Source organism: Macaca thibetana, chromosome 4 (assembly GCF_024542745.1).
Source record: "Macaca thibetana thibetana isolate TM-01 chromosome 4, ASM2454274v1, whole genome shotgun sequence".
NCBI classification, from domain to species: Eukaryota; Metazoa; Chordata; class Mammalia; order Primates; family Cercopithecidae; genus Macaca; species Macaca thibetana.
Window position 1 is genome coordinate 166,240,985 of NC_065581.1, and position 70,465 is coordinate 166,311,449.

The 70,465-nt window shown below is 54.8% G+C and overlaps 1 protein-coding gene across 3 annotated transcripts; it reads right to left on the reverse strand.

The window, feature by feature from the left end:
• Positions 1-3,661: 3,661 nt before the first annotated feature.
• On the reverse strand, positions 3,662-37,922 carry FRMD1 (FERM domain containing 1). 3 transcript variants are annotated; one of them, XM_050787086.1, is made up of 13 exons: positions 37,842-37,914; positions 37,576-37,718; positions 34,501-34,591; positions 18,118-18,197; positions 17,554-17,630; positions 14,691-14,877; positions 13,433-13,588; positions 12,819-12,884; positions 12,596-12,664; positions 11,736-11,910; positions 10,829-11,125; positions 9,593-9,657; positions 3,662-8,011 (listed from the first exon to the last, which is right to left on the reverse strand). In XM_050787086.1, the coding sequence occupies exons 2-13, from the start codon at positions 37,705-37,707 to the stop codon at positions 7,766-7,768; spliced, it is 1,641 nt and encodes a 546-aa protein (XP_050643043.1). In that variant the 5' UTR covers positions 37,708-37,718; positions 37,842-37,914; the 3' UTR covers positions 3,662-7,765. The 3 variants fall into 3 exon arrangements, with proteins under 3 accessions (XP_050643043.1, XP_050643042.1, XP_050643044.1); XM_050787085.1 differs by having other exon boundaries at positions 37,576-37,922; XM_050787087.1 differs by lacking the exons at positions 34,501-34,591; positions 37,842-37,914 and having other exon boundaries at positions 37,576-37,642.
• Between the last annotated feature and the right edge of the window lie 32,543 nt (positions 37,923-70,465).

The window sequence follows — 70,465 nt, forward strand, 5'->3', positions numbered from 1 at the left end:
GCAGCCTCTGTGCAGAGGCCTGAAGGGTCCATAGTGGCAAAGGGGGAATGACAAAGTGTCTGGCCATGCGGGACCATGTGTTCTGTGCTATAATCACCCTGTGAGGGGCGCACGCCGCCATCCTAGAGCATCCCAGACACCAGCCCCCGGCCTGCTGGTACTCGCTGGAGGTCCCTGCATGCCGAGTTTCCCACCCTGGCCATCTTTTAGTGTGAGGCAGGAGGGGGCCAGATATGGTGGGGACACCAGCTGCCGCAGATCTCTCTTGCCTGCCCTTTCCTCCGCAGGCTCCCTGTGCCCCCCTGTAGCCAGGAACAGGCCCTGGGGAGTGGTGGGGGTGGCCGCACAGTGCGGCTTGTGGCCCTGGATGCTCCCTTAGGACTGTCTGGGACCAGGCTCATCTTGGAATCCGAATTAACTACAGACCTCACTTCGGGAACAGCCTGGCCCAGCCCTGATACTCGGGGAAAGAGCAGCGGTCGGAGGAGGCAGGAGGAGCACACAGAGGACAAGCTGGGGGCCCACGTGTGGCCGGGGCAGCCGTGGCCTCCTCAGCACAGTGTGAGCCCAGCAGCCTTGCTGAGGCTAAGGCCCTGGGCCTGGGAACTTGTAATCCAGTCGCTGACTTTGCTTGGTTAGCAGAAATGGAAGACACCTCATTTGTGGAGACCGAGGTGGTGGAATGCTGACCCTGGGGGTGTTGCTGTGGGAGGCCAGCGAGCTGTTATCCCAGTGGACAGGACCTGGGTGACCGACACCCTGGGGGTCTCCTAACTCCCTGGACCTTCTCCCTTCTTAGTGGAGCTTGGCCAAAACCCACGGACATTTTACATCTGTTTCCCTAAAGTGCTAGGGACGCTCTGTAGTTTCAGCTACGCTCCTCGGCCAAGCCCTGGGATGCGGGGGGGCCAGAACAATGCAGGGTGGGTTGGTAAGTGGGTGTGGCCGGACTCTGGCTCAGCCTGGGTGGACAAGGAGGTATATACAGTTGGCACAGCCAGAGCAAGCTGGTGTCTCAACCCTTCACTCATGGGGCCCATCCCTTTGATGGACTACCTGCTCTTCGTGACATGACGTCGGGACCGGATTCTGAGCTTTGTTGATCTTTGTGTGTTCTGGAAGGGAGTCAGGAGGCGTTTGTGGAACGTGGTTACTGAAAAACGCAGGGCTTCTGTCGCAGGTGAGGTGGTGGAGGTGGCAGCCCAGCCCGGAAGACACCCGGAAGACAGTCACATTTTCAGGCCGCATGTGAAGGGCAGTTTGATCTACACCAATGACTGGAGCAGTGGTCCTGGAGACACACGGGCATCCTCAGAAGGAGGCCAGCAGCAAAGGGGCAGAAATGGAACCACCTGAGCCAAGGGGAGGGTCTGGGCTAGCGACCCGGGGAGAAGTCCCAAAGGGTGGGTGACATCTGCCTGAAAGAAACATCAGAGAAGAGCAGGAGCTGGAGCAGGACCACAGCGGACAGAAGGAAGCACGGCTGCAGCTCCCCCAAGCAGACCAGAACTCATTGTCACAACTCAGTAATTCCTCAAAACTCACAAAGCCCGCTTTCATGTTTTGCCAACATTTTTCACATTGTGTTGAAATCCTTTTAGGTCCTAGAGATGTCTTAATTTGTTTACTGTTTGGTTTGAGTTTTGCAATATCTTTCATGCACATGAGCTTTGAAGCCGGTGAAGCTGACATGCTTTGAAAGTGTGTGTGTGCCAGAGCAAGCCAGCCCCGCCCACTGAGGCGCACAGAGCACTAACCCCCGGCCTCTCCCTCCCTCTTTCACCCGTTCTGTGCCCATTTATTGGCTGCCTCCTGTACTGGGGTCTTGCTTTGGCACCGAGGAGACTGCAGTCAATGTCGGAGGCTCCTGCTTTGAAGATCCCAAGACCGGGATGGAGACCGATGAGCTGGATCTGTCCCAGCGTGCAATGCAGGGAGGGCTGAGTGTGTCCCCCAACGTCTGTGTCGGAATCCTCACCAGCAAGGCCATGGTGTTAGGAGGTGGGGCTTGTGGGAGCCGGTGAGGTTGTGAGGGTGGAGGCTCACGGGTGGGATTAGTGCATTTGGAAGGGGGCCCCTGGGAGCTCCCAAGCCCCTTCTGCTCTGAGAGGATGCAGCGGCCAGGGAGGGGGCCTGGACCAGGAACGGAACTGACCGGCCCCTTAATCCTGGACTTCCAGCCTCCAGAACCGTGAGGAGTAGGCGGAGTGAGGCCACACAGCCTGTGAGGACCTGTTGTAGCGACCAGAGGGAAGACAGCGTAGTGGACACACCAGGGCTGGTGTGTGTCCTGCAGCCTCTCTGGGAGCCCAGGGCACCTGTCCCCAGGAATCACACGTGAGAAGCCAAACACAGGAGATGCTGCGGGGAGGCGGCCCCAGACCCCCGCTGGATGCCTCGCTTTACACACCTGCCACCGTGGGGGACAGTGCCGGCCTCCCAGACCTGCGCCCCAGCCCACAGGCGGAGCACTCCACCCCTGCACTGTCAGGGCCACCGGAGCCTGACAGCCTCCCTCCACCTTCTGCTTGGCAGCCCCTTCCTCAGAGAATAAAGAGCATTTTGGTTTTTTCTGAGACAGGGTCTTGCTGTGTCACCCAGGCTGCAGTGCAGTGGCATGATCTCAGCTCACTGCAGCCTTGACCTCCCAGGCTCAAGCGATTCTCCCGCCTCAGCCTCCTGAGTAGCTGGCACCACAGGCGCCACCATGCCCCGCTAATTTTATTTCTATATATTTTGTAGAGATGGGGTTTCGCCAGGTCACCCAGGCTGGTCTCAAACTCCTGGCCTCGAGTGATCCGCTCGCCTCAGCCTCCCAAAATGTTGGGATTACAGGCGTGAGCCACTGTGCCTGGCCATAAAGAACTTTCCGGAGGCTCCTGAGGTGCGCCCACCTCCCAGTCCACCTCCTGCAGAGACCCCATTGGAGGCTGGCCCATGCTCGGTGGCCTGTTCCCATTGTTCTGTGTTCCCATGTCCGCTCAGGAGGGAGCCTGGCCCGCACCCCACAGGGCACAGTCCTGCATCTTGCTCTGAGGATGAGCTTCTTCCTCTTCTCCCACTGTGCCAGGCCCTGCCGCTGCCCCAACACCGTGGATGTCTAGGGCTGTGGGCGGACAATGGCCCTGATGTCCAAGGACAGACGACAGAGGGTGCAGCAAACAGGTCCCCACTTGGTGGCGGTGACGTGTCCGGTTCCTGCTGCGTGCACTGGTTGGTGACAGCAGCAGTGGCTGGATGGAGAGAACCACACCCCTGCCAGTGGGAGGCCTGGCTGGTCACCTGAGCACAGACGCTAGGGCAGAGCCAGGAGGGGACTCAGGATGAACACCGCCACACTGGGGTGGCCAGAGAACCAGGCACAGGCGGGAGGGAGCCCCAGCCTGTTCCCGGTGGCCTGGGGGCCTCATCCGTAGCCAGGGGATGTGAGCAGGGAGTGGCAGCCGCTGTGTGACCCGAGGCTCTGAGATCAGAGTCCCCACCCTGGGCCCCGTTTTGAGGCCTGAAACTTCCATGGTTAGATGGTGATGGGGAGCCTTCCTTCAGGGAAAAAGATAAGGTTACAAATTCTAAAGTATGAAGATAAATCTAAACACAGAAGCATTAAAAAAAATCACATCACAAAGTTTAAAAAGCTGGAAAATGCAATAACACAATATTCGGTGACGGTTTTATTGGTAGCTGCCTGTAATTAATAAACAATCGACCCAGGCCATTTTCCCCACCGCATGGTCGTCTCTTCGCACACCTCTGTAGAATACCAGCTTTCCCCCGGCAGGGCTGCCCGGGATTGTGTTCTAACCTTGGCACCTGGAAGGCAGCCTCCCCATCACAGCTCGCTGCTGTGAGAACGGTCGTGGGTCCGGCTGCAGGACCGGCATTTCCTACCACATCCAGCCTCCCACTGCCAGCTCCGTTTCTCTTGCAGTCCCCACACCTCCCAGGCTGGGAGTACATGTCCCCCTCGCCAGGTGACCTCTGGCCCTGGCCATCCTGTCCTGAGACTCCCTGCTGCTCCTACAGATGGAGACGACATGACTGGGAACCCTGAAATGTCTCCCAGCAGACCGAGCCAAGTGCGTGTCCAGTTCAGCCTCCCTACGTGGATCCCTCACACCCCCAGGTCCCTCAGTGCCCCTCAAGGTGAAACGAGCATGACGGATGAACCCTGAGTGGAAGGGGCTTCTGGTCCCAAACACAGACGGCTGAGTTTTCTGCAAGTTTTACAAAATGATAAAAGTTTGTGAACGCACTGGCAGGTCCCCAGAGCTCAGCCTTCCTTGTGGTCCTGGCACATTTCCCCTGCCTGGGAACCCAGAGTCCGTGGGCCACAGCGGCCTTCCCTGTGGTTCCGTGGCACATTTCCCCTGCCTGGGAACCCAGAGTCCGTGGGCCACGGCGGCCTCTCCTGTGGTTCCGTGGCACATTTCCCCTGCCTGGGAACCCAGAGTCCATGGGCCACGACAGGCTGATGCTCGGCTTGGGAGCTTCTCTCCTGTGACAGCCCAGATGCAGAGGCGGTTGCTGGCTGCCCCGGGCCTCCCAGATGGGCACCTGAGGACCCCGGCCTCCTCCTGCTTGGGGTTCAGCCCAAGAGCAGAGCTTCTCAGGCCCTCAATCACCGTGGATGGAGCAGGCTTTCCTGGAGGAAGGACGAGCGCTGTCTGGAATTCTCCATCTTCCGTGAGGGAGGCTGAGCGGATGGCTGGGGGCCCAGAGGGGGCCATGCTTCAACATAGGCAAGAGGGAACCGGCCCTACCCTGCCCAGGGCCACCCTGTCACTGCTCAGACCAACTGCCCCCAGGAGCAGGATCTGCTGCCTCCCACACCCCACCCAGCAGAGAAAGCTGCGCCCTCAGACCCAGACCCCCGCGGCAGCAATGCAGGTTCCGGGTCCCAGCGAGACCCACAGAAGCAGACTCAGTGGAGGGCCCAGAAACCCAGCCCCAACAAGCCCTCTGGGTGGTTCTTACGAGTCTGGACCTGCTGGCTTGACTGCAGACCTGGCCCCGGCCACAGGACCGGCCACCCCAGCCTTGGTCGTGCGAAGCTGTGATGCTGGAGGTCCTTGGCCTGCTCCTCGGGGGTCTGCAGGGACCGGGACAGGTGGGTTTCTTTTCCTGTCCACCGACAGGGTAGGACAGGGACTGGGGACTTTACCCTGTGCCCCTCCCACACCTGCCTGCCTCATGCCACCTGGAGGCTGCAAGCCCCCCTGTACACAGCGGCCTCTGTCCATTTGCAGGCCACCCCCAGCCCTGCCCCCTCCCTTCCTTCTTAGGCACCATCCCTGTCCCTACCAGTCGGTGTCCATTTTCCTGCAAAATAGCTGTATTGCCTAAAAGACCTCTGATCTCAATCTGTACACAAGGAAAGCCTGGCTTCCCCCACTTCCCGCAGCCCGGCTCTGCTGCTTTCTCTCTGGGAAGGAGGGCCCCTCCCAGGCTGGCCTTCTGCTTCCAGCTCCGCTCCTGCCCCTCCAGGTGTGGGTGGATGTCGGAGGAGGCTGTGGGAAGGGGTGGTGAGCAAGGCTGAGGCTCAAGCCTCAGGGGAGCCTGCCCCAGCCCTGGCTGGGTGTGTCTGAGCCAGTGGCCCACATAGGCTTCATGTGGCCTGCCCGGCCATCCTCTCTTGGGCAAGGCTCAGAGCAGCGGGCCTCTAATTGTCCTCTCCACGTACTCTGAACACCAGAGATTAGAGTCTTCGGAGCAGGCCTTCCCGGTAGTTAACAGGCATCTGGCATAATTCTCCATGTCTGTCCACAAGGTCCAGAGGAAGGACAGAAATAGGAATCCCAGTGGGGCCAGAGCGGCTTCTTGGGTCAGCCAAGGGCCATGGCTGCCTCGCCTCTGCCAGGACACAAGGCGCTGGGCCGGCTGCAGTGTGACCCTTCCACAAGTTAGGGGTGCGCTGGCCCGGCCTTTGCTGCCTCTGGAGTCTATGGCATGTGGCGAAGGTGACTGGCAGGGGAAGCCTGGACATGGGGAGTGTGCACATGAGTGTGCCTGTGCCGATGTGTGCGTGTGTGGATGTGTGCGTGTGTGTGCATGTGTGTGTGTGCGCGTGTGTGTGCATGTGTGTGTGCGTGTGTGTGCGTGTGTGTGTGCATGTGTGCATGTAGGTCTTAGCTCAGACCCTGCCTCATGGCGGACACCACCTCCTGCGTCTCCCCAACACTGGTATGTGCCTTCCCGCATGGTCTACGGGACTGGGCTGTTGCTTTCGTTTCTTCAAGGGAAGAAGACGGTCATTGCCCCGGACCAGGGCAAATCAATTATCTTGTACTAATGGGAATGGCTTTGGGAAGTGCCCACATGCCCACATCTGAGCCAGCACTAGGCACCCCTCCCCTGTTGCATTGTGGACGGTCTTGCCCTCGGCAGCACTGGGGCTCGTGGCCATCTACAGAACGCAACCTTCTGTGACCGATACCCCTGAGTGAGTTACAGCCGGTGTCTCACCAGCCCCCCAGGCAGGCGGGTCCTGGTTCAAGCAGGAGGCATCTCTCGGGTTCTTTATTACACGTGCCTGGGGCACACACAGGATTCCCTTTCACAGAAAGGAGAGGGCCCCCTGGATGGACCCGTCAAAGAGGCGGCCTCAATGCACGTGGCCCTGCACCAGGCCACGGGGCTCAAGCTCACGCTTGTCTCCAGTGAGCTGGAGGGTGGTGCGGCGGCGTCTTCACCACACAGACAGTGAAGGGGGCAGTGGTGCTCAGGACACAGGGCTGAACCACTGTGGCCTCTCAGTGCTCTGTGTTGGGCCTGAGACTAGCAGGGATACACCGGCCATTCCTCTAAATGCAGAGGACAGCAGGTTTGCACGTGTGCAGGAGTCTCATGCAGGGGGAGGAGCCCTGGGGAGACCCTACCCTGGTGGCCTTCCAGAGCCCACGGTACCGAGGTTGCATTACCCCTGGAGTTCACCGGGGTCAAAGCAGGTGCCATGCATAGCCAGTCCCCCACTCCCCATCTATCACCAAAGCCTCTCCCCTCTACCAACTGGGCTGCACCAGCCCCACCCCAGCCAGGGCAATGGCTTAAGGAAGCCACCAGTGAGCAGAGCGGGTCCCGAGGCCTCACGGCTGAGATGGGAACAGAGTCAGCGTCAGCTCCGGGGCAGTGGGGTCTTTGGAAGCCCTGACCGGGAAGGGAAAGCACAGCCATTGACTGCGGATGGTGGAGGAGGGTCTCTGGCTGGATCTCAGGTGACAGAGCTGGGCTTGTACCTCAAGAAGGGCCTCTGCCTGGCAGGCCCAGCGCTGGCGAACAGGAGTTACAGAGGGGTTCAGGTCTAGGAGGAGCCTGGGTCCTGTACAGTGATGACCACTGTGAACTCTGGCTTGGGAGCTGTCTCTCGGGGAGCTGGCAGTGTGGGATACTGCAGAGCCCTCTCTCCAGGGTCTGGGCCCAGCTGTGTCACCTTCTCTCCCAGACTAGGATGGGTGACAGGCTGCCTCAGGGGCCAACACCATGGGTCTCTGGACACTCGACAGCCAGACCTTGAACCTGCTCCCTGGAGACCCCGATGGAAGGAGCTCCTGGGTGCACCGAGGGCAGGGATGAGGTGTGGGACCTGTTTGTCACCTCCAAGGTTGATGTCAGAGCCACTCCACACCTCTTACAGGTGAACCTGTGGAGCGTGCTGGCTGTGGAGGTGTGGGCAGCATCCGGCGGGCAGGAAGGGCCGAGGGCCACGTGGCAGTGGGGTGGGCAGGGGCTGAGCCTGGCGGTGCAGACAGCGCTGCTGGGTGAATGGCGCCTACACCACAAACTCCTGTGGGGGTGGGGCCTCTCCGAACAGGTCCAGGGTGAGGCAGTTGCTGGACCTCTTGCTGTGGAGAGTGGCCCTGTTCTCGCAGGGGGCTGTCAGCCCGCAGTCTGGGGCGCAGCGGAAGGTACGGCTGGGTGAGGTGGGCGCTGGGTGCAGGGCCAGCTGGTGCCGACGTGTGTCGTCCAGGCTGCGGCTGTGCGGCTCCTCGCTGACCCCGGCTTTCATTTCCCAGATCTGCAGGGAGAGGACACGGGGTGAGGCCTGCCACCCCCTCCCGCTCGCACCACCGCAGACAGCAGCCACACTGCTGGTGGCCACAGAGGCACACTCCTTGCCATTGCTCACCCTGTGCCGCTGTGCACGGCCAGCCTGCCCCTGGACGGGCTCCCCCAGCCTACGCCTCTGTGACACAGGCTTGGCGTTTTCTTTTGAAGCATTTTGGGAGGCCCCCACCTTGCCTAGCTTCTTTCCCAGGGCTGCTTTCTGCCTTTTAACTCAGAGGACCTGGACTCTTAGCATTTGGTGTAATTTAGGATCAGGTCTGAGTGTGGGCCTTGAACACCAGCTCTGGAAGCACCTCCAACATCAAGAATGGCCTCTTATTTTTATACGGGAGGAAACTGGGTTCAGAGGTGACTGTCCAAGGTCTCGTCCAGGTGGGCATCCAGTGGGCAGCGTCATGGCCCTTAAGTGACACCTCCAGCCCAAGCTTCTCGGCTGCCATAGTCCCTCAGGTCTGCCCTGGACCGCTGTGCCCCCAGGAGGCAGATAAGGCCCCTGGAGGCTGGCAGCAGGGAGCAGGGGGCAGGGGGCAGGGGCAAGCGGCAGGCCACGCTGAAGGCTGCCCAGCGCCAGGGTCTGACTTGCCCTTCTACGCGTGTTTTCTTGTTTTTAATCAATACGTTTTTCAAGAGTGACAGTCCCTGGCCCAGAGCTCAGGCGGCTTTGGGCGGCCGTCTCCTCCGGAGTGGGCTGACCTGGGCTTGGGATCACCCCCACCGGGATGGATCCGTGCCTGCCAGGACTTGCAGCCTCCCCTCCCTCCTCCCGTGCCCAGCCCTGTTCTCTCTCCATCCAGCCTCCCGTGCCCAGCCCTGTTCTCTCTCCATCTAGCCTCCCGTGCCCAGCCCTGTTCTCTCCCCATCCAGCATCACGATAACTAACCAACCACAGCTGATTTTCTCTGTCTTTCCAGGGGGATTCTGGACAGGGCTGACCAGAGGGGGCCTCACCCCGCTGCGGTGGAGTCGGGGGCGGGGGTTGGGAGGGCAACTTGGAGCCTGGCTGGGAACCCTGAGCCCACCTGTTCCCCACCTGGGCATCCAGGAACCACTGGCACTGCCTCTCCTCTAGCTCTCTGGGGGGACCCTAAGGCTCAGGGGCTCCACAGGAAGTGGGGGAAGGCCTGGAGCAGCCCTGCACACATGGGACCAGGTCCCAGGTGGAGGAGGTGGACGAAGGGGATGAGGCAGCCAGTCTGCTACATGGCAGGTCGCAGGGCCCAGGTGTCCAGGTCCTGCCTACAGTGGCCCGGTGACACTCAGGGCCCGGCCAGCCCCGCCCCAGGCAGGACCCCTCACTCCCCACAGCAAGCCGGCTCACTTGGCCTTGAGGCTGAGGCCCCCACCCACGCCCACCCGCCCCAGTGCCCGAGAGCCTTGTTGCTCCCTGACTTGCCCGCTGCGTCTCTGGGGATGTCAGTCGAGGGACCCTCTGATAGGCCTTGGAAGGTCCCCCAGGCCCCTGACAGGGGACCTAGGAGAAGGAGATGGAGGAGCAGGGCCCGGGACTTCTGGCCCATGGCAGGGACTCTACCTGGTGCACAGCCTTGGTGCTCTGGCCTCTGGTCCTGACCTCGGCGCAGGGTTCCTGGCGAATGGCTGTGGGAGGAGGCAGCCATGAGCACACGGGTCTGGGTTCTGCCTGACATGGCTCCTCCCCAGGGCAGTTCCCTGCAGTTCTGGGGCCCTGATCTCGGGCAGGCTTCTCCCGAGGCTCACACCGCCCCCTTGCTCTCAGTGCAGTGACTGCTTTGGCTCCGTTCCCTGACCTCTGATAAAACGGGCCCTTACTGTGCAGACGCGGGATTAGCACGACGATTCCCGCTGGGTTACAGACCACATGGCTTGCGTAAAACCTCAGAGATGGAGGCCAACCATCCCTTACTGGTGGACCAGACACTCCAAGGGCAACGGTGGACACAGTGGCTTAGTGACAGGAATGCCTGGCCCTGGGAGGCTCTGGTGATGTTTTGTGACCCTGGATGGCCCTGGGTGACTGAGCCCTGGGGCTGGTCCCACCTGATCTCATCACATCCACCATCAGGGCCGTGGGGACACTCAGAGACCAGCAGAGCTGAGGTCCCCTTTCTGGGGCGATGAGGAAGCTCTTTAGGGCCTCATAACACAGGGACTGGGCAGGATGCATCCTTCAGACGGGATGCTGCGTCCTGGGCCAGGTGGACACACGGTCCTAGAACACTCTGAATGGCTCTGTCTTTTCACTGCTACTCAGCTGGGCGTAAAAAGACGTGAGTCTAACCCAGGCTTTCTGACGGGAGGGGCGCTGGTGGGACGGGGCTTCCTAGGAGTAGGGGCTCCTAAGAGTTGGGGGGTCCCTAGGAGTTCATGGGACTTCTTAGGAATGGGGGGCTTCCTAGAAGTCGGGGGGCTTTGTAGGAGCCAGGGGGCTTCCTAGGTGTGGGAGGGGCTCCTGAGATCGGCTTCCAAGAAAGCTAAAGGACCCGGACTCATCTGCAACCCCAAGAGGACCCCACCTCTCCTGTCTGATGCCAGCCTGCGGCTGCCTCTTGGCGGGGACGGGGACTCAGGCACGGCAGGCTGCAGGCAGCTCCTCCCTGCCATCTCTGTCCTTCCGGCATGTTCTGGCACATTTCCCGGGACTCAGGTCACAGTCAGCCCCAGCCCCTCACGTCTGGCCACTGGAGGGCAGGCCAGGGCTTTGCTGCCTCAGCGTCCAGGGTCAGCCAAGCTGGGGCTGGCTGGGCTGCACTCACTGTCCCTGGGGCCTGGGCATCTCCCTCAGGCCCACCTTGGCTGTCACCCCATATGCTGGGGTGGCTGCGGCTGGTCCTGAGGCTGGAGGACGGCTCCTTCTCATGGAGACCCTGGACCTCCAAGGGTGTGTCCACAGACATCTCTCTGGATTCCCTGAGCCAGGAGTCGGCCTCGATGCCTGACGTGTGGGAGCTGCCATGGCTGTCGGTGGAGTGGCGTGAGAGGCGGTGAGGGCAGTGCTGGCTGCTGACCCCGCTGCCCGGGGAGCCCCTGCTGTCCGGGTCCAGCTCCAGCCCATCGCTGATGTAGGACTCCCGGTAGCGCTGCTTCTCTGCAGGGAGCACAGTGAGGACGAGCTGGAGAGGGACCATCCCCGCTGATGCAGGAGGAAGAGCCCGGGAGACAGAAACGCACACCCACAGCTCAGATGAGGACATGAACAGAGAGGGAGACCAGGCCTGTGGGTAAACACTGAGGCCAGGCCTCGTGCTCAGGTGAGGACATGAACAGGGAGGGAGACCAGGCCTGTGGGTAAACACTGAGGCCAGGCCTCGTGCTCAGATGAGGACATGAACAGGGAGGGAGACCAGGTCTGTGGGTAAACACTGAAGCCTTGTCGGAACCTGCGTTTCTTGCTCTTTGTGGGCACATGATGGGAAGAGAGGTGGGAAACAGACTAGGAAACTGAGAAGTGGAAACCTCAGGCAGCTCCTCAAGCCCTCAGCCTCCCCCAGCCCCATCTATAGAATTCCACTCTGGGTAGAGCTGGGGGGCCACCACCTCACCCTTCAACCTGAGCATCTGGGGGATGCGGGAGCCAGGAGGCCACAACAGTGAGAGACAGAGGTGCAGCCGGGCTACAGAGCCCAGCGCGCCCAGCCCAGCCCAGCCCAGAAGGCGCAGTCTGGCTGCGGAACCCAGCGCGCCTAGCCCAGCCCCACCTTCTGCCGCCTCCCGCTGTCGCAGCTGCCGCAGTGTGGGCCGCACGCGAAGGTGGAGCTGGTGGCTGGCGCGCAGCAGGTGCAGCAGGTGCCTCGAGCGCCAGGTGCAGCCCGTGTAGTAAACCAGCTTCTGTGCCGCGGGCAGCCCGTCCAGCTGGATCTCCAGCTTCTTCCCCTGAACAAACAGGAGAGAAGGTGCCACCCCACAGGTGGAAAACCACGCTAGCAACGGGAAAGGATGATTTTAAGTGTCAGTCATGGCCCCCAGGGGGACGGGGTTTAGGTTTTCACTTTGCAGTGCAGACGGCTGTTCACGGGCACTGTGCTCAGGGCATGCTCTGCTTTGCCCTTGCTTGAGAGGACACAGCCCTCTTGGCTAGAAAGTGCCCGCAGCTGCGTGAGGGGAGCGGAGGTCTGGGGTGGGATGGGAAGACCTCGGTCTGGTTGTCCAGAGCAAGCCTGCTGCCCAGCAGCCCCCACAGTCGCTGCCCTTTTACGCCCGGCACCCGGGCTGTGGGGTGGCCCTGGGTGACAGCTCTGGGGCCGAGACGAGAGGCACAGAGGCCACACAAGTGCGTTTCTATGACCTGCTCTTATTTTCTCCCTTGGTTTTCTCAATTGAAAGCCAGAAGTTTTCAAGCGATAACAACAACTAGACCTCACCGGGCAGCTAAACACCCAATGCCTGCAGGGCCAGGGTCAGGCACAGAGCCCGTGAGGCCAGGACGGCCCTGAGGCTCCCGAGAGGCCGGCAGGAAGGGACCTGCACCTCGTCGGGAAAAAATGCCCAGAAAATGCCCCAAGGATGAAGCCGCACCTGCCCAGGCTCTCCCGGGCACGGGGACTCCCCAGACACCCACCAGAAATGCCAGCTTCCCAATGTGGGGCCAGGGGAGGTCGTAGAGCAGCTGCGGAGCGCGGTCCACCTCCTGCGGGACAGCAGAGGCAGGGTGCGTCCAGGTGGGGCCAGCCAGCGCCCATGGCCACTGCAGGGATGCTCCACGGCCCAGACCCCAGCGGGGAAGGGAGGAGGGGGTGGGGGCAGGAGGAGGGGCTCTGTGAAGCTGTAGCCCCTCCAGTCACCTGGTAGATGTGCACTCCCCTGAGGGTCAGTCCCAGGATCACGGTGGGGTGACTTTCCTTCTTATCCTAGAGGGCACAGGTCAGAGGTCAGGTTGCAGGCCTGGGGGCACCGGGCCTCACTGATGGCAGAGTGTGGTCAGTCTGGCTAGGGGCCAAGGCCTCCATGGACCAGGCTGAGCTCTGGGGCCCATTTACAGACAGTCTCATTCACTCCAGCATCAGACCAAAGGCACAGTTATCACAGCACAAGCCTGCCTTACATCATGCTAAATAAACATCAGCCATGACCTAAGAGAGCCCTGGCCATGCCGGCCCCGGGGTCCTGATAACACTGTCAGCTTGGGGGGCTCTGGTTACGCCTGCCCTGGGGTTCTGGTCCCACTGTTAGCCATGGGGCCTCCGTCCATCCCTGGCCTGGGGTCCTGGTCCCACTGTTAGCCATAGCCATGGAGGCTCTGTCCATCCCTGGCCTGGGGTCCTGGTCCCACTGTTAGCCATGGGGCCTCCGTCCATCCCTGGCCTGGGGTCCTGGTCCCACTGTTAGCCATGGAGGCTCTGTCCATCCCTGGCCTGGAGTCAGAGACCGGCCTGTCGCTGGCCGCCCTGGGCTCAACCTTGTGCAGCCTGAAGAAGTGCACGGGTACGTCCTCCAGCCGGCAGGCCTCCTGGATGAAGCACAGCACGGCCTCCTTGGGGCTCAGGCCCTGGCGCTCACGGTGCAGAGCAGGCATGTGCCGGAGGATGTAGTCAATCCCCCTCTTGGTGGTGATCTGAGGGCAGAGCCAAGAGGTCAGCTCAGACCCCTGCTGGTCCCCCCTTCGTCCTCACCGGCCCCCTGCTCCGAGAAGCCTCCCCAGACTCCCACAGCTGGTGCCGACCTCAGTGGGCAGGGCCGGGGCCTGACTGCTGAGCCCAGACCCAGAGATGGTCTCGGTGCCCGCTCTGGCCCTGGGCTCTGTCTGATTTCCTGTCCCCCTCGGACCCTCCCCAAGGGAAATGGCAGCAGCCAGCCCTCCGCAGGCGTCTGCAGGTGGGGACTCCACTCTCAACGAGCCCTGGCTCTTGGGAACCTGCCCACTGAGGACCAGCTGGGGCCACCACCGGGACGGGGGTAAGACCCACAGGGACATGGAATCACTGAGGGTGGAAATGTGCCCAGAGGCCAAGGGCAGGTGTGGCGTCCACAGCGCTGGGAGGAAGCCTGGCTGGGCCCCACCCTGGCCTCAGCGACTGCCACTCAGAGCAAAGGCGAGAAGGCCCCAAGGTGCACAGGATAGAGAGGTACACAGTGATGAGCGGTCAAGGAGAGAAACCTAAAAGTTCACCCGGAACAGGGCCTGCATCCCCGGGGTGACAGCCATCAACCCACGAGGCCAGCAGGCCAGACAGCGCCTGGGACCGGGCACACAGCGGCACGGCCCACGCCTCTCCGTGGCCCTCCTCCCAGGGGTACAGCACTCCTTCCCTTACAGGTGAGGAAGCTGAGGCTCAAAGGCTCCTACGGGTCCCAGGATACTGAGAGAGAAGCGGGAAGGTTCACAGCCATGAGGCCCGCGTGGTCACATTCCACAGCCAGGCTACCGAGGGGCTCAGAGAGGTGAAGCCAGTGAGCAAGGCCACACAGCTGGCCGGGTGCATCAGGAGCACAGGCACCCAGACCTACCTGCTCTGGGCCACTCCTCCCACACCGCCCACCTTTGGGGGTGGTAAGGACCCTTGGGTCTTCAGGAGAAAAGGACAGATGACTGCCCTGTGTCCATCCCTCCAGCATCCCCTGCCAGGCCCCCAGGCCCCTGCTCCTACAGACGGCACCGGTGGAGGTGGACAGGCACCAGGCCAACGGTGCTGGGAGGTGGCAGGCCCCGACCTTACCCACTGCGGGAAGTAGGAGTGTGGCTCGAAGTACCTCCCGGTGTGGGCCGGCTCCCGGTGGTTGCCCAGGTCAGCCTGCAGCGCGCAGGCAGCCAACAGGAAGTAGGCCTCCTCCCGGTGGGCGCACTGCGACCTCAGCACACGCTCCTTCAGGTGGCAGTAGTACAGGTGCCGTGCCCTGTGGTCGCTGGAAGGCGGCGGGGAGTGAGTTCCAGGAAGGACAGCGTGGGGACTCCCGGCCCTTCTGGCCCTGCCTTGTCCCTCCCCACGCCAGCTCCCAGGGCTGTCCTGAGCCCCTGGTACCTTGTTCCTGTCTTGTTCTACCCACAGCTGTGTCCCTGCAGGGCCAGCGAGGCACAGGCCCGCACTCTTCCTGGAGCAGGACGCAGGTGACTTGCTGCCACCAAGCAGCCGCTGGATGAGGCTCCACCTGCCCGAGGTCCCGCTCCTTCCCCAGTGAGCTCGGCCTCCATCAAGCCAGGCCCCAGTGCAGGAGAGCTGCACAGAGTCTGGGCGACTCAAATCCCTGGATGTGGACAGACCTGGCTCCCAGAGCTCACCGCCCAGCACGGGGCCTGGCCATGGCTGGTATTCATTAATCACAGGGGCTGGGCGGGAGGTTCGCCCAAGATGCAGGTACAAGATCTTCTCATGTAATTCCCCCAAACTGGCCCCATAACACCAGGTAGCTCCATCCATCAACCCAATACCTTCCAGACCTCCTCTGCAAGGCTCTCCAGAACCTTCCACATATTCACACACCCCCCGCCTTCCACATATTCACACACCCCCCACCTTCCACATATTCACACCCCCCGAACTCTCCAGAACCTGCCACACAACCGCACACCAATGTCTCCAGGACTCTCCACACAACCACACACCAGCGTCTCCAGGACTCTCCACACAACCACACACCAGTCTCCAGGACTCTCCACACAACGACACACCAGTGTCTCCAGGACTCTCCACACAACCACACACCAAAGTCTCCAGGACTCTCCACACAACCACACACCAATGTCTCCAGGACTCTCCACACACAACCACACACCAGTGTCTCCAGGACTCTCCACACAACCACACACCAGTGTCTCCAGGACTCTCCACACAACGACACACCAGTGTCTCCAGGACTCTCCACACAACCACACACCAGTGTCTCCAGGACTCTCCACACAACCACACACCAATGTCTCCGGGACTCTCCACACAACACACACCGCATCTCCAGGACTCTCCACACAACCACACACCAATGTCTCCAGGACTCTCCACACAACCACACACCAGCATCTCCAGGACTCTCCACACAACCACACACCAATGTCTCCGGGACTCTCCACACAACCACACACCAATGTCTCCAGGACTCTCCACACACACAACCGCATCTCCAGGACTCTCCACACAACCCAGCAATGTCTCCGGGACTCTCCACACAACCACACACCAGTGTCTCCAGGACTCTCCACACAACCACACACCAATGTCTCCGGGACTCTCCACACAACCACACACCAGCGTCTCCAGGACTCTCCACACAACCACACACCAGCGTCTCCAGGACTCTCCACACAACCACAGCAATGTCTCCAGGACTCCCACACAACACACACACCAATGTCTCCAGGACTCTCCACACAACCACACACCAGCATCTCCGGGACTCTCCACACAACCACACACCAGTGTCTCCAGGACTCTCCACACAACCACACACCAGCGTCTCCGGGACTCTCCACACAACGACACACCAGTGTCTCCAGGACTCTCCACACAACCACACACCAGTGTCTCCAGGACTCTCCACACAACCACACACCAGTGTCTCCAGGACTCTCCACACCACCACACGCCTCTCACTCTCCAGAACCCTCCCGCACGCCCCTCACTCCCTAGAACCTTCCACACAACCGGACACATCCCTTTTGGAACTGGGGGGGGATGATGCCTACTTAGGGAATTCCTGGGAAACCCCCTTAGGTTTCGCCCCAGGGAAAACCCTGTTCTCGAATCCCTGAAGCTCTGCTCTGGAAGTAAGTTTCAGGATCCTCCTGAGGGACATCTTTTGTTTTCCTAGAAACTCTAAGGCAGCTCTGGAAGAAGTGGCCCCTGTTGGTTTAGAGTGCAGCCCACCAGAGGTACAACTTCTCCTCTCCTGCCGGGGAGAGCTTCCCACTAGACACCTGCAGAGTGGGCAGCGAACAGCGAGAACCGCCGTGCAGAAAGCACAGGAGCCCTTTGCCCAGCGGCCTCTGGAAGCCTCGCCCAGCCCTGGACGGTGTACCCCCCCTAGCGAGTACGAGTCCTGGCGTTTGAGGAAGCACTACTTTAGGCCGGACGCGGTGGCTCACACCCGTAATCCCAGCACTTTGGGAGGCCGAGGCGGGTGGATCACCTGAGGTCGGGAGTTTGAAACCAGCTTGACCAACGTGGAGAAACCCCGTCTCTACAGAAAATACAAAATGAGCCCAGTGTGGTGGCGCCCACCTGTAATCCCAGCTACTCTGGAGACTAACGCAGGAGAATCACTTGAACCCGGGAGGTGGAGGTTGCAGTGAGCCGAGATTGGGCAAGTAGAGTGAAACTCCATCTCAAAAAAAAAAAAAAAAAAAAAAAGAAAAAGAAAAAGAAATAGAAGTACCAATTTATGACACAGTCTGTATACCTTTCAATTAAATAGAATTCCTGTGTTCCCCCAAAGCAAACAGCCAATATAGTGGTGTTTGTTTGTTTGTTTGTTTGTTTGTTTGTTTTTGGAGAAACTCAAATGTAATGTGTGACCTTCATGGGACTTCTATGTCATGTGGCAGATTTTCAGTATTCCAGGAAACATCCTTTAAAGTCAGCATGCCGTTACCTTATGACCCTTCCGTTTTCCACGTAGTGCTGCACCCGGAGGAACGCCACGAAAGGGGCTCTGGGTTTCTCATTTTCCTGGTGGGGAAAATACAAGAAAGAGCCAGTGAGCCACAGGGAGGTGCCCCTGGCTGTCCTGTCTTCCCCTTTCGGGGGGAGGGGCCTGGATTGCTTCACACTCAGTTCAAAGCCGAAGCTCAGGTGTCTGCCGCCAGAGCTGACAACTCGACTCATGGTAATTTCTATGGGAAAACTCTGAGTGCGACGTGGTCTACAGCGTTCAAGAACATCTGCCAAGGCGCGCTTCGGGGTGGGCTCACCTGCCTGCAGCCTCTGGGCTCACTGCAGTCCCCTGCGGACGGGGCAGCTGCGTGGACAGAAGGCAGCACATCCCCACGGTCCAGCACAGTCCACCGTGGTGCCCTGCCCTCTCCCACCCCATGCATCCCTGTGGTCCAGCACAGTCCACCGTGGTGCCCTGCCCTCTCCCACCCCATGCATCCCTGTGGTCCAGCACAGTCCACCGTGGTGCCCTGCCCTCTCCCACCCCACACTCTATGCTTACTTCATATGTTTCTTTCTTCCAGTCTTTTGAGAAGTACTTGCTGAGCTTTTGCTCCAAATCCATAAATATATACTCATTGTCTGAAAGCAAAACAAAAGGCTTCATCAGAGTGGTCACCATGCTTCTCAGGTGTCACCATTTGTTCAAAACTGAGTGTGGCTTTGAGAGAAGAGACGCACAGCTGAAAACTGCGTGTCTCCAACTGATGCTGTGTACGGGGCTTTCCTTGGCTGACAATGCAAAGAGCATCCTAACACACGTGCGGGTGTCAAATGCTTGCTTACTAAAACGATGTTCCAGTGTGCAGGAATATTACAAGCTGATATTCAAAACTGGCACATGCTCCAGGCACGCCCTTTGGGAAAGCAATTTAGCAACATGTATCCCTCCCCTCTTCCTCTGCAACCCAGGCACTCGTCTCTCAGCTATGGAATGAGTCATTTGAAAAATAGAGATGTCAGGGTTAGATGCGGTGACTCAAGCTTGTAATCTCAGCAATTTTGGAGACCAAGGCAGGAGGATTGCTTGAGGCCAGGAATTCAAGACAAGCCTGGACAACATAATGAGACCTCAGTCACCACAGGAAAAAAAAAATTAGCCAGGTATGGTGGTGCATGCATGTAGTCCTAGCTACTCAGGAAGCTGAGGCAGGAAGATTGCTTCATCCTGGGAGTTCAAGGCTGCAGAGAGCTATGAATGTACCACTGCACTTCAGTGTGGGTGATAAGAGTGAGACCCTGCCTCAATCAATCAATCAATCAATAAAAATAGAGATGTCTATAATCTAGTACTAAGTTGATCAACTTCAAGTCAATGATCCGAGTTTTACCTGTTAACCTAGTTTCCCTGGAAACTGCAAGAGATGCTTCTTCCTAAATTAGGTGTTTCTATATTTTAAAAATATTTGCCACCATGTGTTTTCTTTATGGCCTGGAAATATTAAACAATTTTCCTAGAGAGGAAAATAAAACCTAGAGAGATACCCTTCGTGCTGTGACTTAAAACAACGCATGATCCCTCCGTGTCTGCTGGGGATTCGTTCCAGGACGCCCCTCGGATATCAAAACCCGGGGATGGTGTTGAGCTCGCGTGTACCCTACACACATCCTCATGTACACTTTAAATCATCTCGAGATTCCTTATGATACCTGATGTAATGTAAATGCTGTGGAAATCTTTGCTATACTGTGCTGTTAAGCTTGTATTATTTTATTGTACTATTTATTATTATTTTGAGTATTTTCAACATGAGGTTAGTTAAATCCGAGGATGCGGAACCCACAGCCCTAGGACTGAGTCCCTGAAATACACTCGAGAGGGAAGTCACCGCCCAGAGGAGCCCGGGAGCAGTTGCCGGCCGCAGCAGTGGGTGCCTCAGGAACAGTGGCGGTGCAGGCTATTCCTGAAACTTTTACTTTATTCTCTGGCCACCGACCACACCAGTTCTGACCGTCACCTCACAGATACCTCCCTGGTGACAAGTCAACCAGCAGAATCCAAAAACATCATGCTGAGTTCCCGTACAGGGGTCCCCAGGTGAAGGCAGGGCCAGAGCCATGGCTGGCAATGCATGGGAAGGCTACGATGGGGCCCGGGGTGACGGGCAGGGCCCACCTGAACGTGGCCTCTCAGGGTCACAGCAGTCAGCCCCGCTTCTGCCCAGCCTGTCGGCCCTCACGGTCGGGGCCTGACAGTCCTGAGAGGCGCGGGGGCCAGGGAGCTCACTGTGTTCCAGGCTCAGCGGAGCCTGGCGTTGCCCTTGCTGAGGGTGGAATCATGCCCCCCAGATGCATACACTGAAGTCCTGGCCCCTGGCACCTCAGTTCCTGTATTTCGAGATAGGGCTTTTACAGAAGTCATTGAGTGAACATGAGGTCATTAGGGTAGGCCTTCATCCAAGAAGACCAACATCCTTATAAAAACATGGAAACTGCAGAGAGAGAGACACACACAGAGGGAAGACCATGTGACCACACAGACAGGCAGCCATTGGCAGGCCCAGGAGAGAGGCCTCAGGAGAAGCCATGCATGCTGGCACCTTGGCCTTGGATTCCACCCTCTGGAACTGAGACACAGATGTGTGTGGTTTAAGCCACCCCATCCGTGGCAGCCTGGTGGCTCAGAGTGAGGTAGGAGGCATGAGTTGACTCGGCAGGGGAATGGGACTCAGATACTGGACCAAATTGAGGACTAGCTAAAACAGAGATGGGGGAGGCAGCTTCCCATAAGACACGCCCACCAGCCGCGGGTCAGTTTACCATTGCCATGGCAACCCTGGGAGGTACTGCCCCTTTCCAGGCCAACAACCCGAGGATGTGAAAGTTACCGCCTTTTTCCAGAAATGTCTGCATAATCTTCTCTTTAATTTGTATATAAGTAGAAGTGGGTATGATTCTGAGTGCAGCCCTGCCTCTGAGCTGCTGCTCTGGGCGTGCTACCTCTGGGGGGGCCCGGCTCTGCACCGAGCTGTGCCTCTGTTGCTGCCATGCATGGCTGCTTCCATAAGAGCTGCTGTCTAATGCCACCCGTTCGCCCTCGAATTCTTTCCTGGGTGAAGCCAAGAACCCTCTGAGGCTAAGTCCCAACTTTGGGCTTGCCTTGCCTACCCTTCATCAAGAGGACCCGACGGAAGCGGTGGCAAGGCCAGTCTCGGCAGGGCTCACGGGGCCGGCAGTGTCAGCGTGCCTTCCCGAGAGTCCGTGGGCTCCACACTCTCCATTCATGATTTGGAGCTGAGGCCTTGAGGTGCCGTGATTCCCCCAATGTCCTCAGAACCCTGCCAGACCCGGCTGCTGGCTCCGGCCCTCTGGGCTGACTGGACTTGGCAGCCCTGTGTCCCTGACCAGGCATCTCCTGGCTCAGGCCTTGCTTTCCTGCTGGCGGGGCCAGACTGTGGACTGTGATTGAGCACTGGAAACAGGAGCCTGGAGGAACCTCAGAGGCAGGGCAAGTGCCAAAAGCCACCTGACAAGGCTGCCTGCTGTCCGACTGCCCCGTGTGACATGTTGAAAGGGACTCCGCTGTGATGCCAGTGGAAGGCGCCGTGGGTTAGCCGTCATGGGGGAGGAGGAGGAACAGGCCGAGCGTAGGACTTTCAGGGTAATGAAGTTCTTCTCTGTGACACTAAGGTGACAGACATCTGGCATTTGACACTTGTGCAAACCCAGAGAACGTGCCACACCAGGAGGGAGCCCCGAGGTCCACTCCAGACTGCGTGACACTGGTCACCGTGGGCTCCTCAGCGGGGACAGACACACCACCCTGGGGAGATGTTGGCAGCACAGGAGGCTGTGCGTGCGGGGAGTTCACATGGGAAATCTCTCCCTTCCACTCAATTTTGCTGTGAACCATAACTGCTGTAAAAAATAAAGTCTTAAAATCCTAAGTAAGGTCTCCTTCACCTCTGAGATTCAAGGCTCCCCAGGGAGAAAAAAACCTGTAACTCAGTCACAAAAATCTGAATTTGCAGCAAACATGACCTGCCTGCCCTGCACCAAACTGCCACGAGCCCCCACCGGAAGCACCAGGCTGCCGCGAGCCCCCACCGGAAGCACCAGGCTGCCACGAGCCCCCACCGGAAGCACAGAGGTTTGGGAGAGGTAAGGCGTTCTTTCTAGAACACACTGGGGAGACTGTCCTCACACCAGCACTCCCAGAACCCAGGGCAGTAAGCAGTGGGCAGTGGAGTCAGGCAGGCACAATTTCCTCTCGGTCAAGAGTCAAATCACCCAGCATCCTTCCTTGTGCAGTGTCGGGGCAGAACAGGGGAGCCTCATGCTGGGGGGGCCCAGGGACCTGGTCCAATGACATGGACGCAGGGTCCCCAGCAGACTCTGAACAGCATGAACCCTGGAGGGCAGCATGGCCACCCTCATAGTCACCGCCATCCTTGGGCAGAACCTAGTGCAGGAGGTAGCCCTGCGGGCAGCCACCAGACAGCAAGACTGTGGTGCAAAAGGTACTTCTAGTAGTTCAGACTCACAGGTGACTTAAAACAACATACAATCCCTCTGTGTCTGCTGGGAATTGGTTCCAGGACACCCCTCGGATATCAAAACCCGGGAATGGTGTTGAGTTCGTGTGTACCCTACACACATCCTCGTGTACACTTTACATCATCTCGAGATTCCTTATAAAACCTGATGCAATGTAAATGCTGTGGAAATCTTTGTTATACTGTGTTGTTAAGCTTGTATTATTTTATTGTTGTACTATTTATTGTTATTACTTTGAGTATGTTCAACATGAGGCTAGTTAAATCCAAGGATGCAGAACCCATGGATACAGAGCACTGTCTACTCTTATTTATATTAGAAAACCTGCAGTCCTGAGAATAAAAGCCACAGGGAAAAATTAGTCCCAGATATGGCAGTACTGCCTTACAGCCACCTGCATTACATGTGAAGATACTCCATCCCCAAGTGCTCGCACGTTCTGCAGATAAAGGAAGACACCAGTGAGGAAGATTTACCCACAGAGGCCTGCAGAAAGGGCATCACAGGGCCGGGTGCCTGGCTTGGCCCCTCTCTGCCCTGCCTGTCTTTCTAATCTTTAGAACCCTGCTCTTCTAGATGGCATTAGACCCAGAGGGGAGGCTGCAGGGCTGGGTGCATGGCTCAGTCACTCTCCGCCCTGCCTGTCTTTCTAATCCTTAGTACCCGGCTCTTCTAGACGGTGTTAGACCCAGGGGGAGGCTCCAGGGTGTCACCAGCCCCAGTTTCCTTTTGTGTCAGGGAGGATCAAACACTTGGCCTCATCGGTAACAATCACAGCAACTCGCTGCTTGGACACTGCGTGCCATGCTCTGTGCTAAAGACTCTCAACCAATCCTTACATCTTTAACCTGATGGCACTGTTATCTACTCCCATCTCACAGATGGGGAGGCCTAGGCTTGCAGAGGCCATTCCTAGGGGAGTCCCCACCCCACTCCCTAACAGGCCAAGGACCCTCAAAGCCAGGGGTTAGCAAACCAGGGCCCCAGGCCAAACCCCAGCAGCCACTTGCTCTTGTTAACAAAATCTTGTTGGAACACAGCCACAATCGTTCTATTACGTCGTGTCCATAGCTGCTTTCGTACTGCAAAGTCAAAATATTTACTATGTGGCCTTTTACAGAAAAACTCTACCAAGGCCTGGTCTAAGCAAATGCTGAGTGAAAAGGTCTGGATCACCATTCTCTGGTCCTGACTCCCCCGAATTCACCATTTGGGTACTCGAGCTTGAACTTCAGTGTTTGCAGCATGAGTAGCAGATCTGGGGTTGCTAAAGGATCTGGGGTTACCTTTGCCTCAGTAAGGTCAGCAAAAGGCCCTTTATTTGTACGTTCATTACCTAAATCACCCTGCTGTGTCCTTCCAAATTCCACCTCAAATCACAATGAGAAGGAGAGAAAATGAATTTTTCAAGCTTAGTCCTTCCTAGTGCTTAACGTCAAACACTATGAGAACAATTCCTGCGGCAACACCAATCTGGAAGACAAAGCCACTTGTTTCTCAAAATCGTCACTGTCCCCTAAACCTCCACACCCCTAGAAGTGGGACAGCAGACATCATCACTTCTGGTGATGGGTGCACCCTTCTTAGCCCGGCCAGAGTGCCCCGCTGTATGGTCAAGGCAGTCTAGATGTCACCGTGAAGACATTCTTAAGATGAGGGCAACACTCAGGCTGAGTGCGGTGGCTCATGTCTGTAATCCCAGCACTTTGGGAGGCAGAGGCAGGTGGATTGCATGAGCCCAGCAGTTGGAGACCAGCCTGGGCAACATAATGAGACCCGACTCCACAGAGAAATACAAAAGGTATCTGGCTGTGGTGGTATTAAGGAAGGAGACCACTACTACTCCCCTCACCTTGCCTAGTTCACAAGACAGGAGGAGAGAGAAAGCAAAAAGTTAGAAAGAAACCAAAGTAAGATAAACAGCCAGACAACCTTGGCACCACCACCCGGCCCTAGGAGTTAAAAAAGTAATAATAATAACATCAACCCCTGACCTAAACTACTTGTGTTATCTGTAAATTCCAGACACTGTATGAAAAAAGCGTTGTAAAACTTTTTGTTAGCTGATGCATGTAGCCCCCAGTCATGTTTCCCACGCTTGCTCAATTTATCACAACCCTTTCATGTGGACCCCTTAAAGTTGTAAGCCTTTAAAATGGCCAAGAATTTCTTTTTCAGAGAGCTCTTAAGATGTGAGTCTGCCAACGCTCCCGGCCAAATAAAAAAACCTCTTCCTTCTTTAATCCGGTGTCTGAGGAGTTTTGTCTGCAGCTCATCCTGCTACATTTCTTGGTTCCCTGACCGATTAACGGATGGTCAAGGCAGTCCCTTAGGCAGCTTATGCCTGCCCTGTAGAGCATCCCTGCGGGGGACTCTGGCCAGCTTGAGCGATGTGGATCCTGACAGCGCTCCCGGGTAGGCATTTGCCCCGGTGGAACGCCTAGTCAAAGCAGTGCACAGCAGGCCCCCGTGGAGGATCAACGCAGTGGCTGAACACCGGGAAGGAACTGGCACTTGAAATCCGGACATCTGAAACTTGGTAAGACTGGTCTTTGGAACTTGCCCACTCCATTTGAGTGGAAGCGTGGCCTGATCACCCACAGCATGCTTGTACCGGCACTTTGGTTTTTGTTTTTGACTTGACTTGAATTGCTTGATAAACAGGCGTGCCTTTATTGGCACTTTGGTTTTGGTTCTGATTTTAACTTGGCTTAAATTGCTTGACGAACAGGTGTGCCTTTAACAACACTTTGGTTTTAGTTTTGATTTTTATTTAGTGTGAATTAGATGAGTGAGTGACCTTTTACCCTTTCCTTCTTGTAGTGTAAATGTTGTTTTGTCTCGAGAAAAAAATAGGTCAGACACAAAGTAAGCCCACTCCGCTAGGAACTGTGTTAAAAAAAAAAAATTCAAAAAGAAAAAAAGAAAGTCATCAAATCATCAAAACTTACTCTATTAAATGCATGTTACAGAACCTTTAGAAAGGTTTTGCAGGAGATTATAGAGTTAAGTTAACCCCCTAGAGGTTAAGAACTCTGTGTGAATTAGAACTGCCCTCTGTTGGTGTTGGATGGCCCATTGAAGGAACTATAGTTAGAGAACAATTGGCCATGTATTTAAGGTGGTGACAGGGGTGGGAGGATAGCTGGTGTACCTAGATCAAATTCCTTTATATTGACTCATGGTTAAATATAATATAGACAAAACCAGCATAAATTTAGCCCTGTTTAACAGCTTATTGCAAAAAAGCCAAAAGTAAAAGTAAGAGCGGTTTCGCCAGCAGACACAAAGTTAAAAAGGGAGTCCCAGAAACAGCAAGAGAAGCCACTTTTGCAGGAGCTACCAGAGATAATAGAAATTCTTTCTCCATATGTCCCAGCCTACTACCCCACTTTACCGAGGCCAACAGCCCCCTCAGAAACGAGATTCAGGAGCTAACACGCCCCAGGTCTCACCTTGGAGGGGAGGATGGGGCCTCCAGAGGCCAAGGAAGGAAGTCAAGATAGTCAAGTGGCCGTCTTAGATCTGGGCTTGCTCGAGCTATGTAAATGCCTCTCAGGGAGATGCAAGGACCTGTCTATTATAATGACCAGGCCCACATCTGGGGGGGCGGGGGGCAACATACTTTCATCTATCAACTCTTTTCAACCATTGATCTACTAAACTGGAAACACCCTGAACCCGCCACCTTGCTCCCGGCAGCTAAAGCCCTGTCGAGCACGACTGTGTAGAGGTGTTGGACTCCAGTTTACTCCAGCAGACCTGGCCTCCAGGACCAGCCTTGGGCATCAGTAGACCAGGAGCTATTCGTGGACGGGAACAGCTTCATCAACCCACAAGGAGAGAGATGTGCGGAGCATGCGGTGGTAACCCTGGACACTGTCGTTAAGCTGAGCTCATTGCTTTAGTTCGGGCCTTAGAACTCAGTGAAGGTAGGACTGTAAACATTTACACTGACTCTTGGTATGCCTGTTTAACCCTCCAAGTGCATGGAAAATTATACAAAGAAAAGAGCCTGTTAAACTCTAGGAAAAAGGGGAAAAAAACACCCAGAGAATGCAACTCAGCTTCAGCGTTTGCAGAGGTACTAAGAAGCACTTCTGCAGAGGCTAAAACTTCGTAGAAAAAAGCAAGGAATATAAAAAAGATTTCAGGAATGCTTCAAGGAGCTGACAAGAACCTAAGTCAGTTTTATAAGGGACTCTATAAAGCATTCTGGCTCTACACCCCATTGAACCCTGAGGCTGCTGGAAATCAGTATATAGTGAATACTCATTTGTAAAGCAAACCCAGGGTAACATCAAGCAGAAGCTGCGGGCATGAATACTACCTAGTCTATAAAAGTGGCCACCAAGGTGTATGTTAACTGTGACCAAGGGACAAAACTGGAAAAGAGCAAAAGGAAAAAAAAAGACTAAGAGTAAAGGTGAAAAAGAGAATCAGAAGCACACAGGAGAGACAGAGAGCAGTGCGCAGGGGCAGGGCCCGTGCCGTTGCCTGGCCCCACCGACTGGCCGTGAGAGCAAGAAAACTCAGGAAAAAAAAAAAAAACTAAATTAAAGACTTAAGAAAAAAAGCCAATCTGTTAGCAACAGCTCTTATAAAAAAAAATTAGCAATGTGAGAAGACGTGGACGTGGATATAAACGTGAAAAAAGTCAAGTTAGGCAAAGATTCAAGAGCCAGACAAGGCTAGAGAGAGATTAATGTGCGAACTGCAAAAAGAAAAGACACTAGGAGGGTAAATGTTCAAAAGGCAATAAAGGAATTGGCCAAGGCCACAAGACAAAGAGGCCATCGGCCAAGGGCTGCTGCACCTTGGAGGAACCAAATACTGATCCGTTCAGGCTGACAGGAGCTAACAAATGTAAAGTAAAGACCAGGGCAGACTAGGCACCATCCCATTAGGCTCCCGGGAGCCCATGGTCACATTAGAAGTTAAAAGCAGCAAGATTCTGCCGTATCTGGATTCCAATTTCTCGCTGAAGGCTAAGCCACTAAATAGAGTTACAAAGGGGGGTGGCGGGGGGAGAAGAACCCCTCCTCTAAAAAACTTAAACAGGAAAAAGAGCCATACCTTGTGAAAACTTGCTTACAGATTTTACAGAACTGCCCCGTGCTGGAAGCTATCGGTACAGGCTAGTGCTTGTTTGCACCTTTTCAAGGTAAGTTCAAGTTTTCCCCACCAGGACAGAAAAAGTATAAGAAGTGACTAAAGTTCTGTTAAAAGACATTATCTCCAGGTTTAGACTACCTCTAACTTTAAAGGCCAGCATTTGTCGCTAAAATAATGCAAAATTTAACAAGACTGTTAAAAATAAAATAAAAGTTACACACAGCCTATTGGCCACAAAGTTCAAGAAAAGGTAAAACGCATGAACTGGACACTCGAGCAGCTACTAAAAAAAAATACTGCCAGAAAATTCATTTAAGATAAAATCACGTTTTTGCCTATGGTCCTCCTCCGAGTCGGGGGCACCCCACCAAACAAACTAGGTATTTGCCCTATAAGATTTTGTTCGGTCGGCCACCCGCAAATCATAGGTCAAATTAAAGGTGACCTCCAGAAACTAAAGGAATTAACCTTAAAGAAGCAAATGCAGGCTTTAAAAATAGCCATATAAAGTGTTGATGATTACATAAATGGAAATGCCTATAAGCTTGACACCCCTTTAAATCTACTGACTCTGTTTAAAGTAAAATCTAATTTTAATAGGACCCATATAGGATAGGCCCTATACTGTAACCTTGTCCACTCCCACTGCTGTTAAAGTTGCAGGTGTTGTGTCTTGGATCCACCACAGTCAGCTAACACCGGCAGATGAGGACAAGTAAACCAGCCAGCAGGACACAGATCACCCAACCCGGCTGATCCTGAGACGACACCAAGCTGCTGCTGAGGACGACAGCCCTGCTCTGGTCACGCCGGAGGCTGACCGGTCTATGCACGACTGAAGCTTGAGGAGACAACAAGCCCTGCTCTAGTCACACACCGGCAGCTGACTAGTTTACGCACGGCCGAAGCTTGAGGACTCATCAAGCAAGTAAATGTAGTTAAAAATCTTAAGATTAATAGTTTTCCTGTAATACTAACTGTTTTCCTATTGATCTGTCACTGTATTCAACCTTTTTCCCAAGTAAGGACCTCTTTTGTCCTTGCTGGATATGAATACTCTGTACATTGTTTTGTTGTTGCTACCCTTATAACCATGCTAGAAGAAACACCTATATAAGGTATCCCCACTGTACACATGCTACTTAGGAAACCCAGACCCATCCAACCCAGCGACAATTCCGAGTCTTTCAGTCATTTTTAAACATATAAACCAGAAGTTACCAGAACCTCCTCCTTTAGCAAAAAAAGAAAAAACCTATTTGCTCAGTTGGCTGAAAACATTGCTTGTAGCCTAGATGTTTTGTCATGTTATGTTTTTCTTTTTTTTTTTTTTTGAGACGGAATCTTGCTCTGTCGCCCAGGCTGGGGTGCCGTGGCCGGATCTCAGCTCACTGCAAGCTCCGCCTCCCGGGTTTACGCCATTCTCCTGCCTCAGCCTCCCGTGTAGCTGGGACTACAGGCACCCGCCACCTCGCCTGGCTAGTTTTTTGTGTTTTTTAGTAGAGACGGGGTTTCACCGTGTTAGCCAGGATGGTCTCGATCTCCTGACCTCGTGATCCGCCTGTCTCGGCCTCCCAAAGTGCTGAGATTACAGGCTTGAGCCACCGTGCCCGGCCAATTTTCTTCATGTTATGTTTATAAAAAGGCTAACATAAGAGACCAATGGCCTTGAGAAGCAAAAGAGTTAATGCCTCAAGATAACTTTAACCCTTTCCCCAAACAGACGCCCCAAGTTCAAGCGTCTGGCTCTTAAAAACTTCTGTTATTAAAAAATACTGTGTTACTCGCTAAGAAAAACCTTTTAAGACCCAGTAAAAAAAACCAACCTGCTTAGGACATGTGCCTGCTTAAGACAAGTTGGTACATGGGCCTGTACAGGTTTAACTCAGGTTTGATCCTAGGTCTTCATTTAGAAAATAGTTTTCAGCTATAAGAAAATGTAAAACCCTCACGGTAAGTGTATTACTAGTAATGGAAACTTGCTTGCTGCTCCCCTGTGTGTTACACTTACTCTTTCAAATGATAAAAGGTTTTGTAGCTACCATCGTTCGTCAGAAAACTTCAACAAAAGTGTATTACATAAAACACTATCACCCTGTCTCGCAAAAGACTCAAAAAGTAAAAACAAAGGTGAGAACTCCCATTAATTAGTGAAAATTCTCAAAGCAGGGGATAAGGAAGGAGACCACTACTACTCCCCTCACCTTGCCTAGTTCACAAGACAGGAGGAGAGAGAAAGCAAAAAGTTAGAAAGAAACCAAAGTAAGATAAACAGCCAGACAACCTTGACACCACCACCTGGCCCTAGGAGTTAAAAAAAGTAATAATAATAACATCAACCCCTGACCTAAACTACTTGTGTTATCTGTAAATCCCAGACGCTGTATGAAAAAACCATTGTAAAACTTTTTGTTCTGTTAGCTAAGCCATGTAGCCCCCAGTCACGTTTCCCACGCTTGCTCGATTTATCACGACCCTTTCACGTAGACCCCTTAAAGTTGTAAGCCTTTAAAAAGGTCAAGAATTTCTTTTTCGGAGAGCTCTTAAGATGCGAGTCTGCCGACGCTCCAAGATGAATAGAAAACCTCTTCCTTCTTTAATCTGGTGTCTGAGGAGTTTTGTCTGCGGCTCGTCCTGCTACAATATATGCATCTGCAGTCCCAGCCACTCAGGAGGCTGAGGCCAGAGGATCTACCTGAGCCCGTGAGGTTGAGGCTGCAGTGAGCCATGATCACAGCACTGCATTCCAGCCTGGGTGACGGAGTGAAAGGAAGGAAGGAAGGAAGGAAGGAAGGAAGGAAGGAAGGAAGGAAGGAAGGAAGGAAGGAAGGAAGGAAGGAGGGAAGGGAGGGAGGGAGGGAGGAGGGAGGGAGGGAGACATTTACATCAGTAGACTTTGAGTAAAGCAGATGACTTTCATACTGTGGTGGGCCTCGTCTAGTTGGTTGAAGGACTAAGAGGGAAAGACTGAGGTCCCCTATGGAGGAAGGAACTCTGCCTCCTGATGACCCTCGGACTCGAGATGGCAATAGCGGCTCTCCCTGGGTCTCCAGCCTGTCCTGCAATTTTCAACAGCAGCTCTCCCTGGGTCTCCAGGCTGCCCTGCAGATTTCAACAGTGGGTCTCTCTGGGTCTCCAGCCTGCTGGCTGGCTCTGCAGATTTCAACAGTGGGTCTCTCTGGGTCTCCAGCCTGCTGGCTGGCTCTGCAGGTTTCAACAGTGGCTCTCCCTGGGTCTCCAGCCTGCTGGCTGGCTCTGCAGGTTTCAACAGTGGGTCTCCCTGGGTCTCCAGCCTGCTGGCTGGCTCTGCAGGTTTCAACAGTGGGTCTCTCTGGGTCTCCAGCCTGCTGGCTGGCTTCAACAGTGGGTTCAACAGTGGGGTCTCAGGTTTCAACAGTGGGTCTCTCTGGGTCTCCAGCCTGCTGGCTGGCTCTGCAGATTTCAACACAGCAGCTCTCCCTGGGTCTCCAGGCTGCCCTGCAGATTTCAGACTTGCCAGCCTCCAACAATCACAGGAGCCAGTTCTTTACAATAAATCAGCTTCTCTCTTTCTCCCTCTATGTATCTATACACACACACACTATCTGTAGAGAGAAATGGGATCAGAAGGATACATCTTGCTGCTGGAAGGGGAGATTCTGGCCTTGGCTATAGGCTCCCCTGAACCCAGCAGGGTGGGGACCACATGCACCCTCCAGAGCCTCCTCACTCTCTTCCCGGTGAGAGTCGTCCTCCCAGCTCCTGGCAGGCAGATCGGGACACACCGTGGAGCTCCACAAGTGCTTGTTGATTGAACAAAAGGCCTGAGCTTCCCCCACTGTGCTCTGCCACCCTTGACACTGGCGTGACAGCAGGAGACTCCTGTAGGGCTGGCCAAGGTGCTGGACACCGGCACCCTCGCTCACTGCCACAGGAGCAAGCTCCAGGCAGTGAGGGCCAAGGCCAGGCCAGGTGGAGCCCACCCTCTCTCTATCCCTCTCTGTCTCTGTCTTATTTTGCCTTGTCTCTATATCCAAGCCCCAAATTGCATCTCTTGTTTTTTGCTATAGGCTTCAAAAATGTACACAATTTATAAAATGTCTCAAAAATGTACACAATTTACAACTTACGAGATAATTAAAGTAAGAAATCCAAGTACTTCCCATTAAAAAAGTCCAAATCTCCAAAGCAAGGACTCTGACCAGAACCAAGAAGGGTGTCCTGGGGTCAAGAAGGCCCTGGGGCCACGGGGCTCTGCTGGGTGGAGGCGCCAAGCCACAGCCCCAGGGAGGTTGAGGGGCCAGTTCTGAGTCTGTCCTCCTCCTCAGAGGCAGATTCCTGGATCACCGGGAGGAAAGGTGACAGAGATTCCTTTCTTGTCCCCAAGGCCAGTGAGCTCGGCCACAGGCTGTCTCAAACGTCCAGGGTCAAGGGGACAGGGAGAAAGGGGACAGCGTCAAGAGGGACGCGAGAAAGAGTTGGTCGGCAGGAGTTGGAAAGTCCTTCCACCTGGGAACTCCCTCCACAGGGTAAAGGCGCCTCCAAAGCAAACACTGGCTGATCAGCCAGCAATCTCCCTTTGTGTGCGCCCGCCTGGCTGCTGGTGGGAGCTGTTCCGGGTCACCCTCCCAGCCCCTCCTGTTGCTCGAGGCTGTCCCAGTGCTGCAGACCCTCATCCTGCCCTGACCCTCAGAACTCAAGGACCCCTGCCTCCTGCCTCCCAGGCCTCCCCACTGCTGGCCCTTGTGCTCAGACACACGGCAAATGCAAATGCCCATGAGCTCTCCCCTTAGCATCTGGGCAGTTGACTACACAGACACTGTGCCTCAGTTGAAACGGAAACAGGGTTAGAAGCCAGACAAAGGCGTCCAGGCCAGGGCTGCCGGCTTCGTGACCTGTCTGCAATTCCCCAACACCGAGGATCATCAGCATCTACACTGGGAGAATCCTTGGCCACCGGGAACCTGCCCCGCCTGGGCGATGGATTCTTGGTTATCAGGAGAGATGCCCTGCCCTGCACCCCCTGCTGGGAGGGGAGGTCCTTCCCCAAGGAGCTGCCACTGGACCTCTGGAGGACCCCCACACTCCACCCTCAGAACCCCCCAACACCACCTGCTATCTCTAGGTTTCAGGGACATCAGAGGCCGGGCCTGTACTCCGGATAGGGCTGAAGTCCCGTGCCCTCACACCCATGGCCTTTGGAACCGCGCCTCCCAGAGGCCCTCTCAACCACAGCCACCCGCCCTGTGCAGGGCCTCGCATAGGGGAGGGGGATGCCCTGGGGCTTTTCTCTGCCTTGGGAGAGGAGTGAAGCCTCAGTGCCGAGAACTTGGGCATAGACAAAGCAGAGTGGAGCACCGGCCAGAGCTTGCCCCACAAACACAGCGGCTCCAACGCGACAGTGAACGTCTGGTCTGGCGGTGACGGACATGATCCACAAGCAAAGCAATGGGTCCTGGCCCGGGTTTTCCAGGCAGCTCCCGAATTCCCCCAACCCCTGCCCTGCCCTCGATTTGTTTCTTGGTTATTAAAGATACTTTAAGCCTTTAAGAAATAAACGATGCCAAGAACAGGGTTGGGATGCTTTGACTTTCTTCCCTCATTCCCTCCAGACTAATTTTCTTTTCATTTCTAAAATCACAGATTGATGACACCAACCACAAAACCAAACAGCAAAACTGGACTCCCCAAAGTCAACACCCCTCTGCCCCACAGGGTCCTCCTTCCACACCACCCAGGGGTCCCACAGCTTCCAGAGCAGCCCTGAGATGGAGTTAGGGTTCTGCTCCAGGCGGAGATTAGAGAAGGAGGAGACTGAGACAGGGGCACTCTCGCTTCTACTTTGAGGCACAGAAGGGGCCGGGGCCACCTGCACTGAGGGAAGCGCTGACCCCTGTCCACATTCACAATGGTCGGAAGAGAAACTGGGGATGGAACCCCAGGGCACCACGTGGGACGGTCGCAGCAAGACGGCTTCATCCAGAAGGATCCTAAAATCTCACTCTCCCTTCACAGCCCCTGACAAGGCGCTGCAGACCCTGGGAGGATGATGCGTGGGTCCCGGTGTCCTGTGCAGGGACACCCTGGCTCACTCACTCCCCTAGACAGAGGCCGGCTTGTTCTGGGGGAGCCTGGGAGAGGTCGGTTCAGGCAGAGGTCTTGCTCCTCCTCAGGCAGCAAGGCAGGGGGATACTCAGCCACCGCTGGTCAGCACTGAGCTTCATCTCCATCTGTCCGTGCCCTGAGTAGCCTCCCTTGGCTTGGCTGGGGAGAGAGGGCCAGGGCTTGTCTGTGCTGCCAACCTCAAGCCCCCACTATAGATGAGAAGCCCCCAGTCCTTTGCAGCACTGGATACCGGTGCTGCCACTCACTTCCTGGGGCAGCAAAAAGTGCACATGAAGCACTTCGGGTTCTTACAGCTCTTCCATGCGACACAATCTGGCTGAAGGGTCTGTGGAGCCCAGGGGGCTGACCCTCCCCCCCACCTGCCGTCTGCATGTACTAGAACTCCAGGTAAGAATTCACATAAATCCAGGAGCCTGCTACTGCACAGAGGCTTCCTGGAAGCCCCTGGAGTCAACAGCCCCTCAGAACAGCACAATCGGCACTGTGCATGTGTGGTGTGTGCATGTGTACGTGTGAGTGGTGTGTAACTGTGCATGTGTGTGGTGCATGCATGCGTACGTGTGAGTGGTGTGTGTGCATGTGTGTGGTGTATGCATGTGTACGTGTGAGTGGTGTGTAATTGTGTGCATGTGTGTGGTGTGTGCATGTGTACATGTGTGAGTAGTGTGTTATTGTGTGTATTGTGTGGTGTATGTATGTGTACATGTGAGTGGTGTGTAACTGTGTGCATGTGTGTGGTGCAGTGTGTGTACATGTGTGAGTGGTGTGTGTGTGCATGTGTGGTACATGCATATTTACATGTGTGAGTGGTGTGTGTGTGCATGTGTGGTGTGTGCATGTGTAAATGTGTGAGTGGTGTGTAATTGTGTGCATGTGTGTGGTGTGTGCATGTGTACATGTGAGTGGTGTGCAATTCTGTGCATATGTGTGGTGTGTGCATGTGTACATGTGTGAGTGGTGTGTAATTGTGCCTATGTGGTGTATGCATGTGTACAAGTGTGAGTGGTGTGTAACTGTGTGCATGTGTGTGGTGTGTGCATGTGTACATGTGAGAGTGATCTGTAAATATTTGTGTACATTATGGATGTGTGTGGTGCGCCCGCCCCCTTGACCTCCGGCAGACGCGGCCCCTGGGCATTTCTGCAAGTGAGGCCTGAGCGATGCTTACTTCTGATCACACAGAGGCCAAAGAACTGGGTGTCTCTGATGCTCACCGCGTTGCACACTTGCTGGAAAAGCTCCCGGCCAGTGGCCTTCACCTGCAAAAGAGGTGGGGAGGGGCTCAGGGAGGGGCTGGCACCTGTCCCCAGGGAGGCCACCTGAGCAAACGAGGCCCAGCAGGGCACCAGGGGGACCACCCAGTCAGGCACTCCCTGCAGCTAACAGGTCTGGGTCCCTCACTCTCTCCCAAAGCTGAAGGCTAAACACCAGCCACATGCCCATCAGAGCACCTGTGAGTGCAGGGGAGTGAGGGTGGAGGGGGTGGGGTACTCTGGACAGTGGATCAGGGCTGCCCCCTCCATCACTGTCTGTCCCTGGTGTGAGGATTTCCCGAGCTCAGTCAGGGACACATGATGCAGCGTCACCTCCAGGGCTGCCCTCTGGGCTCTGTCCTCGCACAGCACAAATGAATGCTTGGTCTGCCATGAGCGTGAGCGTAGGTGTCTCTCATCATCCATCGCCCAGTTGATGCGAGTGATCCCAACAGTGTTCCTACAGCTGAGCCTCTGACAGTAGCCTCTAAACACCCAGTGTCTGGTGCGTGTCCCTGTTCCCGGTGTCCCGTGTCCACATTTCCGGCGTCCCGTGTCCACATTTCCGGTGTCCCGTGTCCACATTTCCGGCGTCCCGTGTCCACATTTCCGGTGTCCCGTGTCCACATTTCCGGCATCCTGTGTCCACATTTCCGGTGTCCCGCACATGAGGCCACTTCACACCTGTTCGGCCCCTGCATGGCTGGGACTGGCGGGCGTCCCCTGCAGAGCTCTCCCTGACTCCTGTCTGTTGCAGCTCTGGGGCCCATCTGTGGCCACCGGGCAGGAGAAGCGGCGTTCTCCAGCGGAATTGCAGCACGCCAAACCTGTGACCGATGGTGCCAGCCAGTAGCTGTGTGCTTTGCTCTCAGACTCTCCCGAGGACCCTCACTTGGGGCTCCAGGAGGAAATCTCACAGCAGGGCACAGCTGGGGCAGCTGGATCTGCAGGAGGCCATTTTGCGGTTCTTCATTTGTACCGTCTCAAGTCAAATTCGGTATCCAGCTTACTCATCCTGAGTTAATCCTGAGTTACTGTAAGACCGGCTTCCTTATTGATATGGTTTGGCTGTGTCCCTACCCAAATCTCATCTTGAATTGTAGTTCCCATAATCTCCTCGTGCTGTGGGAGTGACCTGGTGGGAGGTTATTGAACCATGGGGGCGGTTTCCCCCATCCAGTTCTGATAGCGAGTGAGTTCTCATGAGATCTGATGGTTTTATAAGGTGATTTCCCCTTTGCTGGGCACTCATTCTCTCTCCTGCCACCCTGTGAAGAGGTGCCTTCTGCCATGACTGTAAGTTTCCTGAGGCCTCCCCAGCCATGTGGAAGTGCGAGTCAATTAAACCTCTTTCCTTTATAAATTACCAAGTCTTGGGTATGTCTTTATTAGCAGCATGAGAACAGACTAATACGATTATTGTCTGCTTAACGTGGTGAAGGACAGGTCCCACAGTGGCAGTAACACAGATCTTCAGTGATGGTCTTCCCAGCCCATCCCTTTCTAATAACTGGGCTTGACACATATTTGGTTGAATACAGGGTTCCTGTCTAACTGCAGACACAGGTGTGCACACACTCCAATAGAGGGTTCCCTGTCTAACTACAGATACACACGAGTACACACCCTGATAGAGGGTTCCTGTCCAGCTGTAGACATGGATGCATGCACACCCCAACAGAGGGTTCCTCTCTTACTGCAGACACAGATGCACACACACCCCAACAGAGGGTTCCTGTCCAACTGCAGACACATAGGTGCGCACACCCTGATAGGAAGTGGGCTCTGTGGTTGCCAACTTGCTGGGCCCAGCAGGGGCCACAGGAGTTGCAGAGGCACTTCAGGGGGCTCAGTCAAAAACAGACGAGCATGACTCACCCAGGGGGTCCACTGTGTTCTGGCTGCATGATCCCTCAGTTAAAATCTTACTGTGAAGTTCAGTGCAAGAAACATAAAAGTTCCAGCTCTTATGGGGCAGGGGGCCAAAGCCACAGCATCTTCCCTGGAACAGGTCCTCTTATGACCCCTCCCCCAAGCCTGAGGCACCGCTGGGGACCCCAGGAAACTACGGGACACCCCCCATTACCTCAACTCTAGCTTCCCATTGCCAGGTGGGGACACAGAGTCTTGGGGGAGATTTTGCCACAAACATACATATGGACGTTTACTTAAACACAGAACTCTATCTCCAGGCAGACAAGAGATTCCCAGGGCACTTGAACCAAGATATTACTAGCAAGTCATACTTCATTCCAGGTATCATTGATAAATTAGCTACGCAGAAAGTCATTGTTCTTTAACAAACCACTCTCATTTTAATTACACATTTTCATTATCCACATTAATCATTAAAATGAAAGTACTCTCTTAACTCCTGTCCCCACAAACTCAACTGAAACAGGTAGACAAAATGGGGGAAAAGGAAACAGAGAAGCAGAGAGACAGTGACGTCTGAACACAAGACAGGAGCTACCCCTTGGAAACCGGCTTCCTGGTGCTCTTCCCTCAGCGCTCCCAGGAAGGATGTGCTGAACCGTAAACTTATTTCTCACAGCAACGTCTATCAGTGATGTTTCCTTCACAGGCCCGGTGAAAGGGCCGACCTTCCGACACCTCACAGGCACCTGGCGTGAGCAGAGTGAGGCGGCCCAGGGATTTCTCAGTACACAGGCTGTGTCCTAAGGCTCTGCTCACCCCATACCCCTGCTCACCCCATACCCCTGCTCACCCCCATGGCTCTGCTCACCCCCACGGCCCTGCTCACCCCCCCCCCCATGGCTCTGTTCACCCCCACAGACACCCAGGGCCCTGCTCACACCCCCCCAGAGCCCTGCTCACCCCCATGGCTCTGCTCACCCCCACAACCCTGCTCACCCCCACGGCCCTGCTCACCCCCCCCCCCATGGCTCTGTTCACCCCGACAGCCACCCAGGGCCCTGCTCACCCCCATGGCTCTGTTCACCCCCACAGCCACCCAGAGCCCTGCTCACCCCCACGGTCAGCCGCAGCTGCTCCTGGCTGGGCAGCAGCACGAGGACGTCCCTGTGTTCCGAGGCCATCACGTCCATTCCCAGGGTGGGCTCCTGCCGGTTGCCTGCAGGCCTCTCAGGACTGGGCTCCATCCATCGCGCCCCTGAAGGAAGGAACGTGTCAGGGTCTGTCTGGGTGGGGTCTACGCCCCTCCCTCTCGGGGGCACCGCCATGCTGACGTTACTGGGCCCTCCCCGGCCATGGGTCATGGGTGGGTGCTCAGCACCTCCCAGATCACAGCTGTGCGTTCCGGGACCCGCCCTTGCCGAGCTTCTCACTGGGAAGGGAACTGAGAGGGAAGCCTGGGCTGGGAATGCAGCGTGGCCAAGCCAGGGCAAAGGTCAGAGCTGCAAATAGCTGGGTGTGTGGAGGGCGCCTGGAATGCAAATAAACAACCTCAGGGCACCGGCCACGCAGCGCTCCCATGCAGGGCAGCTCAGCACCCAGCCTCGCGGTGTGGACCGCGCGAGACCGAGGCTGGGGGAGACAGGACCCAACTCCCACACCTGACAACCCCTAGCTCCTCGGAGTGCCTGCTCCTTCTTCTATAATGTGGAGGGGGTCAGGCAAACCCCACGGGCACAGATGCCAGAGCCAGGGCTGCTGGGGATGATGGAGCAGCAGCAGGGGAGGAGGAGGAGGGCGGGAGGAAGGCAGCCTGGGCGGGCACCCTGCCCCACACACCTCCTGTGGCATCTGCTACTGAGCTTAGGAAGCAACACAGCGGCCATTCCTGGACAGGTTCTGCCAGGAGGGACCCTAGCTCCCTTTAGGGACTGGAAACTGTGGACACTTCGTTCCTTGCCTAGGGCCAGCAAATCCCTTCCTGCCTGCAGCGGCTGGAAGGCCAGGAAGGGGGTCCTGGCTCGGGTGGACAGCAGACGGGGGCATCAGCATGAAGGGTGGGGACATCTCCCGCAGGGCCTGGAGCCCCGGCTGCTCTCAGCAGAGATGAGCAATGCCTTTGACCTCTTTGGCACAGCGTTAGGGAGGGGAAGGGACCCCAGGAGCCCCCCTGGCCCTGGGAGCACCCAGACCTTTGGGCGCTGCGGTTCAGGAGATGCAGTTCCCACGGGCCTGGGCTGTGGAATTCTGTCCTCACCCATGCGCTCCTTTGGTTTCCTGTCATGGAGTCTGGGATGCTCTGGGACCTTCCTCTAGTAAGGGGTCTGGACTCCCAGAGGGGCAGTTGTTCATCTCAGGAAATTCGAACTCCAGTCGCCTTAAGGCCTGGCCCAGTGGGTTTAGAAGATTTAGGAGGCTCAGGTCTCACCTTCCCCGGCCCCTGGAATGACGCTGGCTCCCTCCCTCCCTCCCTCCCTCCACTCAGATCCGGGCCCTTCTCAGACCCTCGAGGCCACACACTCACACCCGAGACAGCAGTGGTGGTCTCTTTTCTCTCCACAGCAAGCGTAGAGCTGTTGACTATGGAAGATGTGGGGACCCCTTTAGCTGAGAGCATAGAAATTTTTTTTAAATGGCAAAAAAACAGCCCCAGAGAGCAGAGGCTGGATTCTCACGGCCCTGGCACTGGCTCTGGTGCCTGGGCAGCTCGTCCCCGTGCCAGGCGCCCTCAGCCTCTGCTCGGAGTCACAGTGCCAGCGTATCAGGAAGGGCGGCAGCAGCTGCACCTCTCAGGGATGCCTGGGCGCAGGACAGTGACAGAGGGCAGGCGGGGGCTGGGGGTCGGGGGGCAGCAGATCACCACCGCCACACACAGCACAGAGGGGACAACAGGCACCAGGATCCCTCGGTGGGGAGAGCCGGGGACATGGTGGGGTGGGGAGTTGTGCTGGGCGCACTCATGATCAAAGCGATGGTGCCCCACATGCGTGCAGGTGCTGGTGAGTGTGGGCGCTGGCATGTTATAGGTGACCTGGGGCCAATGGGCTCCAAACATCACTAGTGAGAAGAAAGAGAAAAGCAATGAAAAAGCAAAAGAAAAAGAAACCTCCACATTCGTATTGATAAACACAATAAACAGATTCTTGTCAAGGCAGGACGTCCCAGGCCTCAGCTCCTTCCTTCCCTCCCGGAGTCTCAGGGCCACACAGCTGAGGCTCAGTGCTCCAGTGAAGGCCGCCGTCCATCCGAATGCCAGGGAGATCTGGGCTTGGGAAGCCCCGTCGTATTCCCGGGAGAATGGGGCTTTTTCCTGAAAACGTGCTGAAGATCCGAGGCAAGGGTGGTCGCCGTGAGCACCTCCCGCCAGGGCACTGAGGGGACACCGTGGGAACCTCTGTACCCAGCTCATCAGGAAGACAACTTTGCACCCGGAGAAAGAAGAGGCGTGACCAGGCCCCAACACAGATCCCACCTCTGAATGTCGTGTCTTCTCGACTGGCGTGTGCGCGACGGAAGAGGCTGGCTTGCCACGTTCGTGATGTCAGGGCCAGGCAGTGGACAGGCAAGGCCATGAGGAAGATGAGGCCACCACCTGGGTCTCTTCAGGGCTGAGCCCTGGAGTCCTCCTCGGCCCAACTCTCCCTTCTTCTCTACAGCTGGTTTCCATCCTCTATGATGAGATGGGCCTGCTGAGAACATTCTAGAACTCAAGCTTCGGAGACCTAAGTCCACAAAGCACAGGTTTTAGAAAACAATGTGGGAATGCTGTTCCGTGGGGAAAAGGAAGGCAGAACTGACACAGGGACGGGTCTAAAAAATCCCGCTGCGAGGGAGACGCTGGACGCAAAAGTCCTGGCTCCATTCTGAGACGTCCAGCAAAGGCAGCATCTTCGGGGCCAGGGAGCTGGCAGCAGGGACTGCAGAGGGGCGAGGTTTCCTCTGGGGGCAGTCAGATGGCAGTGATGGCTGCACAGTTCCTAAATGCTCTGAAGTTTATTAAATGGTTCGCTTAAGAGGAATATATTTTACAGCATGCAAACTATGCCTCAATAAAGCTATTTAAAAACACCACAAGTTATAAAACGGTCACACAAAAAGCCTTCAAGATACGGCAGGAAGTGCACCTGTGCGCCATAGCTCAACTCATTCCACCATGTGGGCGTGAGTGTGAGACACGTGGGTGCTGTGTGAGGGTGTGCCTGTGTAGATGTGAGTGGGTACATGCCTGTGCACATATGTTCACATGCAGCCTTAATGTCCGGGAATGCTAGGGCTGCCCACTCCTCCTCCACATCCTCCTCTGCACAATCAGCCACACCGACTAATCTTTTTCTGCACATCACAGAACAAGGCGAGGCCCTTTACTGACTTGGCTATGATGGCCACAACACCCAGTCTGTGGATGAGGAGTCTGGCTGGGCTCAGAGGCCAAGCTGCTCAGTGAGTGGCCAGCCAGGGTCTCGCTCCATGCTCAGCCTCCACCCCCACCATACAGCCTATACTCTGCTCTCTCCCTTCAACCCGACCCTGCCTGGTTGAAATCCAAAAAGAAAACCAGTGTCTGCTGGAAGGAGCCCAGGGCTGCCCACTGGGTCCCCGGGAGGTCCCTGCTGCCCGTCAGCACAGTGAGGGCTTCTCACCGCGCTCAGTAACACACTTGCTCTCCTCGCACGTTTTCCCGGAAAAGAATGTTGGCCAGATGCAGCACATTTTGCTCCTTGGTAAGTAGGGAAACTGAGGCACACAGCAGCTAAGTGACTTGTTCAGGTCCCAAGACTCCGAGATTCCTGAGACCTGCCGCAAAGCTCCTCCCTGAATCTACTGACCCCCTCTTCAGAAGTCATCTCAGAAGAGAGAGCTCATTCTTATGAGTGAACCATGCAAGCCCATCTTCTGGGATGACTGAGGCTGGTATTTGGGAGATGCACCACCTGACTTTTGCTGCACTGCCCAAGTGGATGGTGCAGGGCCTGGGTTGGGGTGCACAGCGGGGTGCAGGGCCTGGGGCGAGGTGGGCAGGGTGCTCCCCACTCCAGTTCTTCCCCAGGCACTGCAGGGTCCAGGTAGGGTGGTTGGCGAGTGTCGCAGGCAGCCACAGGAACCGAGGAATCCAAGCGTGGCCCAGGGCAGATGCTCTGGGCAGCCCCTCACCCGTGGCGAGTTTACGTGTGGAGCGCAGGAGGTGCTTGCCAGAAAGGAAGGAAAAGGGCAGCTGGAGACAGCCCTGCAGACACCGTGGGGCCGTATTTATTCACTACCTGCTCAGACCTCATAAGCTCCATGAACACCCTCAGCGCAGTAAACGGTGGGAGGGTGCAGGACCCAAACCCATCACCTGTCTCAGTGGTGCCAGCTTCTTGGTCTTCTGAACTGACCTTTGGCTGTTGAGAAAGGTCAGTGACGCACTGCAGGGTGTCTCTGCAGTCTCAGACGGGATGGGCGCTGGAAAGGCCATGACCTGTCTTGTATATCTGAGCAGCGTGGAGGGTAATGCATTCCTGCAGGGGAGGCAGCAGTGCCGGTGGGAACGGCCCTGACCAAACTTCAAAAAGTGATTCAGAGAAAGGAGCTGCTGTGAACCAAGTGCCATGAAATCAGAATGATCTTCATCAACTTGAATGAGAGGTTAAGTCAACGAATTAAGTCCAACGGGAAAGATGACCGAGAAGCCTGCCTGTTAGGACACTCCATGGGAGGAGGGTGTGAAGGGCAGCTGTGCACTCCCCATCAGGTGGCCGGGCACAGAGCAGACTCAAAAGGTCCCTCTGCCCCTCGGGAGACAGGGTGGCCTGTCCCAGGGAATGGGGCCGGCAGGGCTGGGGCCCCAGCCTTCAGGTGTGGACAGCCTCCTTGGCAAACACACACTGCTCTGGTGTCTGGAAGGTGCAACGTTCATCCTGTCCCTGGCCAGGGAAGACAGCAGAGCGGGAGGGCAGAAGATGGCTTATTGATGGCTTCTTTCCTTCTCTTTTTGGTGAGATGGGGAGGCGATCTCTTCCTTTCCAGCCTTTAACGTAAGTCGATTTACTTGTTACGAAGTCTCATCTCATTTAAGACTTCCTAAATGATGGTCTCCCACACCTGGTCCCTCTTCTGAAGCCTCACTGTGGGCCTGGGGACAGAGGGTACCCCGAGTTCTGCGGGTTCTAACCGAGGAAGAATGGCCTGCAGCTTCTAGTAACCCCCACGGCCCCCCAGGTGCAAGTTGTGGGGTGTCTTCTTGGGAGAACGGCAGGTGGGGTGAAGGAGAACCCTGTTTTCAGGGGTCTGCCTCTTCCCATTGGAAATAGTTCGCCCCGGGGTCTGCCTCTTCCCATTGGAAATAGTTCGCCCCGGGGTCTGCCTCTTCCCATTGGAAATAGTTCGCCCCGGGAGCTCATCAGCTTCTAGGGATTAGATGGAAGCGTGAGGCATCACGAGGGCATGAAACCCATGCTTTGGTTAGAAAGGAAAATGGATTAGGAGCCACCGGGGCCACTGCAGGTGGGAAAGGTAAGTTATTTCTCAGCGCTGTGCGTATTGGGTTATGATGTACAGTGTATGTGTGTGTCTCGAGTTAAACACATTAACTGCTGAATTTAAAAAGCCATAGAAAGCCAGCAATTACAGAATGCCTCTGACACGCTGCCCTTGCCATCTCTTAGAGGAGAACAAATCCCACAAAGAAGGGGGCCGGACTGCAGGCGTTTGGGGTGCCCCTGGACCGAGAAGAAAACCTCAGAGGTGTGGTCCCGTGGGGGAGGTCCATTGAGCTTGTTCCCAAGACGGTCTCTTCCCATGGGCCCTCCCCTGTGCTGCTCCCAAACAAAGGCAGGCGTGCAGGACCCGGCTCCCTTCGTGAGAGCGCCCGCACCCCCGCTGGCTCCAACTCACTTGCCCTTTGGAATGACAACAGTGCGGAATTTCGTAGGGAAAAAGCCCTCTCGTCCCTTCTGTGTTAACCTCCCAAGACCAAGACCGACTCTGAGATCAGGACGTAGCAGGTGTCCCACGGCCGAGAGATCTTACCTCCCACTTCATTCCTCCCTGTCACAGGGACAGAGCAGGGCCTGCCCCACATAGGGGTGGCAACTAAACGGCCAGAGCTAGCAGCAGAAAAGGTTGAGGGGCTGCAGCAGCAGAGCGGGCTGTTGGGGGAGGGTGGGACCCGCTCCAGGCCCCGTGGACACGGGTGTCACTCCCTCCTGTGCTCCTGGTCTGTGCCAAGCGGGCACATTCCCACAAAGGACTGGCAGGTCCCTCCACCAACACTGAGCTCCACAGTCCCTAGCTTCCGGTTACAAGGAATATTTGGGGCAGTTGGGTGGCTCTGAGTAGAGTCCCTGAGCCAGGCAGTCATTAACGGTAGACCAGGATGCAGGGGTGACCTGGATCCTAGAGAACTAGAAAGGCCCCAGCCTGAGGGCCTGTAGGGAGCCGGGCCTTTCTCACCTGACGCACAGTGTGGAAGCTGCAGGAACTGACTCCACCAGGCCAAGGGGGCTGCACAGGCCCTCACCTTCTAGAAAGCGACAGCAGCCTGGCTCAGGATGGCCAACGCTCCGGCCTCCCTCCACATGGCCACGGTGAGGCCGCCTGGAGGGAGGGAGACCTTGTGGCGGGGACATCGGAGGAGCCCTCTCAAAGGCTTGGGACAGCCGTGGGGGGGCCTCTGGGGGTTTCAGTCCCTGGGAATGTGCCCCTCTTGCCATTTCTATGAATGGCCATCCACAGCCACACACCCGGCCATGGCTCCCCAGGACGGGCCACTGGGCTCCAAGGGGTGTGCAGAGGAGGTCAGTCTCTTTCAATGAAGCCACAACCTCCATGAGAACAAAGGGACCAAGAAGGCCCAGACGGAAGGGCGTGGCCACCAGCATGGCCACCGTGAGAACTGCAGGGGGATCCGCAACTACCTCCCAGGTGTCCCTGCTCCAAAGCCTTCCATGGCCCCCTCTCGCCCAGCCGCAGCATCCAAAGCCGTCCATGGCTCCCTATCGCCCAGCCACAGCATCCAAAGCCTTCCATGGCCCCTATCGCCCAGCCGCAGCATCCAAAGCCGTCCATGGCTCCCTGTCACCCAGCCACAGTATCCAAAGCCTTCCATGGCTCCCTATCGCCCAGCCACAGTATCCAAAGCCGTCCATGGCTCCCTATCGCCCAGCCGCAGCATCCAAAGCCGTCCATGGCCCCCTATCGCCCAGCCGCAGCATCCAAAGCCGTCCATGGCCCCCTACCGCCCAGCCACAGCATCCAAAGCCTTCCATGGCTCCCTATCGCCCAGCCGCAGCATCCAAAGCCGTCCATGGCCCCCTACCGCCCAGCCACAGTATCCAAAGCCTTCCATGGCTCCCTATTGCCCAGCCACAGCATCTAAAGCCTGTGTGGTGCCCCCGAACGCCGCAGAGCCATAGGATTAGGGCAGACTTTCTGGAATGTTGTGCTGGGTGCTAATCGTGAACCACTTCAAAATTCAAAGTTTGGCTAAAAAGTACGAAGAGTAGAACATACAATTCACACACATTAAACAGAAAGGCCCCGCACCTCCCTGTCATGAGGGCTCCGTGGGATGCTGCCTGCCTTCTGGCCTTCAAGCCACCCCATCCCCAGCAGGGACACCAGCCACATCCCCAGCGTGGACACCCATGTCTCCAGCACGGTCACTGCCTACGTTCCAGCATGGACACCCACATCTTCATTGTGGACATCCACACCCCCAGCATGGATGCCGCCATGTTCCCAGTGTGGACATGGGACACTGGCTCTGCCTGATCATGCATCCCTTGGACCCTCCTCTGTCACCCCCTCAGCATCCCCACACTGCTGTCCTTGTGGAACAAGCTGGGCTTCTCCCTTTCTCCCCACACTGGAATGCATGATGTTCCACACTGGATGGCACAAAGTTCCATGGAAACTGTGGGGGTGGGGGGAAGCCCATGTGACTCCATTCTGCCCTGGTCTGTGCCCTTGGGCACCTGTTAGCCAGGACCTTTGCTCTTTGCCCAGAGTGAGCCACACTCCTCCTCTTCCTCGAGGCCTGAAGGAGTGACCCAGCTGCCTCGGAGAGCAGTCCCCGATTCTGTGGCCGCCTCAGCCCCGCACTCACCAGCCACTCACCTCTCCCTGCTCACGCTCCCTCGGGCCTGGTTTTCAACTGCTGATTTCAGTCTTATTTCACTTTTTTTTTTTAAATGTGGTGTCTTGCTCTGTTGTCCAGGCTGTAGTGCAGTGGTGTGGGCTTGGCTCACTGTAACCTCTGCCTCCTGGCTCAAGTGATTCTCCCACCCCAGACCCCTGAGTAGCTGGGACCACAGGCGCGAGCCACCACACCCAACTAATGTTTTGTAGTTTTTGGTAGACACAGGGTTTCTCCATGTTGCCCAGACTGGTCTCCATCTCCTGACCTCAAGTGATCTGCCTGCCTCGCCTCCCAAAGTCCTGGGATTACAGGCGTGAGCCACTGTGCCCGACCTTATTTCACCTTTTTTATGTGAGAAATTTTGCAGACCGTGCAAATGATTCCTCCTACAGAGTGGGGTACATGTTGGTCAGCAGAGCCTCCCACTCCGATAACAATGTCCGTCAACCCAGGTGCACAAAGAGGTTCAAGGGCCCTGTCAGCCGCACATCCTGAGATGGCTCTGTGGGGAGATCGCAGGCTGCTGTCCAGGTGAGGGTGCGGTGGCCTCTTCCCACCACTCAGAGCTCTGAGCTGCGTGGGCTGGCATGTGCAATGCACGGGCTGGCATGTGAGATGCACGGGCTGGCGTGTGGAGCATGTGAGATATGTGGACATCCCACTCTCAGGCTACTCGCTGGGGAGATCAGGCTCCTGGGTCACGTCCCTTAAAGAGGGGCTGAGCAGGACACGCCCCTTAAAGAGGGACTGAAGCAGGACCTATTCCTAGGTCCATCCCCTTCTGCTTCTGTTCACAGGGTCCCCAAGGACGCTGACCTCGCCGCCTCTCTGGGCACGGAGACCCTCCCAGACCCTCACACTTCTACCCCTCGCATGATGCTTCCAACCCTGGCCCCAGATCACAGATTGAGAACCTTGGGACTGGGGAGGGGCAGCATGAGCCAGCAGCTCAGACACAGGATGTCAGTGAGGGCGGGGTTCTGTGTGTGCTCCCAGCAGGGCCCCTCAGCCCCTGGGACCCTGCCCCGAACAGGCCTTCTCCCTCTGGTTCCGAGTCTCCCCCGCAGCCCCTCACCCCACAACAAGCCGGGGGTTAGGGCGCTCTTCATTCCCATCCTAGAGATAAGAAAGCTGGGGCAGAGAGGAGCTGGCGGGGGGTGTCAGGGCCCATGCCTCTGGGATGCTCCAGCTGGGGTCTCAGGGTGGGGACCATGTGAGCCCGAAGCCTGCAGCCATCATCCACCTGCTGTCACCTGTCCCTGCTGGGAGGCGGAGGGCCTCTGGGGACTCAGGTTCAGTGCCTGCTCCCCAAGTGACTGGCTTTTTATTCTTGGAAAGAAACTACCGGCGGGGGAGTGGCTGGGAGGGAAGGCAAGCACGAAGGCCTCTCAGCTGCTACTGCTGCCTCAGCTCTGGACTTTTCCCTCCACCCAGAGGGCAGATGCTTGGAATTCTCCTGCTGCCTCCCCCGACATCTGATCTTCCTGGGCATAAACACTCGCCTGTGGGACCTCAGCTGCTGCCGCTGTTAACTCAGCACTTAAAAGCGCTCTAACCTCCCGGAAGGAAGACGGGAGCTGTGAGCTCATCAGGATCAGAGGGCCAGAGGCTCAGGCGGGCTCAGAGGCAACCAGGCAGGTGGGAGGGCTGTGTAGACAGGACCCCCAGGCTACCCTCTCACTCCCGTCCCCTGCACACAGCACCAGCTAGCGCAAGCCTTCCACTGGGTCAAGGCAAACGTTAATTCGCTAAACACGTGCGATACTAATCAGGTGTCCATGTGACCCACCGGCCTGCTGTCCACCGCCCTACTCCTTGTGTCCGGGTGACCCACAGCCCTGACTGTCCACCTCCCAACCCAGGTGTCTGTGTGACCCACTGGCCTGCTGTCCACCTCCCCACTCCTTGTGTCCGTGTGATCCATGGGCCTGCCTGTCCACCTCCCACTCCTTGGGCCTGCTCTCGGGACACTGACCACACGTGTCCTGCTGAGAGCCCAAGCCCTCCCTGCCAGTTTGGCTCCTGGGGAACGGGAGCTGTGGCTTAGGGGAAGGGGACAATTTGGAAAGTAAAACAACTTCATCCCAGGGCTGGCCCACACCAGGGCCATATGCAGGGGCAGCAGCCTCCCTGGGGGGCCGCACTGGGTGGTGAGGGTGGGCCCTGACACCAGGCACAGGTTCAAACCCGGATCAGCCTCTGGCAGTGGGTCCCCGGGGGTCCCTGGATTTCTGCGTGCCTTCGCTCCCTCAGCTGTACAGGGAGATCCTTCTGCTGCCGGTGGGTGAAGTGTCCAGGGTGTGTCACAGCCCCTGGGACACGGTCACTGTCAGCCTCACTGTTGTTTTTAGAGAATGTTTTTGGGAAGCGACACCAGCTCTTCCTTGAAGGCCCGTGGCCCTGTAGGGGACTCTTAGGAGGCTGTGGCTGCTTCCTCTTCCTTTCAGAGACCAGCCTCAAGACAGCGGCTGGGCTCTGGTCAGCTGTCCTCTCCCTCGGGGAGCAGACCTCCGGGACACAGGTGGAGGAGGACTGAGGCAGGAGTGGCCGCCTCCGGACAGCTGTGTTTATCACTCACACTGTTTACCGTCACTGCACACAGATGAGCAACAGCAGACGACTATCAGCAGCTTCCCTGCTGCTTCTGAATGCTCTATGAGGGTGCACCCCTTCTAGAGCACTGGGCCCGGCCCCGTCTGTCCTCAGGTCCCCGGGACGTTCTAGAGCACTGGGCCCGGCCCCGTCTGTCCTCAGGTCCCCGGGACGTTCTAGAGCACTGGGCCCGGCCCCGTCTGTCCTCAGGTCCCCGGGACGTTCTAGAGCACTGGGCCCGGCCCCGTCTGTCCTCAGGTCCCCAGGACGTTCCTGAGGGCCGCCCAGCGGGGAGCGGAAAGTCGAAGGCAGATGGGCACAGCAGCTCTGTTTTAGACAGAAACGCTGCTCAGGTTTCACTAGAAAATGGAACTCTGCTCCTAAAATAAGTGGGAAGCCGGGGCAGGTGAGGGAAAGCACGTGAGTCTTGCAGTGAGAACAGACGCTCCCATGGAGGGGCACGAATCCCACCGGCGCTGGCGGTGCCCGTCATCCACTTATTGAAGGGATGTGCTGCCCTTCCTCGCTGGCAGGAAAAGCATCTACTCAGCAATCACAGCCCATCGTCCACCTGCTCAGGCCGCAGGACGCGGGACTCAGTCTCCAAGTCTTAGCTCGACTCTCCATCCCGCGTCCAGACAGTGAGCAAATCCCAGCGGTGTTACCCCTGAAACCCACCCAGCCCCAGTCTGACCCCGTTCCCACCTCCACGTCCACCGCTGGGACCCACCCCTGGCTGGCTCGTCTCCCTCCTGGATGGTGGCAACGGGCTCCAGAGTCTCTCTGCCATTCTCGCCCCTCTGCCCCCCACGCTCTCAGCCCCATGGTCATACTAAACACTGACCACAGCAGAGAACAAACGGCTCCCCGCTCCCTCCTGAGCAGCCAGAGGCCTGAGAATCACCTCAAGTCCCTTGTGGGCTGGACTTGTTCGCTCTCTGGCCTCATCCTCTGCTCCCACCAAGGGGTCCCTGGGCTGCAGCCACCCCAGCCCCTCACCTCCCTGCCCCTGGGCCTTTGCACGTGCTGTCTGAGGGGCTCTTCCCATCTCCTGCCTGTTCTCACTGCCCACTCTGATGCTGCATTCCTGGGGAGGCCCGTCACAAGCCTGCATTTTCATGGCTGCATACGGCATTTAGAGTAATTTGACCCGTGTCTGTTTGCCTGTTTGCTGTCTGTCTCTCCCTGGAAGGAAAGCTCTGCCAGGTCTTTCTTGCTGCGGTTTTGTGGTTTTGTTCCCTTCCGTCTCCCCACTGCTGAGAGCAGTTCTTGGCCACAATGCATGCTCAGCAGTGGGTGCTGCGCTGAAGTGTGTAGGAAACAGATGCCACCCAGGGCACACCTCCACCATGCATGGTGCTTCCATGTGATTCTCAGCCGCCCTCTCGGGGGCTACTCTGTCCATTTTACTGATCTGCCAATGGGGGCTCATGAAGCCAACTCCAAAATCCAGGTGTCCTGGTTTCCATTCGAGGCTTGCCCACCGATTCCAGGCCATTTGCTGGAGACCTCGGGTCAGCAGGAAGCCCTCACTGGCCACCCGAGTGGACTCCCAGCTCCGCTCCCTGCCTTGGGCTCCGTGGGGAGAAGGTGCCTGTAAACTACGGGGGGTTATGATCTTGAATGTGAACCGTAAACTTTTCAGAGCTTAGTGCGAAAGGACAAAAGATAGCCCACACCTTCTTCCTGGTTCCAGACAACTTCCTGGTCACTAGAATGGTTAGTGCCAGCCGATAATAAAAGGCCAAGGAGCCGCAGGGCTGGAGACCCCGCAGTGTGGGCCTTCCCGACAGAGGGGCAGGCTGCAGGTGGAGAGGCCCCTTCTCTGAATCCTCTTCCACAGACTCTGCTCTCTGTACCCCAAAGCTGCTCTGGTTGGTTTTTCTGCCTGGAATGTCCTTTCTACCTGTGTCTCTGCCCAGAGCCTTCTCTGTCCCTGCAGGCTCCCAGCAGAGTCCTCCTCCGGTCCTTGCCCCTCCTCTTAGGGTCAGGCTCCTGGGGACTCGGTGGCCTCGGTCAGGTGTCAGCAGGATGGCTCAGGTCGGATCTCCACTGTGCGTCCTCGCCCTACGGAGCAGTGTCTCTGGAGCTGGTGGGTGGAAATGCAGGCCGGCAACCGCATTTGCAGGGCCCCAGCATCTGCGCATCTAGCAAGTGCTGGTGCTGCCGGCCCACGACCCTGAGAACACGGCCTCTGAGTAACACATGGGCCCAGTAGAGGCCCACGGGCTGGAACCGAATTGCAGCTCCTCAGACAGAGGGGCTGGGAGGCTCCTCTGCAGAAGCGAAACACAGTCAACCAGAGACAAAACGGCCTCTATTCTGTGTCCCCAGGTCCCAGACTAACAGACTCACTGCCACGGGCCCAGCTCTGCCTTCATTCCGCTCATTCCGGAGCAGGTGTGTCGCTAGGAAGAAATGGCCAAGAGTGACCAGTGACCAGCAGCCCTGCGTTCCGGTGTCCAGCACAAGCCAGGCGGCTTCGCCATGAGGTCCTTGAACGAGCCAGGCTCCGTCTGGCCTCCACAGCGCTGCACTTCCTGGCCCTCTGCTGGGCTGCCACTGGCCCATCTGTCAGCTCAAATGTCATCTCTGTGGACACAGCACTGCCAACCACCCAGCCAGGGTCCTCGCCAAGGATACACCCGTGTGCTGCCATGCCCCGTCTGCTCCAGGTTTGATGGGACCAGGATGGTCTTCCTTACTTGTCTATTATGTGTCCTGCGCAGTGTCACAGCAGCTCCTCCACAGTCCTTGTGCGTCGCCAGGACTTTGCAAAATGTTCTCGATAAAGACTCACTGAACAAATGCACACCGGGCTGCTCTGGACTGAAGGTCTGTGTCCCCCAAATTCACCACGTGGAAACCTTTACCCGAGGGGGACGCTGTTAGGAGGTGGGGCCTTTGGGAGGCAATGCAGTCATGGGGGTGGGGCCTCAGGAATGGGAGGATCCCTTTATAAGAGAGACGGTCCACCCCTTCGTCCTGTGAGGACACTGCAAGAAGGTGCCGTCTGCAAGGAAGCGGCTCTCACCACACACCAAATTGCCCGATGCCTTGATCTCAGGCTTCAAGCCTCCAGACTGCGAGGACTGAGTGTCTGTTGTTTAAGCTCCTGGTCTGTGGGATTTTGCTACAGCATCCTGAAAGGACTAAGACACTGTCCCAATCCAGTCACCACCAGGGTGACCTCTGTGGCAGCCACCCTGTGAGCAGGCCTGGCCAAGGACGAGAGGACAGAGGCAGCCTTGACCCCGGACGTGCACACAATGTCAGTGTATCAGTCAGTTCTCACGTGCTCATAAAGACATGCCCGGGAATGGGTACTTTATAAAGGAAAAAGGTTTAGAGGACTCACAGTTCCACATGGCTGGGGAGGCCTCACAATCATGGTGGAAGGCAAGGAGGAGCAAAGGCATGTCTTCCATGGTGGCAGGCAAGAGAGCGTGTGCAGGGGAACTCCCCTTTATAAAACCATCAGCTCTCGTCAGGCTTATTCACCCTCACGAGAACAGCACAGGAAAAACCTGTCCCCGCAATTCAATGACCTCCCTCCGGGTCCCTCCCACCACACAGAGGGATGATTACCGTTCAAGCTACTAACCTTGGGTGGGGACACGGCTCAGCCATATCAGTTAGGTCACTGAAAACAGGTCCTGAGATCCAGAGGTCTCAGAACTCAAGGTCACGGTCATCGTTCATCAAACATCCACAGCTCGGCCTGTCGGCAAGTGCTACCAATGGCTGTGAGCTGACTGGCCCCACCTCACACTCGGCCATGCCAGCCCTGTGGAAATGTCGCCACAGACCTGACAAGTGGCCTGCAGTGTAGACATTTGCTGAACTTTCACAGGAGGCTCAGGCTGCCTGGACCAAACCCGGGGTGCCCACTTGCCCGAGGCCCAGCAGCATCCTAGGAATTTAAATCAAGGCAAACTCAGTCTTTGCACGGAACCTCGAATGAGGTTCTCAGATTTTTGTGTAGGCAGACCATGGGGATCAGAGGCCAGAAAGCCTCTGGAACTATTCGGAGACTGTCCACTGAGAACATGTGCAGAGCAGGATAAACATGAGCTTTATGATTAGACCCTCTGAGCAGCTGAGGGCCAGTGGCTCCCCAGAAGTGATTAGCCCTGCTTCCTCCTCAGGAAGCAAGGTGGGTTCTGGCCAGGTGGACTCCGGCAGGGAGCAACCTCTTCTGTTCGAGGTGAAATGAGATCTAGGGTTTTTTTTGGTTTCTTTGTTCTGTGGTTGGTTTGGTGTGGTTCTAAACGGCAGCCCTCAGGGCTTGGGGTTCAGTGTGGGATGCCTGTATGGGCCCCGCACCCTCAGCTGACCCCTGTGCTCTCCAGACTCTCCCCAGCAGATGACCCGGCAGCTATCCCTCTCTCTAGGTTGGCCGGTCAGGAGACCCTCCCTGCTCAGCAAGGCCTGGCCCACTCTGTTCTGTCCACCTGCCTCTCTTCCCAGGCAAGCTGTGTGTTTTCAAAATAGATTTTATTTTTTAGAATAGTTTTAGGTTCACAGCAAGATTGAGAGGAAGGTGCAGACAGCTCCCATGTGCATGCAACCTCCACCCACACATGGTCTCCCCCACCCACACATGGTCTCCCCCACCCACACATGGCCTCCCCCCACCCACACATGGTCTCTGTTCACCCACACATGGTCTCCCCCACCCACACATGGTCTCCCCCACCCACACATGGCCTCTCCCCACCCACACATGGCCTCCCCCCACCCACACATGGCCTCCCCCCACCCACACATGGCCTCCCCCCACCCACACATGGTCTCTGTTCACCCACACATGGTCTCCCCAACCCACACATGGCCTCCCCCCACCCACACATGGTCTCCGTCCACCCACACATGGTCTCTCCCCACCCACACATGGTCTCCCCCACCCATACATGGCCTCTCCGACTTATAGCAACTTCCACCAGAGTGGTGCATGGGTTATAATCAATGGGCCTGTGTTGACTCGCCACCGTCACCCAGAGTCCATGGTGACACCAGGGTCTATTCTCGGTGCCAGCCATTGAGAGTGGTTCCACTGTCCCCGACTCTCAGCCAAGGCAGAACAGCTGGAGAATGCGGTGAAGGTGCTTACACCTTTTCCGGATGTGTTCACCCACAGAGTCACATCGAGCAAAGGGTTTACATTATGCCCATTTCACAGTTGGAGGAAACCAAGGCCCAAGAGGAATAAAAAAATTGCCCAGGTGCCTGTAATCCCAGCTACTCTGGAGGCTGAGGCAGGAGAATCGCTTGAGCCCGGGAGGAGGAGGTTGCAGTGAGCTGAGATAGCGCTGTTGCACGCTAGCCTGGGCAACAAGAGTAAAACTCTGTCTCAAAAAACAAAACAAAACAAAACGAAAATTGCCCAAGAAACAATTACAGAAACAAGAACCAAAGTACCCGGCCAGGTGCTACTTCTACTGGCCCCTCCCTCGCCGCAACCCGTCTGTAACTCACCAGGGACTGGAGCCCCAGGGCAGGTCCAGTGTCCCCAGGGCCACAGCAGGCTCTGGGCCCAAGGACGGCCTGGTGCCTGCACAAGGGGTGCAAGCGGTCAGAGGCATCCTGGACCCTCAGCAGAGAGTGGAGTTACCCCTGCGTGTTTAGGAGACTTGACAAAGCCTCCTCTAACAGAAGGGAGAGTGAGTTTTTTCTGCACTTCACATCCTGAATTTAAAAATCAGGGATCAAACTGTAGAAGGGGCACCGAGTGACCACAGCAATGTGGTGCCGGAGCCGCCGGGGACAGAGTACGGAGCCCACCTGGCAAGATGGCAGGGACAGAACCTGCCCGTCCCAGGTTCTGTGGCAGTTTTCAATGCCCAAAAGAGGCATGTCCTCCGACGGGCACAACAGACCATAGTGCTCCCTCCCTCCCGGGCAGCAGGAGCATGAAGCTGACCTGTTAGTTGTTCAGAAGTCAGTGAAATGCAAGTCTGACCTCGGCCTTCCTGTCGTCGTGGACAAAGCAAGTCGCCTCTCAGCCTCTACACCCACCACAGGGCGAATGCAGCCACCCAGCCCCTGCCAGACCCCTGGCAGCCCCTGGCTTTGGACCGGGTCCTCCAACTGTCCTTCTGTCCGTGCGCTCAGCCAGAACCCCAGACGGGCCTTTGTTACAGCCCTGAACTGCTCCCTACCAGAGTCTCCAGGACCCGGCACCTGTCGCTGGGGAGCAGGCCCAGGGCCCAGGGTTCAGACACAAATGCTCAGTGACATCGACAGAGAAACGGGCCTCGTGCCTGGTCTCCCTCCGAAAACGCAGACGAGCAGCCGGGAAGGTGCCCTGTACGGTTCCAGAGTCTTGAAGGAAACCATTGACCCAAATTGTGGTGTTCATGGAAAGGCACCAAAACAATTAAAAATATGTGAACCTCCAATCAGCGCTCTCCGGTTAAGTTTTAAAACCCCACACACCACCGTCCGTTTAATTTTGCTACATTTAAGGACAACACAGCTGTTCGGGTTGGGGGCCAGCGGGGGCCAGTACCTTCCCGTATCTGAAATCCACAGGCCTGGTCCGGTTTCCAGGCACAGATGCGGTTTCTCCAGGCCCTTGAAGTTTACCGAGAACTATGCGTCTGGCAGCACACGGAACGCTGTGAGGACAGCCCAGCCCCAAGAGCTCCTGTCTCAGGTGCCAGCACTGAGAAGCCAGCATCCTCTTTCTACAAGAGCCCAAATGGAAGAGTTCTAAGACAGAGTAACTTCAACACGTGCACCTGAATGAGGGGGAGGTCATCAGCTTGGAGCTGGCCATGCTGGTAATTCTAGGCCTGAGACAAGGATCATGGAAAGGGAGGACTGCTGGCTGCTTTCAGGTGGAATAAGGCCAGCTCCTTGCTCCCACCTCCCACTCAGGAAGCCTGGGCTGCCTGCACCTCTTAGCAGGACCGGTTGGTCAGATGAACAAGCCAGTCCCCTGGCAAGACCTCTGGCGTGCAGCAGCCACTGGGCAGACAGACGAGGGCCACAGGCTGACCCTGACCGTGGGGCCTGGTCCAGTGTGCTGCCCACATTCAGATGCCTGGGTCATCGCTGGGCACCCTGCAGATGGGAGCCGACGTGACCCTAGGGGATGTCCAGGCCACACAGGGCTGGCCTACCAGGAACTGGGGTGGGTGCTCTGAGCCTGGCTCCCAGGTAGGGGAGCGGCAGCGGCTGTTACCTTCAGGGCTCCTTGGTCTTACCAGGAATGCCGGCCAGATGCTCTGAAGCCTCTGTTAGGATGTGTTTCCCTTCCTAGGTGGCATCAGAGCAGTGGGCCGGCGGCTCTGGCCATGGAGGCTGATCGAGGGATGGAGGGGGCACGGCTTTTGAGTGTGTGCTGCCGGGTGGAGGCCAGGACCTAGCCGATCTCTGACTTGTTCACTCACAAAATTGTGCACCGACTCTGGGACACAGAAGTCTCCAGGACTAGGGGCACAAAGGCACCAAGACGAAGATTCATCCTGTGAGTTCAGTGCCAGTGACCATTGCCTTGGCACACGCACGGGGGATGGGGCAGCTCCCTGGAGAGCGGAGGTTGGGGGGCCCCACACAGGTAAGACCCCCGTAAGAGGCTCCATTTCCATGTATTTTGCATTTCCTATGTGGAGCAGAGCTAAGACAGGTGCTTTACTGTCACCTCTTCCTAATTCCTGCTGTAACCTGTAAGGTTCTTGCACACTGCCCAGCGTCCTAACACCTCTCTGAGCCGAGGCCAGAGCCCAGCTCAGCCTGCTGAGCCCAGAGCACCTGGCCACACTCCACTGGCTGCCCCGTGTGCTTGATCACCACCATTAGAACACAGTTCACACTGCGACTGGGACACCATGCCCCAGTGTGTCCACAGTAGGAAGTGCGAGGCTGCCAGGCCACCCTCCCTGCAGGACACCCTACACGGTACTGGCTTGGGATGTGACATTTTGGCAGCCAGTGCTGACCAGTGCACAGCTCCATGATGCACCGATGGCCGTGGGTCATTGGTGGGGCACACAGCCCGGCACCAGGCAGCCCCAGCCCTGCTGACTGGACAGGTGGGGCCAGGTGGGCTCCTGAGGCTTGGCTGGGGGCACCCGGTGGAGAGCATGTGGGAGATGCCTGCGCCTCTGCCCTCTCCAGAACATGGAGTCCAGCGGGGGTGAGCCGCCCTCCCCTGCAGCAAAGCCCTCCTTGGCCAGTTCCACTGTCCACCCTGGGTCTCTGCTGTCCCCGGCTCTCCTGCTGGGCTGCAGACGCAGCAGCCTCTCCCTCTCTTGACTGTGCCCTCCCCCCATCTGGCTGCCCCAGGGGGTCTTGAACACATCATGAAGGGCAACAACCTTCTGGGAAGTCTCCACTGGGCCCAGGCCCCTCCGCTGTCCACCCCCAGTCCGTCTGCCGCTGTGTGCGGTGCTCACCGTCCAGGGCCCAGGACACCCCGGCAGGCAGCCGCCACTCCATAAACACAGATGGACTCTGACTAATTGCTTCATTAGGAGTTTTGGACTTGACAATGGGTTCATCAGGGAATCAAATGCATTTCTGCACTTACAATATGTTTGGCTCAGGAGGAGTTTATCAGAAGGTCCCATTGTCGTTTGAATATCTGACCTTGAAAGGCAAATGATTCCACATGGCTCCCAGAGCACCTGGTGCTGTGCCGTGTCACTCACGCCCGCGATAATCTGCCGCCCACCGGGCAGCAGGTGGCAGGAGACGCAAGCAGAGATGGCGTGCACCTGCTCACCGCCCGCCCTGGCTCTATAAATATTTGTTCAAAGACAGAAGTGACCTTCCAGCCTCAGTGGTGCCTTTCAAGGGGCACTCCCCCCACCGAGCCTACGCCTGCTCTCCCTCCCCGGGTGGGGCTGGGATGGAAGAGAGACAGCGTCTGGGTGAGCTCCAGGCTCTAGTCACGGCTAGGAGGGGCAGGAATGCCTGCCCAGGGCGGGGGCTGCACGCTGTGGGCCACATGGACTGAAGGAGCCCGCCTGGCCCAGCCCTCAGCCCTGTGGGCCCTCAGCTTCTGGCCCCCTGGGTGATGAGTGTAGGGCTGGCAACGCCTCTCCCGTGGATAATGACCCCCCGCCAGCCCCGGTGACCAGGGCCCAGGCAGATCCTGTGCTGAGCTCATGGGTGCTTCTGGCTCAGGCAACACCGAAAGGACCCCTGATGTTTGATGGGACCCCCAGCACCATTCCACCTGGGGCCATGGCCATTGTCACCTGGTGCTCCTCCAAATGTTCTGGGAGGGACCCTAGGAAAGGTGAGGTCTCACTGACCCCTGGCAGCAGCAACAGCAAGAGCCTCCACTGGCCCTGGCCTAGTGCCTCGCCCACACGCTCGGGGGGATGGGAGAGCAGCCCCGGCAGGGTGACCGTGGCTGCAGCGATGGCCACACTGGGACAGGCAGCACCTGAGATTGTCGCGGGCAAGACAGGCTTGGGGTCCACCTATGAGGAGGGGAGACTTGAGCCTGTTCAAAATACAGCCGTTTTCAAAACTGAAGGCAAAATTCCTGTCAAATCCAAAGCCCTGGTTTACATCTTAGAGAAGATGCTTCGGACAAAGCTCAGGGCAGGGTGGGGAAGTTCGTGTGCCTTGGGAAGCCACTGTACTGTCAGAATACTGAGCCTTCCAAACAGACACCTTGTAGATGTCAAGAAAATGACCCGACTGCTTCTAAAACAACAAACAAAATTGTGAAACATCAGACAAAATCTGTGTCGTCAACAACCTTGCCCTGCCACCCCTCCCAACACTGACTTTAAAAGCTTAGAGGCCCCTAGTGACAGCGTGGATAAGTGGACCAGCTCCAGTGCCTCCTTAGCTATGGGAGGCGGTCACTGTACCTGCAGGAAGTGAGTGAACCCCTGCAAGGCCGAAGCCCCTCCGTTAGCAGGGGCCAAACAGAGCTCCTCGGAGAGGAAGCAGTGATCCATGAGGCTGAGTCTGGGAATCCCCCTCTCCGGGTGCTTAGGAGGAGCTGTGGGGTCTCAGCGGAGGAACTGCACCAAAGACAGTCAATGCAGAGCTGATGCGTCCTGGCTAAACTGGGTCTTGGTGACAGGCGGCCCTGCCTGGCCTGGCTTTTGGGGAGGCATTTCCTGCTGCGTCCTGCAGAGAACACCCTGCGGTCCTCAGGTTCCCGACTTCCTTAGTCTTCTCGGGGCCTAGGGTTTCCTGAGTTCAGTGTCAAGTTCATATCTGAAGGGGTCTGACAGGGGCCAGGCCAGAATCCTGGAGAATTGGCACCCCGATGACAAGTCAGTTGTCTCTGGAAACTTCTCCATGGGTCTGGACCCCCTGCTCAACTCCCCGGTATGTGTTCCCAACTGTGGAGCTCATACAAGCCCACCAGGCCATTCCGGCCATGCCCAGAGACTGGAAGGGGCCCTATAATGCCCCCTGAGTCTCAAGAGGCCTCCCCATTGCGTGACAAAGCCCAGGGTGTCTGGTGACCTCTTGTGCTGCATTCCTGGGCACCAGAGAATCCTTCCACAGCCCACGGGGAAAAAGGAGACACACATGATGTTGAGTGGGGGACGACTGACAGAGACCCCTGTGTCCCTGGCCAACCAGGCTGCACCCCCTGCCCCACCTGGAGTGCCTGGTGCTGGGGACGGCTCCTCCCCAGCTCCTGTTCTGCCTGCCTCTTTCCCCAGAAAGACAGACTGCACCTGCCCTGGTCCGCGGGGGCAGGTGGGATAGGTGAAGGTGCAACCCACTTTGGTCTTCAGTCATCTTTTCCTTAATGCTAATGGGGCGGGGGTGGGGGCTGCGGGGGGAGGTCTCACGGAGAAGGGCTGAAGTTCTGAAGTGGCATGGGTGGGGAGAGGCGGTATTTAGGGCTGCCCAGAGATGGCTCCCCTTCCCCACCACCCCTGCCCAGTCTACTCAAGAAACACCACCACCTAGGCCCTTCCAGACCCTTCCAGGCCCTTCTAGACCCTTCTGGAGGTCCTGCTCCCACGTTCACTCATCTCCCACTCCAGCCTTACTTTCAAAGAGGGGAGAAAAGGGGAGCTTTGGACGATCTCATGGAAGACACCTTTAGGAGCCAGGGAGGAGGCCTCTCGGATATTTGGGGCGAAGTCGGGATCCCAAATTGAGGAGCAGCAAGTACAGAGGCCCCAGGCATGCTGGGGTTGAGAGAGAGCAAAGAGAGGGAGAGAGGGCGTCACTCCTGACCCCTGAGGCTGAGTGCCCGGAACCCAGCCTTGGCTGTGTTCTGAGGCTCTTGGGAACCAGGTTCCAAGCCGCCCAGCATCGCGGCTCAGGGCACTTCTCTACCGTCCTGGTTTGGATTTCTCCTTCCCCTTCCTCCCCCTGCCCCAGGCCTCATATGTTTGAGGCTGGTTTTCCTTCCATGCTGATCTTCCAGCATGTGATAACTATTTAGCCGTTCATTTGGACAGCCTCCCCCGGTTAGAATTTAAGTGCCAGCACGGCAGATTTTTTTAAATCTATTTTGTTTACTGCTAAAACCCAAGCACCTCCAAGAGCTGCTGGCACTGGAGCATTCTTGGTGGAATGAATAATTCATGTATCAGGGCCCTGATCAAATACAGCAGCTCAGGTAGAGCCCTCCCACTCCATTCAGTCACATTCAGGAAACCTGGCACCTTGCCTTAGGGGAAGTAGCTCCTGTGTGGATTTAATTCCCTTCTCCTCCTCTTCCTTCTGCGCTCTAGAAGGAATGAAGGTGGTTCATGCCATCCACACACTTGCACAATAAGGACAACTGGGTGGCAAAGAGCTGGAGGGCTGAGTCAGGAGGTCACAGACCAGCAGGAGCCAGAAACTAAGATGGGCCTGATGTGGTGCCTGGAAGTTGTGTATCTGCCCTGGGTGATTTTTGCTTTTTGTGTTTATTTATAAGCTGGTAGCAGACAGGTGACGACTTCCGTATTCACCTGCCCTGGTCGCCTGGAAGCAGCCTCTTCGTCACACCTTTCACCCAGGGAGTGAGCCCACTCTTGGTCCGTGATCTCCGTGGGGCCCTCGCTCAGTCGTTGCATCTGGTCCTGTCCTCTGTGGAGACAGGAGGGAGTGGATTCAGTCCTCCACGTAGCCCCAGATGACAGCCCGCCCGCTGTTTGGAGCTGGTTATGATCTCATCTTTGAGTCACATCTCAGCGTTGCCTCCTTCCCTTGTAGATCTCTTTAATCTCTGCATTGTCACAAAATGACCTGCATGTGAGAATGACGAGGTTGCTTTGTGAAAAGGGTGGTGAAATGCCAGGTATTGCTGATGCCCAGTACGTAAGTGTGTCAGTGTATGCAGAGTTATCACACATAGCAGCAGCGACGTGATGGAGAGAGTGATTTGGGATTTAAATCGGGAGCCTCTTCAGTGCCACAACGACTTGGCAGCAGTGGCCCTGCCTGGTCTAACTTACAGGACACACGATGCGTCAATCCTCATGTGTCCAGAAGGTGCTAGAATAACAGCTGCTGGTGCTGCTGTGCTGCCACCCACCTGGAGATGCAGTTCCCTGGCGTGAGGGGACGTCTTATGTGACATTTGCATAATAAAACAGCAAGTGGCTCTTGACTGTTCGGATTGGGAGTTTAATGCTTCTTTCTCCTTAGAAAAAGACAAAAACTTTTATGTCTGGGGAAGCGAAAGAGAAGGAGGACAAGGATATCACTTCAAATTTTAATGGAGAAGACAAGGAAGACAATTCGTAAAAATCATGTTTTAATATTTAAGAGAAAAATGTCTGGCGGGAAATACATTAAAATACATCAGAATTTAGCAGAATTTGAAAAACAAGGGGCCGGGCGCAGTGGCTCACGCCTGTAATCCCAGCACTTTGGGAGGCCGAGGCAGGTGGATCACTTGAGGTGAGGAGTTTGAGACCAGCCTGGCCAACATGGTGAAACCCCATCCCTAATACAAATACAAAAATTAGCCGGGCATGGTGGAAGGTGCCTGTAATTCCAGCTACTTGGGAGGCTGAGGCAGGGGAATCGCTTGAACCTGGGAGGCGGAGGTTGCATCACTGCACTCCAGCCTGGGTGATAAAGCAAGACTCAGTCTAAAACACAAAAAAACAAGGTAGCTAGGTGGACCATGAGAAGGGAATCTGCAGTCCCCTGAGGCCTGGCCGGGCTGGACCGATGGCGCCTGGGCCCAAATAGCTGCTGGCAGGATGCCCAAGGCGCCCACTCTGATCCGAGCATCCCCTCAGGGAACATTTGCAAATTGAGGCCAACAAGAACCCACTTACCAACAATTTTGAATTTTTGTGTTGTGAGTCAGGCATCCTCTCACCCCAACACAATAAGGCTTCTGTATGACAAAATCCAATTATTTGCCTAATAAAAATCTCTGAGAACATTTCATGGTGACCTTTCTTAAAAATAAATGTGGAAGCTGGTAGGGGTTTGAGAGAGCTCTATTCCCAGCGTTGGGTCAGGTTGACACAGTCGGGATGTGGAGTGTCCTGGTGATATCCGCCTGCTTATATTTATATTACCCACCTGCAGCTCGTCCCAAATGCTGTCAGCATAGGCCGGTTCCCTTCGTGACTGAGAGGCTTTGAATATTTGGAAAACATCCAGTCATGTATTTCTGTTCCCAGGAAATATGTAACAGTGTTTTCACCATTTCTTCATTGCACTAGGTCTGGAAGATGAAACATTTTGTGTGAGTTTAACATTCAGTAACAGAATAGAAAATTTCTTTCTAATTACTAATTTGTTAATCTCACCTCAAAATTTAACTGATTAGCACGTTTAAACAAATCAAAATTCACATTTAAGCAAATCAAACTTAAGATTAAGGTTTTAAATCTTAAACGAAGCAAGATTTTGCAAACTCAAATTTGATTAGTAAAGTAAAACATGTTTTTATTAACTACAGCAACCTTCTGAATCTTTGCAAATATTGTCTCGAAAGGTAGAGGCATGCTCTAGAGCATTTCGTGAAGATAGTTTTCGTAGCGATCCAGCCTTGAAAAGGCTCTCGCATTTGTACCTGTGTTCCTGGGAAAGAGAGACGGGGAGGCAGGGAAAGAGGAATAGGGGAGCTCTGTGAGACGTGGGCCAGGCTCAGGGATGGTCTGCTTTGTCTGGAGCCATGAGCTTCAGGAGACTGTGCCCTCCTCCTGTGTCCAGGACCCCCAGAGAGGAGTGCTCAGGGTGGGAGTAGGTGCCTTGGCCAGCCTCCAGTAGACAGCTAGGGTGTGGCTTAAACTGGAGGGAGAGTGGGTTACACTTCTAATTCCAAAAAGTCAGTAAACAATGCCCCATTCTTGAGTTTTCCAGGGTACACCTGACCTCGTGTGGAGGGCTCAGCTTTTTTCATCACAGACACAAGCCGCAGCCAGTTGCCCAAGAAATCAGTTTCTTAAGGACTGCGGTGACAAAGGGCCACAAACCCGGCAGCTTAAAACAATGGACCTCTACTGTCCCACGGCTCTGGAGGCTGCAGCCCAAAACCACGGTGTGGGTAGGACTGTGATCCCATAAGTCTCCGCGATTATCCTGCTTGCCTCTTCCTGGTTCCTGGCATTGCTGGCGATGCCTGGTCCTCTCTGACTTGCAGACACACTGGTCCAAGCTCTGCCTTCCCATCACAGGCGGTCCTCTCTGTGAGTCTCTGTCTTGTTTCCTCTCTAATGAGGACACCATCACATTGAATTAAGGAGCCACTCTATTCCAGGTGGCCTTGCCTTAACTAATTACATCTCTGAAATGACCTGATTTCCAAGCAAGGGCACATCCTGAAGTCCTGGGGGTTAGGACATCAGCTCTTTTGGGAGAGGACACAGTTCAGCTCGTATGATACATCCCTAGGACATGATTCTTTATTTCAAGATTGGGGCTGCTATGACCAGGACCAGGGTCAAAGGGAGGAAGGGCAGAGCAGAGGGAGAAAGGAAAGGCCAATTTCCAAGCTAATGTGATGCGTGCTGCCTGTTTCTAGGGTAAATGCAGGAGTTGGCAGCACTGATCCATGGGTGGAGGGACCTGGTTTCTCCCAGACCAGATCGACATTCTGGCCATGTTTTCTAGGAACACACCTGCCTTCTGACCCACCTGAGCCAAGAGATTCACTGTAAGAAGACTCCACTGCCAGCCGATGGCACTCAGGCCTAACACGCAGCCACGCTGGCAGCTAGCCCTGCATCGGTGACGAGGGACGCCTCACTTTACCTTTTATATGGGCCCCACCAGCTGCATAGGGTGACAGTTCCAGCTTAGCAGCAAAGCGACATTATCAATGCCATCAAATACTGGTAAGTGCTTTTGTTCCAACGGAAAGAGCTCTAAGTGAAATTTAAGCACCGCATTAGGGAGATGAGGCCAAGCTTTCCACATGTCCAGGGTGGGGTGCCTGGGAAGGATGGAGTCCCCACTGAATTGTCTTCTTATCAAATAAAGAATAGCAGCAAGTAGGAACCAGTGTCTGAGGTTTCGCTGAGCTCGAAATCAAGCCAGATGGAATTCTTCTCTACGCTGAGATCTAGAGTGGGGAGATTTCAGTAAGGCAGCCTTGGGAAGTCAGCAGGTGCCCAGGTAACAGATATGCAGTCACTCAACTGCAAAGCTTTAAGAACACTGTCCACATAGATGGGCACCTCCATAGTATATGCACTGTGCCTTTCTGGCTACCTCTGGTATAATGACTATATTTTATTTTTTTTAATTGATGGAGCTAAGTTTTTAAGATGTGCTATGTTGCACAGTGATGCCTTCAGAATGAATAAGGTACCTGTCACTGAATGCTCCCACCCTAAGGGCTCCAGATGCTGTTACATGAACAAAAATTCCTATTATCTTTCATTTTAACTTTCTTCCCCCTTCAGTATCAGCCCATCAGTTATCACTTCTTTACATAATCAATATTTCTTCTCTTGCCCCCTTAATTTCCTTTTTCCAGTCTGCCATGACAAACCAGCTCAAGAAAGGCTATAAGAATGGAACTTTAGGTAATGGTCAATTGGCTCTGTGTAAATGGTCAGTCATTCCTAGCTGAGTAAAATGAATGACCTTTGTACATGAACTTTGGGGCCTTTAGAAGAATTATTCAGAGATATATTTTCAGCCCACTTCTTAATTCTTTGTTGTGTTATGGACAGCTGAGCTTCTCCAAGAAGGGACTTTCAGACAGGATACATGTCGTCTACAGTGTCTCAAAAAAGACTCAAATCCAACCTGTTGTGAAATGCAGGATGGAAGCAAGTGAGCAATAAAATGAATTCAAAGAATGTTGTCTCAGTAAAAGCCAGACATTTTTATAACAGATTATTATATCCTAGTGACTTAGAGTTCCTAATTACTGTGGTTAAAAATTAAAATTTTATATTGATTTCTATTTAATAACTCTGTAAACTTTATACAGCATGACTAAGTGTCATACTCAGATGTCATCATACTTAGGAAGGCGTGTTTGGTACCAGCAGAAAGGGAAAAGAGAATGCAATTTTGGGTGAGATTAAGCATTTTCCCACCCAAATCCTATGTCAAATTGAAGATTCATCCAATTCAATCAACAGTTATTTACTGAGTACTCACTGTTTGCCACCGTGTCCCCAGCAAAGGGGGCAATGTCTCAACCCCAGACCATACACATTTGAATGACAGAAGACTGGCATAGATGAATTAATGAATGTATTGTTGAAAAATTGTGATGTTGGGAGGGAAATTGGTAGAAAGTTATGACGGCAAGTAACTGTGGAACTTAGATTTGTTGTAGAAAATGGGCATTTGACTCTGGCTGTGAATGAGTTCACCAGCCTAATGAATATGAAATTGTGTAGACTACTCTCGTACAAGACCACAGACCCTGGAGTCTAATCAATGAGAAATTGTGTAGACCCCTCTCTAGAGGACCACAGGCCCTGGATCTAATCAATATGAAATCATGTAGACCCCTCTCTAGAGGACCATAGACCCCAGATCTAATCAGTATGAGATCGTGTAGACCCCTCTTATAGAGGACCACAGGCCCTGGATCTAATCAATATAAAATCATGTAGACCCCTCTCTAGAGGACCACAGACCCTAGATCTAATCAATATGAGATCGTGTAGACCCCTCTCTAGAAGACTATAGACCCCGGAGTCTAATCAATGTGAAATCGTGTAGACCACTCTTATAGAGGACCACAGGCCCCGGATCTAATCAATATAAAATCATGTAGACCCCTCTCATAGAGGACCACAGACTCCAGATCTAATCAATATAAAATCATGTAGACCCCTCTCTAGAGGACCACAGACCCTAGATCTAATCAATATGAAACCATGTAGACCACTCTCATTGAGGACCATAGGCCCTGGATCTAATCAATATGAAATCGTATAGACTACTCTCATAGAGCACCACAGACCCTAGATCTAATCAATATGAAACGGTAGACCGCTCTCTAGAGGACCACAGACCCTGGATCTAATCAATATTAAACTGTAGACTGCTCTCTAGAGGACCACAGACTCCAGATCTAATCAATATAAAATCATGTAGACCCCTCTCTAGAGGACCACAGACCCCAGATCTAATCGGTATGAAATTGTGTAGACCACTCTTATAGAGGACCACAGACCCTAGATCTAATCAATATGAAATCATATAGACTACTCTTATAGAGCACCGCAGGCCCTGGATCTAATCAATATGAAACTGTAGACCGCTCTCTAGAGGACCACAGACCCCGGATCTAATCAATATGAAACTGTAGACTGCTCTCTAGAGGACCACAGACCCCGGATCTAATCAATATTAAACTGTAGACTGCTCTCTAGAGGACCACAGACCCCAGATCTAATCGGTATGAAATTGTGTAGACCACTCTTATAGAGGACCACAGACCCTAGATCTAATCAATATGAAATGGTAGACCGCTCTCTAGAGGACCACAGACCCCGGATCTAGTCGGTATGAAATTGTCTAGACCCCTTTCTAGAGGACCACAGACCCCAGATCTAATCAGTATGAAATTGTGTAGACCACTCTTATAGAGGACCACAGACCCTAGATCTAATCAATATGAAATCATATAGACTACTCTTATAGAGCACCGCAGGCCCTGGATCTAATCAATATGAAACCATGTAGACCCCTCTCATAGAGGACCACAGACTCTGGATCTAATCAATATGAAACTGTAGACTGCTCTCTAGAGGACCACAGACCCCGGATCTAATCAATATGAAATCGTGTAGACTGCTTTCTAGAGGACCACAGACCCAAGAGTCTAGTTGGTTTCCTGCGGGCCTCCAGCAGACATCAGTGCAGCCCCAGGAAAGGCTGGTCACCAGGACCCGCCAAGGGGCTCAATTCATGGGGGTCAACAGGGAAGAAGCCAGGATAAGTCAGTTTTCTGAATTCAGTGATGGAGCGACCAGTAGGCTGCCTTTTGCTGATGTGAGGAACACGTGAGGAAGACCAGGTGGATGAGCATTCCAAGATTGGAGTTCACCTTGGTTTATGTTACTTTTAAGACATTTGTGAGATATCCAATAACTCAACTAGAGGCAGTGTGCAGTGTTCTGTGTGGACCCCCGGACCACATACATTTTGATGGGAGAAGGTTAGTAGTAAGGGCCTGGCTGGGGAGGCCTCATCACCCTACGACTGTTCCCTCCATGTGGCCAATACAGCAGTGGAGGTGGCTGCTACCCCTCAGATGTTCCCTGAGGAGCTATCAAGGGGGGCAGAAGAGGCAGGGAAGCTTCCAGAAGGAGAGGACTTAGGCTATCAGGGTGAGTGGGAATCGCCAGGCCTTGGGGGAGTGAGGGGGACAGTGGTTCACAACATGGGAGTCCCGTGGCTGGTGTCTCGAGGGGAGCCCTGTGCAGTCAGAGAGGGAGGGGTCTGTTCAGTTCCTGGGGTTTGTGGACCTTTCCCTAAACCCTGCCTTCAAAATGAAGGGGGTTTGACTGGATGTGATTGAAAGAGAAAAGCTCTGGTTTAAACCTCCAGTTGTGACAGATGATAAAGAGGCATACGAGGTGGTGGAGGGAGCAGTCAGTGCTGTCCCGCTGTGGCTGAACTGTCCTAACTCCTGGGACCTCAGGATGTGGCCTTGTTTGGCAACAGGGCCTTTAACAAGGTGACTAAGGGGAAATGAGGTCCTTCAGGTGGGTCCTAATCCAATGACTATTGTACATTATAAAACACTATATAGTTTATAATGAATAATCCTATACAATTATAAAAGAGGAGGTTTGGACCACACACACACACAAGTGCACACACGTACGTGCATATGAGCACATAAGCACACCCATGTGTACACATGACAACTGTGTGCATGTACGTATGCGCGCACACACACACACACACCTGCTACAGACTGTCCTCCTGCGAGACCGAGATGCAACCGCCCTCAATGAAGTGTCTGTGAAACCCTGCAGTACATGAAAAGAATCAGTAACTATCCCTACTCTGGGATTATCTATGTGGGTTAATATTGGGAAATCCCTTAATCGAATACAGTTTCTCAACAGAGCAAAGGATTAAAGTTATAGGGGTGTTTTGACAGTTGCTCTAAAATTACTTGTAAGAGTTCCCAATATTTTCATGATGGAAATATTTGACAGGGTTGGAATAGAAGGACACTTTCCTAAACAGAAGATTCTTTCAACCAATGAACATCATTCTTGACGGCAAGACACTGGCCATAGACCCATGAAAGTGAAAATAGGTGCCTCTGAGTCTTACTGGTATATTACATTGTTCTGGAACTTCTAGAAACACCATAAAATGTGAAAAAGAAGTTATTGGCACCACTGTTAATAAGGAAGACACAAACATATAACTGATTGCAGGTGATATAATAATTTATTTAAGCAAAAACCTAAATATGGTAAGGAGTTCAATTCTTAAAAAAATAATTCATAGGTATACTGAATTTCTAACTAAAATATCCAATTAAAACATTTAACAATGAACACATAGATGAAAATAGCCAAGGAAATGCTGGAGGAGGTGGACAGGGCACAGCATCAGCAGAGGACGGACAGACAGGTCAGCGGCTGATGGGCAGAAGGTGCAGGTCCTGAGGTCAATGAATCCACTGTGTGGAACATCATGACGGGCAAAGCAGTCAGAAGAGGGAGGGTCGTGCAACAGGCAGTGCCAGGAGGACCACTGAACATAAGAAAAACTTAGACTCTTATTTCATGCTATACACTAAAATAATTCCTATCATAGTCAAAGAATTAAAGATGTAAAAAGTAAGCCACAAAACAATCAAAAGTAGTTAGGAGCACTAGACATTGTTCAAGGCCTTAACATGCATTTACCCAGATATTTCCATAGAATGCTCCTTGCCTTGCTGTTTTTATGATTACAGAAGTAGAGAAAATATTGACAACCAGCAATGGAGACTTGGTTTTAAAGTACTTTGCATCAAGATGATAGAATATTTCTGTAGATTGTAAAAACTGTATTTTATAACATTGCTTTCACATGGGAAACTTTTATTTTATGAAAGTACAGGATATAAAAGTATCATATAACCCAAATTTTATGTTTCATAAGTGGAAAGAAATACATCAAAGTGTTAGCGGTCCTGATCAGAACATAGAATCTTGTTTTCTGTGTTACTTTTATAACAAAGGAAAGTCCGGAAGTCAAGTCGGCCTCCTTTCCGTTAAGGTGTTGGGGCAAAGCTTCCTTTGGCACTTAAATCGATGGCTGATGGCCTTGGATCTAGAATTCTCTACGTGTGTGTGGACCAAACAAATTGCTGTCAAATGGAAATGTGGATACTGACTTAGAGACCTTTCTATGTGATTTCTGCCGAACCATGGCTACAGCAAACCTGTGACGACTGTGTGCGCGTCGCCGTGCCGAGACTCGGCTCAGAAAATTGGGCAGCGCCTGATCCCGACAACCAGGGCACCTGCCATGGCCCTGCCACGGCTCTGGGATGCGTGCTCTGCCAGTTTTTGCCTGTAAGTAACCAACAGAGGGTTGCCCGAGCTTGTGAGGAGTGCAGTGTTTAACCTCATCAGCAGCAACACTGGAGGGTGATTCTTACTTACCAGTAGAGATTTTCCATCTCTCAACATTTTGTATTTATGCAGATGTGATGTATTTACACTTTTGTGTAAACCACGGGATTTGCTTGGATCCCGGAATGACTTCTGTTCATTGTGGCAGGAATGGGAGCCTGCAGACCCATGACGTGGGGTGTGTCGGAGGAGTGCAGAGACACACACATCATTCTCAACCTTCGCTGAGGTCTTGTACGTTTTATCTTTTTTCACCCTGAACAAAAGTGAGTTTGTTAGAAGATACAGAGAAGATCTGTTAAGGGTGAAACAGAGCAAAACAACAACAAGAACCAATCCTAAACCAAGACCTCATAACATCGGTACAAAAACCAGATGAGAGAAACGTACTGCGCATGGACACAATGCCGCGGCAGCGAGTGTCCCGGTGCCATTTGGACAATTTCACATCCGTGTCATATCATCTCCAAAACGGGAAGAATTGCCCTCTGTATGAGAGAGGCCATGTCTCCAGTGAAGGAAGCCGGCTGGCAGGCACTGCACTCTGGGGAAGGACAGGTACCGCTGCACTCCTGGAGAACGGGATGGGGAATCATTTCAAGACGTCTAACCTGGTGATGATACCAGGAATAACTGTTCTCTGGAAGTGTTGTATTTGTCTTCCTGTTTGCCACCTTGTGGTCCAGGAGACCGGGTCAGAAAAAGAGAATGAGAGACAAAGACTGATGGGCAGCCTGCAGGGCCCATCCACCCATCTACCGATCCATCTATCCACTCATCCACCCACCTGCCATCCATCCATCCATCCATCCACCCACCTATTCACTCATCTACCCATCTAGGCACCCATCTATCCACCCACCTATCCATCCACCCATCTATCTACCCACACCCCCATCCATCCACCTATCCATCCATCCATTATATGTCATCTATCTATCATATGTAATCTATGCATCAATCTATCATATGCTGTCTATTATCTCACCTATCCATCTATCATATATCATCTATTCATCTAGTCACCTATTCATCTATCATATGTCAAGTATCTATGCATCTATGTATCCTATGCCTTTTTTAATCTATATCATATGTCATTTATCATCAGTCTCTTATATGCCATCTGTCTGTTTGTGTAACCATCTATCATATGCCATTTTTCCATCTATCTATCTATCAATCAAATGCCACCTATCATATAACATTTTAAAAATCTATCTATCATATACCATCTGTCTATCATATGCCATCTATCATATGCCATCTGTCATATACCATCTGTCTATCATATGCCATCTGTCTATCATACACCATCTGTCTATCTAGCATGTG

Coding starts and splice junctions, on each gene's coding strand:
- FRMD1 (XM_050787085.1), bottom strand. CDS start 37,824: ATGACCCATGGCCGGGGAGGGCCCAGTAACGTCAGCATGGCGGTGCCC. Junction 34,592..37,575: donor AGCTGCGGCTGACCGTGGGG/GTGAGCAGGGCT, acceptor CCTCTTTTGCAG/GTGAAGGCCACTGGCCGGGA. Junction 12,665..12,818: donor GGGGAGTGCACATCTACCAG/GTGACTGGAGGG, acceptor GCTGTCCCGCAG/GAGGTGGACCGCGCTCCGCA.